This window comes from Macaca mulatta, chromosome 13 (assembly GCF_049350105.2).
Source record: "Macaca mulatta isolate MMU2019108-1 chromosome 13, T2T-MMU8v2.0, whole genome shotgun sequence".
NCBI classification, from domain to species: Eukaryota; Metazoa; Chordata; class Mammalia; order Primates; family Cercopithecidae; genus Macaca; species Macaca mulatta.
Genome location: NC_133418.1, coordinates 100,037,630 through 100,098,577, shown reverse-complemented (window position 1 = coordinate 100,098,577; position 60,948 = coordinate 100,037,630). Strand labels below are relative to the sequence as shown.

General features: G+C 43.6%; 1 protein-coding gene and 1 pseudogene across 4 annotated transcripts; one reads left to right on the top strand and one right to left on the bottom strand.

Annotated features, from left to right (window-relative positions):
* Positions 1 to 897: 897 nt before the first annotated feature.
* LOC693728 (large ribosomal subunit protein mL45-like) lies at positions 898 to 21,347 on the top strand (annotated as a pseudogene). Its single transcript, XR_013402567.1, has 5 exons — positions 898 to 1,003; positions 2,709 to 2,847; positions 3,000 to 3,134; positions 10,237 to 10,262; positions 20,041 to 21,347. The product of XR_013402567.1 is annotated as a large ribosomal subunit protein mL45-like (transcript).
* Positions 21,348 to 22,396: 1,049 nt separating this feature from the next.
* DNAJC27 (DnaJ heat shock protein family (Hsp40) member C27) lies at positions 22,397 to 52,145 on the bottom strand. 3 transcript variants are annotated; one of them, XR_013402354.1, is made up of 8 exons: positions 51,890 to 52,145; positions 46,958 to 47,040; positions 42,542 to 42,611; positions 36,688 to 36,852; positions 35,898 to 36,020; positions 33,131 to 33,320; positions 30,525 to 30,685; positions 23,667 to 26,519 (listed from the first exon to the last, which is right to left on the bottom strand). XR_013402354.1 is itself a non-coding variant. In NM_001257595.1 (7 exon segments), coding segments are annotated over 7 exon segments (822 nt in total). In that variant the 5' UTR covers positions 51,977 to 52,031; the 3' UTR covers positions 25,533 to 26,386.
* Between the last annotated feature and the right edge of the window lie 8,803 nt (positions 52,146 to 60,948).

The following is a 60,948-nucleotide window of genomic DNA, read 5'->3' as shown; positions in this document are numbered from 1 at the left end:
TATTGATGTAACCTGGACAACTGGCATGCTTCGCTTTTATAATCAAATGATACAGGAAATCTAAACACACACAACTCAGGACCTCAAATGGCTGCACGGGTGACTTGCCCCTGCAGTTTGTCCTAAAAGGAAGACAGAATCATGGACTTAGGTCAAAGCTTGGAGGGCATCCTGACCCCTCAACCTCAACCCAGCATCTGCCTGGATGGCATACCTCTTTGCTGAAGGTACCTTTTTGTTTGTGTGGTTCAAGACTAGAGATGATGGCTGAGAATTAATTGTTATTGGATAAACAAGAATGGTTCCCCCTCCCACCCCCGGGAAATGCAGTGGCTCTTGAATCCAGCAAACAATAGATCAGAGCAGAACTCTGTGTCCTGGGGGAAAACAGAAGTGGGAGAGAGAAGATCATTAGTTGCCCTGGTGCTGGGCACCAGGAGAGCCCTGTTTGGGGCCTGAAAGCAGAACCTGAGACAAGGCCTGCATGCAGGTGGTTTAACTGGGGAAGTGATTCCAGGGAAACAGAACGGGAGCCTGGGAAGTCCAAAACAGAGAAGGCAGGAAAGCCGGTAAATATGAGGATTTGTTACGGAGTTGGCCACTGGTGTGGGAGGGGGCCTTGATCCTGCTGGGACTGTCTTACGAGCCTTGCAGAAGGCACCTCAGAGCTTTCCACTGAAGGGCTGGCAGAGGTGGGTATTCGTCCTCCTGCCATCCTTCCCTGTTGGTTAAGGGTCGCCAGTCAGGGTGTTCTCTCCCTGGCTCTTCCAGGTTTGTGCAAAGGAGGCTAAGTGGTGAGCGCCTGGGAAGGAAATGGATCCTCAGTGCAGATACCTGGCAAGGTGCTGCTGGGGTGTGCCTGCAGCAGTAACGGGAGTAGAGAGGGGGACCGGGGGAATGTGGCATGTGATACTCAAGCATCCTGTGCAGGGCCCACACCCCTCGTCCATTCCTGCTGGCTCAGAGGCTCAGCAGCTTGGATCCTGTGACCTGGAGGAGAGGCGTATGGTACCCTAGGGAAAGCTGGCTCTCTGGAATCAGCTCGGCTTTGAGCATGGTCTTGATGAGAGCTGAGGACCTTGGACCAATTACTGAGCCCCCCAAGCCTGTGTCTCTGTGGTGCAGTGACAGCACTAACCCCTAGTCAGGATCCTTGTCAGGAAGGAGGGGATTCATGGGTACCAACATGGTGCGCAGCTCTCAATGGAACAAGTCAACTGGAGTTACCAGGATCTCACAGCAGACAGCTGGGCAGCCCTGAGCACTTCTGCCCCAGCGTGGCCTGCACGGCTGGGCTGGTTGCCCGCCCTAGTCCTCTCCATGACTGCATCTGGGGCCCCTCGACTCCAGCGCAGTCTTCCTCTGACAGCATCGACAGCACCGGCCAGTCTGTCCCTGTGTTGTCACTTCTTTGTCTCTGTTCCTGGTCTCTCCCTTCTTCTGCCCCGTGTTGGAGTCTCCCTGACTCTCACAGGGTCACTCCTTGGGCACTGTGGCTGGGTGTGAGAGCGTGTGTGCAGGACTGTGAATGTGAGGAGGGGTGTGAGGAATGTGTGTGAGAGTGGGGTGTGTGAGAACGTTCCTTCACATACGTGTGCATGAGTGGATGTGTGAGTGTGCATGTCTGCTAATGTACGTTCACGTTGGCCTGTGTGTGTGTGAGAATTATACCTTCATGTTTGTGAGTGCGTGTGTGACAATGTATGTTCGTGTTTGTGTGTGGGTGTGTAAATGTGCATGTGAAAATGCATTCGCATTTGTGTGTGAGTGGGTGTGTGAGTGCGAGTGTGTGTGAGAATGTACCTTCATGTTTGTGAGTGTGAGTGGGTGTGTGTGATCGTGTGCTTGTGACAATGTACCTTTGTGTTTGTGTGTGCGAGTGGGTGTATGAGCATGATTATGTCAGAACGTACTTCACGTTTGTGTGTGTGATTGTGTATGTGTGAGAGAATGCACCTTCATGTTTGTGTGAGTATAAGTGGGTGTGTGTGTGAGAGAACGTACCTTCATGTTTCTGTGTGTGGGTGTGTTAGTGTGATTGTGTGTGGAAATAAACCTTCACGTTTGTGTGAGTGGGTGATTGAGAATGTACTTTACGTTTGTGTGTGTGGGTGTGTGATTGCATGTGAGAACGTACCTTCGTGTGTGTGTGAGAATGTACCTTCACGTTTGTGTGAGTGGGTGTGATTGTGTGTGTGAGAATATACCTTCACGTTTGTGTGTGAATAGGTGTGTGATTGTGAGAACATACCTTTGTGTGAGTGTGAGTGGGTGTGATTGTGTGTATATACTTTCACATTTGTGTGTGAGTGTGAATGGGTGTGTGTGATTGGGTGTAAGAATGTACCTTCATGTTTGTGTGTGCGAGTGGGTGTTTGAGCGTGATTGTGTGTGAGACGTACCTTCACGTTTGTGTGTGAATGTGAGTGGGTATGATTGTGTGTAAGAACACACCTTTGCGTTTGTGATTCCGAGTGGGTGTGTGATTGTGAGAACGTACCTTCATGTTTGTGTGTGTGAGTGGGTATGTGAGTGTGATTGTGTGTGAGAATGTACCTTCACGTTTGTGTGTATAATTGTGTGTGAGAACGAACCTTCACGTGCATGTGTGAGTGTGCACGCATGTGCCTGGCGGTTGCCTCATCCGTCCTGGTGGGTGCCCACCTCACCTCTTCCTCCCCTCTCCTCGCTCGGTGCCATCTGCACAGGACGTGGGCCCTGCTGGCTGCCCTCGGATGCTGTTTCTAGGCCCCTGGCGCGGGCAGAGGGAAGCGGGCTGAGGATGCGCAGTGAAGACTCCAGACACCAGCGTTGCTGGGGCTGGGCGTGGTCTGTGCCCCTCCGCAGGTGTGAGCGTCTCCTCGGGAGCAAGGACCAGGATCCCTGGTTCCTCCTGCCCAGTCATTGAAACAGAGTGACTATTCCACAATATGTCATGGAAATAATGTCAATGGCACACGAGCCACAGTGCCAGTGACACCCATGGGCCCGATCCCCAGACAGCGGCAGCAGCTCCCCTTCCTGCGCCCCGCCCTCCAGGCACTGCGCGCTGCCTTCTTCTCTTTGGTTTCCCAGGTAGAGACCCCTGGCGTCCCTGTTTTGCGGGTGGGGAAGCGGGAGCGCAGAGATATGAGGTAACTTGCTCCGGCCCCAACTAGGAAGCGGCAGAGGGAGGCCCAGGCTCTGGCCACCCAGAAGTCCGGCCGGCCGTACAAGGAAGGCTCAGGAAGCTTCCTTTGGTTGTCACTGCTTCTCTGTAGCCAAGGGTGCCTCAGGGACTCAGAGCGAATCCTGGAGAGTCACAGCTCCCTGCTGGCAGTTGAAAGAGACTCCAAACACCATTCTGCTCCAGCCCAGGTGGAGACATTGAGGCCCAGAGGGGTTAAATTTGGGGAGAGAAGGACACGTGCCCACGGAGCGTGAAACGGCGTGTCGTGTGAATGCTGAGTAATTCCGAGGCCTCTGCGGGACGTCACGTTTCCAAAAGCGCCCGAGCCCTGCCCCTCCGGGAGGAGGAACCATAGAAATGTGTGCTAACAAGCCTCCCGCGGCCTGCGGGGGATAGGAGAGAGCAGGAAGCTTTCAGAACAATGGGAGTGACTAGAAAAGGCTCAGGCTGGGAGGAGATGAAGGGCCCAGCCCCACGGTCTTTCTCAAGGGTGGAAAGTCACCAGCACCCAGAAGAGCAAGGCTAAGACAGCCTGGGGAGCTGGCACAGGTTCTCCGATCTTAAAGACGCCTGTGATTAGATCCGGCTCACCGGGATATTCCAGGAGAATCTCTCCATCTCAAGGTCCTTCACTTAATCACATTTGCAAAGTCACTTTTGCCAATGTAAGGCATCATAGTCACAGTTTCTGGGGGTTAGGGTGGTGACATTTTGCGTGGACATGATTCTGCCTATCACAGCAGGCTCCTAATGTAATATAGATCCCTGTAGTACTGATTAGAGGAAGGACTCATCTTAATTCCTCCCATTACAACTTTCTCTAATGTTTCTAATCTCCATGCTGAAATAAACGAGCCTTTGCCATGTTAAATCAGAGGAGAGGAAATCATCTCAAAGGTCTGTGAAAGGGTGATTTTTGAGAAGAGACCCTACACATTTTTACTTTTTGAGATGTCTCACTCTTGTCGCCCAGGCTGGAGTGCAAAGGCAGCATCTCTGCTCAGTGCAAGCTCCATCTCCTGAGTTCAAATGATTCTCCTTCCTCAGCCTCCCGAGTAGCTGGGACTACAGGCATGCGCCACCACGCCTGGCTAATTTTTGTATTTTTAGTAGAGATGGGGTTTCATCGTGTTGGCCAGGCTGGTCTCAAACTCCTGACCTCAGGTGATCCACCCGCCTCGGCCTCCCAAAATGTTGGGATTACAGGCGTGAGCCACCGCGCCCGGCCACCCTAAAAATCTTTTAATGCAAGAGAATCCTGTAGAAAGAACTCCCACCTGTGGTTCCTTGCCACCCTCACCCCTCCCAAGTTACCCTTAGCTGCAACAGGCCAGATCCTTTGTTCCAGGAAGGCTGGTTGGGAACAAGGGGCCACCTGGAGTCAGCAGCTGAATGGATGCCTGAGGTTCATGGATTCTTTCTAAGACTTTTCCAAATCCCCTTTCTGCTGCCACTGGAATTGTCTCCCAGAAACACAGTTCAGACTGTTTGACTTCCCAATTCTTTAGCATCCAGGCTTTCCCTTGGTTAGGTCCCAGCCTACTTATTCTCTCATATAATCTGTACACCAGTCATATGAGGTAAGTACAATTGCCATATCCATTTTACAGATGAAAACACTGAGATTAGATTCATAACGTGCCTAAGGTTCCATAACTGGCAAAGGGTACTGCCCATGTTTACACCCACATCTCTGACTCCTGGGCCCAGTGCATAGACACTGTGGCCTGCTCAACATCCTGGATCATTGCTAGAGGAATCGGGGGGCTCATGCCTTCTCCTCTGCTTCGATGGGGGCCAACTTAAGCTATGGACCAGAAGGGGTGGCCCATGGGAAAGACAAAGCAGGAGGAATTAGCAGTACTGGAGGGGAGGCAGGGCCTTTATCTTAGCGGCCTTGTCTGTTCAAATCCAGAGACATCCTCTCCACCCTGGGAGGCAGGAAAGCAGCCCAGTCAGAGAGGTGGAGCCCTGGACAACAGATCTACAACAGTGCAACACCCAACCCTGGCCCAGTGGAGGCTGCAGCCTGGCCAGGAAGGGCTCAGGTCAGCTTGATTAACATATTGCTGACCCAGCCAGGTGCGGTGGCTCACGCCTGTAATCCCAGCACTTTGGGAGGCCAAGGTGGGCGGATCATGAAGTCAGGAGATCGAGACCATCCTGGCTAACACGGTGAAACCCCGTCTCTACTAAAAATACAAAAAAAAAATTAACCAGGCATGGTGGCGGGTGCCTGTAGTCCCAGCTACTTGGGAGGCTGGGGCAGGAGAATGGCATGAACCCAGGAGGTGGAGCTTGCAGTGAGCCGAGATTGCGCCACTGCACTCCAGCCTGGGTAACAGAGCGAGACTCTGTCTCAAAACAAAAACCAAACAAACAAAAAAACATATTGCTGATCCATTTTCATATCTTAAAATTAGAAACAGAAGGCCAGGTGCGGTGGCTCAAGCCTGTAATCCCAGCACTTTGGGAGGCTGAGACGGGGGGATCACGAGGTCAGGAGATGGAGACCATCCTGGCTAACACGGTGAAACCCCGTCTCTACTAAAAAAATACCAAAAAAAACTAGCCGGGCGTGGTGGCGGGCGCCTGTAGTCCCAGCTACTTGGGAGGCTGAGGCAGGAGAATGGCGTGAACCCGGGAGGCAGAGCTTGCAGTGAGCTGAGATCCGGCCACTGCACTCCAGCCTGGGCGACAGAGTGAGACTCTGTCTCAAATTTTAAAAAAAAAATTAGAAACAGAAGTACAAGCTCCGGCTATTCTATTTATCAAATCAGAGCAGAGTGAGGCTGACGTTTGTGGAAGCTGAGGTTTCTCTGCTCACCTTGGTCATTTAGGGCACCCTCTCCTTGTTCCCCTGTCAGTGTCCAGGTCTCCCCAGTTCTTGCCTTCTTCCCTCTCTCCCGTCTCAAAACACTGTGTCAGGACCAGATCCCAGAGAGTGCCCCACCTGGAGGTGATAATGATTTGAATGTTAAGGCTGGGTCTTTAATTCTGTGTCTTCATGCTTCTGCTCTGAACCACTTAGGAAGTAGATCCAGAAATCAGGCAGTTGGGGCGCAACAGATCAGTTTCAGATGGATGAAAGTTGAGTTGGAGGCTGGGGCTTAGGTGTGTGGCCACAGCCTGGGATAATGCTTCACTTTGGACTTGAACTCCTCACCCCATCACAGGCAAGTGGGTTGCCACAGGCCTCCCTGGAGGGGTGGAGCCTGCCTGGGGAATATGGAATAGTAGGAAGGGGCTAGATCACAGAAGGCCTTGGATGCCTAGCTAAAACGTCTAAATTTGGGCTTTGTGTTTTATAGGAGTTGTTGAGGATTCTTTTGAGTAGATGACATGTCCTGACCTGCTACATTCTTTCAGAGGATTGATTTGGGATAAAAGATGGTTTGGAAAAGAAAGACTGTCAAGAGAAAACTGGGCCGGGTGCGGCAGCTCACACCTGTAATCCCAGCACTGTGGGAGGCCGATCCTCCCACCTCAGGCGGGTGGATCACCTGAGATCAAGAGTTTGAGACCAGCCTGGCTAACATGGCGAAATCCCGTCTCTACTCAAAATACAAAAATTAGTGGGGTATGGTGGCGCATGCCTGTAATCCCAGCTACTCGGGAGACTGAGGCAGAGGAATCGCTTGAACCTGGGAGGCGGAGGTTGCAGTGAGCCAAGATCTTGCCACTGCACTCCAGCCTGGGTGATACAGCGAGACTCTGTCTCAATAAAAAAAAAAAAAAAAAAAAAAAAAAAGAGGGAGAAAACCGCTGAGAAGATGCAAACTAATCACTCCTGGAAGATAGTGGTCTGAATCTAAGTAATGCTCTCTAGTATTCATTCCACAAGGGTCTCAGGCGTCTCATGAAATCTCAGGCTGACTTACACTCACATTAGACACATTCAGGTTTTGGGTTGAGCATATCCATGAGTATTTGCAGATAGTAATTCTTATAACTATTAAATAATTCATGCTGACATTGTTTTCCCTGTTGTGTTCTTGAAAAAGATGCTGTTTACCGCACAGGCAGTGGTGAAAATAAATTAGCCACCTGCTTTGCCACCCCTTTTCCAATCTTGCTGTGTCCCATGGGGGATGCAGGCTCTGCTGGGCACCTTTCTGAAAGTGTTCTTTTCAGTAGAATATGTGCTGAGCTTTTTTGCAAAATCAGGCCTTAAAAAAAAGTTACACTTTTTAATTTTCATTTAAAAAATTTCTTTTTCACTCCATTAAAATTCATCTCCATGAAATGGGTTCAGAGTGGTTTTAGCAATTCTGTCTGTCACCCATTCTAAGATACTGCTGGCGCCACGTGCAGCCACCCCCTGCTGAATGGGAAGCAAGTGGCAGAGCCGAGTGTGCACCTGGAACCCCAGTGTTGAGGTCTCTGGTCAAGGCGGCCCCCACTCTCCTTTCATTCGCAACCCCCCACCCCCAGCCCACACTACCTGCCAGTTTTACATCTGTTTGGACAGGAAGCCTTACAACCCTGCTCTGCTATTTTTAGGAAGCGCTCACATTGAGTCAGCCTTTCTGCTGGATTCACGCCCTCTGCTTGATGGTTCTCGGGCTGTCTGCCTTTTCAGCAGGAGCCTCAGGCTCACATCCTCAGACAGGGAGCACAACGCTTCTCTTCTCCCTGCCTGTCTCAGCTTTGGTCTGCACCCCCATTTTTATCACCTTCCTAGAACAAGGGCAGGCTTTTAGGGGGTCCATATTTTCTTGTTTCTCTCATTAACAGTCTCCCCACAAGTCATGCACATTAACATGGATAGAGCTGGAGGCCCTTCCTCTTTTTCACAATTGTGCATTAATGTAGCTATAAGTGGGAACCTTTTTTTTTTTAAATCAAGTCTACATTCAAAAATGCTTTTAAACTAAAAATAACTGCATTTAAATAACTTTAGGCAGAATGATATAAAGGAGGATTTAAATGTTAGCTGTAAATTGATACTCTTCATTCTTATCAATTCTTATCATTTCTTATCCCAGAGTATAGCCAAGTGACTGTTATAGAAAAGGTGCTTAATAAATGCTTGATGGAGGAAAGAATAAATGAATAAATTCTGTAATGTTAATAGTTTGGTGATGTATCCCTCTCAAGGGTGAAACTTGTAATTTAACACTCAGAACTTTTCTTTAATAAATTGCAAATGGTAGAGTTTTCAGGCATCTGTCCAGGTTGCACCAGAAATATTTCAGGCAACTGAAATATTTCTTTGGCTGAGGGGCTCTGGTGCCCCTCAAAGGCCAGGTCTGATTCCCAACAAAGCCAACTCTAGTCATCTTCCTAGGAGATTTTATAAACCAGGGAACTAGTTAAACACATTTCATTGAGAAAGTTACACCAAGATTTGATCAATTCAATTTAAAATGGCTTAACCAGTAAAGAAAATGTATTACCTCTAAAACAAGCAGTCTTTGGATAGGACAAGTCTAAGGTTAGTTATTCTAGTGGCTCAATAATGACATTAAGGTCTGTGCACTTTCCGCTTCTTCCCAGCTACCTCGAGGGTATTAGCTTTGCTATCACAGGCTTACACTCCTTATGGTTGCAAGGTGGCTGCCACAACTGCAGCATCATATGCAGACATGACAGTGTTCAACAGAGAGGAACAGTTTCTTCCCCTGCCTCTCTTTCAGGACTTCAGAGTACCTTACCAGAAGCTCCTCAGAAAAATGTCCCATATATATTATATATATAAAATATTTATATATTTTTATAAATATATATATTTTAATATAATATATGGGAGAGATATATATATATATTTATTTTTTTTTTTTTTTTTGAGACAGGGTCTCATTCTGTCACTCAGGTTGAAGTGCAGTGGCGTGATCTTGGCTCACTGCAGCCTCAACCTCCTGGGCTTAAGCGATCCTCCCACCTCAGCCACCCTTTGTAGCTGGAACTACAGGCATGTGCCACCACACCCTGTTCCCTTATACCTTTTTGGCCAGAGTAGGGTCACATGCCCACTTCCAAACTAACACTGGCAATAGAACTGGTACCACTGTGGACAATTTCAATCATTCGTGGTTTACAATTGAGCCATATAGCAGAGGCAGAGACACCTAAACACATTAGGACCCTTCCAGCAAGGATAAAGGGAGGGAGAGCTATAGGATGGGCCATCTACAGTGCTGGCTCTAGCGCCCCTCAAAGGCCAGGTCTGATTCCCAACAAAGCCAACTCTAGTCATTTTCCTAGGAGATTTTATAAACCAGGGAACTAGCTAAACACATTTCATTGAGAAAGCTACACCAATATTTGATCAGTTAATGAGAAATACATTTAGCTGTTAAGGGTACCCCCACTTTTCTTGCTTCCTTACTCTCAAGGAGACCCCTGTTTTCAACATTTTCAGTTGTATTCTGTGACTTTTTTTGTTTGGCTGGGAATGATGTGGTTGAGGGATCTACAATCTATTTCACAGTTCAGCAACAGATGTCACTCATTCATTCATTCATTCATTTATCAAATATTTATTATGCTTTTATTAAGCACTGCAGATACAAATATTTTTAGAAAGTTCAGGTTTTTGTGGAGACCCTGCCCTCCTAAGGAGAAGATCTACTAAATGTGCCTGGGTAGCAGAGAAGACTCCGGAAAACCTTTCAGAAAAGGAGTTGTTGGAGCTAGATGTAAAAGTTAAGTTTTCCAGGTGGACAGAGGGGGAGGGAGGGCGTGTTGGGTCGAGGGCAGCATGACAAAGGCACAGGCCGTGTGCCATGGTGTGTTCAGAGAACACCACGCTCAGCGTGCCTAGAGGACGGGAGAGGGTAAAGAGGTGGAAACACAGAGGCGGAAGATGGAAGGAGGTCGGATAGGGATGGGCTCTGAAGTCAGGCCCCAGTTTGAATCCAGGTCCCACTTTTGCAACAGCTCAATGGTTGCCTTCATGTCCCAGGGCTGCCATAACAAATTACCACAAACTGGGTGGCTTAAAACAAGTTATTCGCTCATGCTTCTGAAGGTCAGAGGTCCAAAATGGGGGTATGTTGGGTGTTGGCAAGGCTGTTTCCCTCTGAAGGCTCTGAGGACGAATCCAGCCTATGCCTCTCCCCTAGCTGCTGGTGGCTGCTGGCAGCCTCAGGTGCTCCTTTGCTTGGGGCTTTAAAATTCCATGCTCTGCCTCTGGCTTCACTAAGCCTGCCTTTCTCTGTGTGCCTCTCTGTCTCCCCTCCCCTCCTCTCCCCTCCCTTCCCCTCCCCTCCCCTCCCCTTCCCTTCTCTTTGGAGTTGACAATGGATTTAGGGCCTGCCTTAACTCAGGATGATCTCATCTCAAGGTCTTTACCTTAATCACATCTGCAAAGACCCTATTCCAGATAAGTTCTAGTGGGCCCATCTTTGGTAGACCGTAATGCAGCCACTACAGTAGTCTTAGATAATTAACTTACCCTCTCCAAGCACTTTTCCTAATGCAAAGTATAGGGATAAAATATTTATCCTAAGTGGTTATTGTGAGATTCAAATACAATGCTTTTTCATTGCTTAGTAAGTACTTGGTCTATAGTAAGTGCTCAATAAATGGTAGGAACGTGGATATTATCCTATAGGCAACAGAAAGCTTCATAAAGTAGGTGTTTGAGGAGGGAGAAAAAGAAGTTGCTTTCCAAATTTGCCCTCTTTTTTTGTTTGTTTTTTTTTTGTTTTTTTTTAAGATAGAGTCCCGCTGTGTTGCCCAGGCTGGAGTGCAGTGGTGCGATCTCCGCTCACTGCAACCTCCACCTCCTGGGTTCAAGCGATTCTCCTGCCTCAGCCTCCCGAGTAGCTGGGATTACAGGTACGTGCCACCATGCCAGCTAATTTTTGCATTTTTAGTAGAGACGGGGTTTTACCATGTTGGCCAGGCTGATCTCAAACTCCTGACCTCAGGTGATCTGCCTGCCTTGGCCTCCCAAAGTGCTGGGATTACAGGCATGAGCCACCACGCCCGGCCAGGGATGTGCAAGCGCCTAGGTGATGCTGAGGCCACTTTGAAAATCACTGGCCTGCACATCTGCTGTGCTTTGCAAATAGTAGATGCTCAATAAGTCCTTTTTGCAATGAATCCCATACTTTCTAAAATGAAGCTTCTCTCTTAGGGCGACAAAGACTATTCAAGACTTAATACCAACTAATAATGCCGACTGCAGACTGCTCGTGAGTTGTCAGGCCTTCCTGCATACGACTTTAAATCATGATATCAATTAATTAGACTTCAGCCAAATCCATCCTAATACACACACTTTACAAAATCCCAAACCTTGCTCCATTAAACATTCCTTGGCAATATGTAAGGGATACTCTCTGGTGCAAGATTGAGAAGCTTTGGGGCATTGATTAACTTCATCAGGTCTATAGGGAAAATCACAAGAAGTGAGTAGCCTTTACGCCTCTGATAGTGAAAAACGGTGTGGTGTTGCCTTTAACAGCCATATATATATATGTATTTTTTTTTTTTTTTTGAGATGGAGTCTCACTCTTGTTGCCCAGGCTGAAGGGCAATGACATGATCTTGGCTCACTGCAACCTCTGCCTCCCGGGTTCAAGCAATCCTCCTGCCCTAGCCTCCTAAGTAGCTGGGATTACAAGTGCCCACCACCACTCCTGGCTAATTTTTATATTTTTAATAGAGAAGGGGTTTCACCATGTTGACCAGGCTGGTCTTGAACTCCTGACCTCAGGTGATCTGCCTTTCTTGGCTTCTCAAAGTGCTGGGATTACAGGCATGAGCCACCACGCCTGGCCTAACAGCTATATTTTAAAACACTGTCATCAGTCAGCATACTTAGTGCCTCCTCAAGTGCCCTGTGAGGAATCCTATGAGAGAGAAGACTTTGAGACATAATCCCCACCCCAAGCACTAAAAATGTAGTCGAGGAGATGAGATCAGAGGGAAGGTTCCTGAGGGGTGGGAGGAAAGCTTGGCTGCTGGAGACTGCATTAGAGCCAAGTTCACTTTCCCCCTTTCCTGGAGTCAACAAAGTGCCAAGCCACAGTTTGCTGTCACAGCTTATGAGATCTTATTGGTCGGTGGTGTTATTTCTCCTCAACTTGAAATCAACCATAGTGAGTATTTATACTACAGGAGCCAAGCAAAAGCTACAAATCAGGGTTTCCCCCAACCCCCTCCCAAGGGAACCAGTTCGCCAGCGCACCAGTCACTCCTCGGGCCTGGTTGAAGCAGCCTGGGAGGTTGCAGTTGCAGTTTCCAAGAGGAGCGTGGCATGAAATTGGGTCTGATGTGGCACCAGAGCCTCAGGGTGGTGATGGCTGGAAGAGAGGCCTGAGGGGATGGGCCTCGTGTCTGGGATGGGAAAAGTGGCCCAGAGTTACCAACCCTCCAGGGGGCAGGGGGCAGAGCAGGGGAGGCCTAGGGCCAGCCTGGACAACTAGGAGGACCAGTGCTCATACCTCCAGTCTGGAGGCCATGGAGGGACCAATGACATCAGTGGGAGATTGACCAGTGGGACCAGCTAGAGGCAGTCAAGGCCGTGAGGGTAGGGGATGGCAAGAGGACAGAAAACGTTTCTCCTGGCCAAGATGAGAGGTGAGGTACCCCAGCCCCAACTTTAGGTCTTCCCTGGGGAGAAAGAGGGGAGCAGAAATGTGAGGGCGAGATGATCTTGCATTTACTGAGTTTTAATCTTGAGTTAATTGTGTTTGAAACCAGAAGTGACTAACTTACCTTAAGAGGCAAATTTTAAGTTTTCCCATCCTTGGTGAAAATGTGAGCATGGGAGCCAAGATAACTCCTATTTCATAAAAGAATATCTTTGAACATCTGCATCTTATGGACTTGCTACTGAAAAAAAAATTTTTTTGCTTCTCCCACCCCCACCAAAATCAAGTCAGGATGAGCTCTTTTCCAGGAAACATTTTTCCTTTCTTTTATTTATTTTTTCTGAGTTGGGATCTCACTCTGTCACCCAGGCTAAAGTGCAGTGGCATGACCATGGCTCACTACAGCCTCAAATTCCTCGGTTCAAGTGATCATCCCTCCTCAGCCTCCTGGGTAGCTGGGATTACAGGCCCAAACCACCACACCACCGCAAACAGCTAATTTTTAAAATTTTTATTTTTTAACTTTTTATAAAGACAGGATCTTGCCGGGCGCAGTGGTTCATGCCTGTAATCTCAGCACTTTGAGAGCCCGAGGCGGGCCAATCACGAGATCAGGAGATCAAGACCATCCTGCTTAACACAGTGAAACCCCGTCTCTACTAAAAATGCAAAAAATTAGCCAGGCATGGTGGCGGGTGCCTGTAGTCCCAGTTACTAGGGAGGCTGAGGCAGGAGAATGGTGTGAACCCAGGAGACGGAGCTTACAGAGAGCCAAGATCGCGCCACTGCACTCCAGCCTGGGCGACAGAGCGAGACTCCGTCTCAAAAAAGAAAAAAAAGAAAGACAGGATCTTTACATTGCCCAGGCTAGTTTCGAACTCCTGGCCTCAAGTGATCCTCCCACCTCGGCCTCCCAAAGTGCTGAGACTATAGGCGTAAGCCACCACACCCATACTACTGAAAATGTCAAACCTGTGATTTCATCTCAAACCTTTGTAAAATGAGATATCATAATCACTATTTCATGTAGTGGAAATTTAAGGGTTTTCTTTAATTAAAATAAAAGAGGGCTTACCCAGGCATGGTGGTGCACACCTATAGCCCCTGTTCCTCAGGAGGCTGAGGTGGGTGGATTCCTTGAGTCCAGGAGTTTGAGACCAGCCTGGGCAACATGGCAAAAACCCATCTCTAAAAAGAAATACAAAAATTAGCTGTGTGTGGTGGTATGCACCTGTGGTCTCGGGAGGCTGAGATGGCAGGATCACTTAAGCCTGAAAAGTGGAGGCTGCAGTGAACTGAGATCACACCATTGCATTCCAGCCTGGGTGACCGAGGGAGACTGTCTCAAAAAAAAACTATCATCAATCTTCTGTGTATATTATTGCTTAAAAAATAAGCGTTCAACAATGCCTTAGGAAAAGCATAATTCATTCATATATATATATATATATATATATTTTTTTTTTTCCTCCCGAGACAGAGTTTCGCTCTTATGATCAGGCTGGAGTGAAGTGGCATGATCTTGGCTCACTGCAACCTCCGCCTCCCCGGGTTCAAGCAATTCTCCTGCCTCAGCCTCCCAAGTAGCTGGGATTATAGGCACCTGCCACCACTCCTGGCTGATTTTTGTACTTTTAGTAGAGACGGGGTTTTGCCATGTTGGCCAGGCTGGTCACGAACTCCTGACCTCAGGCGATCCACCTGCCTTGGCCTCCCAAAATGTTAGGATTACAGGTGTGAGTCCCTCTGCCCAACCAATTTGCTAATATTTTAAAAATTAATTTCTATTTTTTCCTCTCCTTTTTTTGCCGGAGTGGGAGGTGTTGAAGAAATCCCCCCAAAGAGTAGGTCTCTCCCAGCCTCCCCACCTGTTCTTAGATTATTAAACTCTCAGTTAATGTTGCAGTGGAATTATATGCAAGAAGCCTGGGAAACCTAGTTTTTACTCACTTTGTAAAATTTCATAAAATAATGGTCTTTAAAAAGGACCTCAGGTGTTATCTAATTAAATGGCCTCATCTAATAACGGAGGAAACCTAATCTCAGAAGGTGAATCCACTTGCCCAAGGCTACTCTATTAATGAACAGGAGAGATAAGACTCTATCCCAAGTCTTCTAATTTCAATTCTGCTGCTGCTGTGTTATATGAGAGTGGAGTTTGCGGATATATAACTACTTTAAGTGGATTTGAAATCCCAGCCAGGGAGCACTGATTGCTATGTTAGCTTTCTGAAAAACTTCTAAGTCATTAAAAGCTTGTTTTCCCTGTAGTCTGAAATTTCTACTAATGTAAAGAGAAGCAGGATTTCATGACAGCCTAGAGTCACCATACTGTAAGAGGTCCCCACAAACAGCTTCAGAGTGAGTTAAAAAAAAAAAAACTGGTGCTATGCTTAGCTTTTGGATTTGTATAGTTTTTAGATGACCAAAGTACACTGTAGTTGACATTCATTGGGAAAACTCAAACAATATAGACAGGATTGGACGAAAAGTGAAACTATCCTAACCCCATTCCCTAAATTGCACTTCCTGGAGACAAGCTTTAGAGTTTGGTGAATACAAACCACCTTTTCCTTGTATAGTGCTAGTGATTCTAACACAAAATGCCAGGCCACTTTTGGGGGTGAGGATGGGGCGGGAAACAGCCCCTTTAGAGCTTCCTGGGTTTTAACTATGACAAAAGAATGTTAGGAACATGAAAATCACTCAGAAACAAAATCCTTAGAGTGGGTCTCTCCCTATCTCCTGCCTCATAGGTTATTTAACTCTCAGTTACTGGCCTGGGTGGAGGTCCCTTAAGACATGATTTTCAAACCATTCTGGAGGCATCAGAGGTCCCATAAGACTTTAAAATTTCATTAAAAAAAAAAAAAAAGTGGCCAGGCATGACCGCTCATGCCTGTAATCTCAGCACTTTGGGAGGCAAAGGCAGGTAGACTGCTTGAGCCCAGGAGTTCGAGAGCAGCCTGGGCAACACAGGGAGACATTGTCTCTACAAAAAATAGGAAAAATTAGCCAGGCGTGGTGGCATGTGCCTGTGGTCCTAGTTACTCAAGAGGTTGAGGTGGGAGGATCACTTAGGCCGGGGAGGCAGAGGTTGCAGTGAGCCGAAATTGCACTACTGCACTCCAGCCTGGGCGGCAGAGCGAGACTCCGTCTCAAAAAAAAAAAAAAAAAAAAAAAAAAAAATTAAAAAAAAGAAAGCAAGAAAAGAAAGAAAACGTAGACTGGGTGTGATGGCTCACGCCTGTAATCTCAGCACTTTGGGAGGCTGAGATGGGCGGATCACGAGGTCAGGAGATCGAGACCATCCCGGCCAACATAGTGAAACCCCGTCTCTACTAAAAATGCAAAAATTAGCTGGGTGCGGTGGTGCATGCCTGTAATCCCAGCTACTCGGGAGGCTGAGGCAGGAGAATTGCTTGAACCAGGGAGTCGGAGGTTGCAATGAGCCAAGATCGTACCACTGCACTCCAGCCTGGCGACAGAGTGAGACTCTGTCTCAAGAGAAAAAAAAAAAGAAAGAAAACATAATAAGTACATCCACCAAATTCCATATTCTAAAGCACTCATGTTAACTCTTTCTTGGTTTGGGCACACCTCAGAAAGAAGTTTCTGTCATTCCTCTGCATACATGCAGGATTTGATGAGGAAAATTGTCTGTGGTGGTCTTTTAAAAGTATATAGACCTCTTCAGGAGAATTGCTTGAACCCAGGAGGCGGAGATTGTGGTGAGTCAAGATCGCGCCATTGCACTCCAGCTTGGGCAACAAGAGCAAAACTCCCTTTCAATAAATATATATATATATCTTTATGTCCATCTAAGCAACCTGGTAAAGTAGGTACAATATGACTTACAAGTGGGAAGCAGAATATTTTAAAATTTGGATCCTGAGCCTGATAGTGTATAGTGGGAAGCTGGGTTCTGAAAATGGGCAGTCTTGGGTTTGAATAGCTTCTTGCCCCTGCCCCCAAGGCTGGAGTGCAGTGGTGCAATCACAGCTCACTTGATCTCCCAGGCTCATGTCATCCTCCCACCTCAGCCTCCCGAGTAGCTGGGACTACTCGTGTGCCACCATGCCTGGCTAATTTTTGTGCTTTTTGTAGAAACAGGATTTCACCATGTTACCCAGAGTGATCTTGAATGCCTGAGCTCAAGCAATCCTCTGTGTCTTGGCCTTCTAAAGTACTGGGATTGCAGGTGTAAGCCACCTCTCCCTGCGTGAATAGCTTCCTGTGTGGCCTCTGATGAGGCATTTAACCTCTCTGAATCTCGGTTTTCTCATCCGTAAAACGGGGATAACAATATAAAAATAAAAGACATCCATATTCTTAAGAGTCATTGGTTATTTCTGGAACTTCTCTTTGACTTTCTTTCTTTCTTTTCTCTCTCTCTCTCTCTCTTTCTTTTTCTTTTAACATTTATTCCATTCACTGTACTCAATTCTTTCACTTTTTTTTTTTCCAGCTGGAATCTTGTTCTGTCACCAGCCTGGAGTGCAGTGGCACGATCTCGGCTTGCTGCAACCTCTGTCTCCCGGGTTCAAGTTATTCTCCTGTCTCAGCCTCCCGAGTAGCTGGGATTACAGGCATGCACCACCATGCCCAGTTAATTTTTGTATTTTTAGTAGAGACGGGGTTTCACCATGTTGGCCAGGCTGGTCTCAATCTCCTGACCTCTCATGATCCGCCTGCCTCGGCCTCCCGAAGTGCTGGGATTTCAAATGTGAGCCACCACACCCGGCCCTCTTTGGCTGTCTAAGGTGATTTAATATCTCATAATTTCTACCATCTAGCATCTTTCTAACTACCCTTCTCAAGACCCCAGTCTTCTACTCCATCTAATCAAATCTTTCTCTTCCTTTAGGCAGTCCCCAGCCTCCGGGAGTCTTGTTCATTTCTTTGGAAGAACAGCTTAGCTCTCTGCCTCACAGCACAATGCCGGAGTACCTTCCCTCAGAGCTAAAATTTCATCAGGAAGCAGCATTAAACAGAGCCTCTGCCTAACACTGCCTGCAGCACAAAGCCCAGCAAAAGCTCTTAACCCAGTGTCCTTGAATACGATTCATTTTCTTGGGCAAGGTGCTCTCCTCCACCAGCATCTGTGAGCAGGAGAGATTACCATCTTCAGATCTAAACCCTGCCATCTTCCTCAGGAGGCACAACTGCCTATTCGCTTCTTCTAGAAGGGGTGAAGTTACCAATGTGAACTTACAGATTTGTCCTAATAAAATGTTGCTTTTAGCTCTTTAATATATAGGGATCCCATGTTGGAGTTTACTAGAAATACAGGGTTCAGTCACTAGAAAAACAGTTGACAACCACTGACTTGGGGCTTTTCTGTTTGCTCCCTGCTAGTCAGAAGGAAGACAGTTTGTTCTATTTTCTTTTCTTTTTTTTTTTTTTAATGAGACAGAGTTTCACTCTTGTCGCCCAGGCTGGAGTGCATGGTGCGATCTCGGCTCACTGCAACCTCTGCCTCCCAGGTTTAAGCAATTCTCCTGCCTTAGCCTCCCCAGTAGCTGGGATTACAGGCATGTACCACCACTCCCAGCTAATTTTTGTATTTTTAGTAGAGATGGGATTTTACCATGTTGGCCAGGCTGGTCTCGAACTCCTGACCTCAGGTGATCCACCCACCTCAGCCTCCTAAAGTGCTAGGATTACAGGCGTGAGCCACCGTACTTGGCCTTATTTTCCTTTTGAACCACAAAGATCCTTTCTTTCTTCAGTATTTATTCAATTAACTTTCTTTCTCTCATACTCCAAAACTAGCAGAATGTTTACATCCTGACATCTGAGGACACAAGACCCTCTCATCTTAATTTCTCTTAATCATAGCAGATTTTTACATTCTCTTCCTAATATAAATGCGTTTATGAGTTACAGCTGCTGATTTTATAATTACCAACGAATTGGTTTTGGATGCAAGGAGACATTTTCTTCAAGTCATAGCATTTAGAACAGTCAACTGACCAGAATTTTAACGAGGTGATATTATGGTACGTATTTGTTTATATAACTAAAACAACAAACTTAGATTTTAGATATTTTCCCTTAAAATGAACCCAACTTTCAACTGCTTTAGAAGAATATGTTGATATATCTCATTATGAATATACAAACTTGTATATAAAGAAATCCCTAACTAAATGGTTGGAACTATTTCCTTTAATTTAATTTTATTATTTTATTTTATTTTGAGACTGGAGTCTCACTCTGTTACCCAGGCTGGTATGCAGTGGCATGATCTCAGCTCACTGCAAGCTCCGCCTCCTGGGTTCAAGTGCTTCTCTTGCCTCAGCCTCCTTAGTAGCTGGGACTACAGGTGTTCACCACCACCCCCGGCAAATTTTTGTATTTTTAGTAGAGACGGGGGTTTCGCCACATTGGTCAGCCCGGTCTTGAACTCCTGACCTCGAGTGATCCCCGCCCCGACCTTGGCCTTCCAAAGTGCTGGGATTATAGGCGTGAGCCACTGCGCCCGGCCGGAACTATTTCCTTTAGGCCAACCTGAAAAACTGAGGTTGGCATAATGATAATGGTTGAGCTCTCAAAAAAATAAATAAAAGCATTTAACAACCTACATGATCTTCAGTATATGGTAGCAATGAGTATTAATTCTGAAATTGTATCTTGAAGATTTCTAAAAAATGCAATCTTGAGAAATAAATTACAGAAAAAAAGAAACTCTTCAAAACACAAATTTTAAAAAATGACACTAGACTGTAAGCTCCACAGGGCAGGGATTTTTGTCACTTCTGCGCTCTGCTAGATCTCCGGCGCCTAGAAAAGGGCCTGGCACATGGTAGGTGCTCAGTAAATACATGGTGAATGAATATATATATATATATTTGAGACAGAGTCTGGCACTGACGCCCGGGCTGGAGTGCAGTGGTGCGATCTCGGCTCACCGCAACCTCTGCCTCCCAGGTTCAAGTGATTCTCCTGCCTCAGCCTCCAGAGTAGCTGGGATTACAGGTGCCGGCCACCATGCCCAGCTAATTTTTTGTATTTTTAGTAGAGATGGGGTTTCACTATGTTGGCCAGGCTGGTTTCGAATGCCTGACCTCGTGATCCACCCACCTCGGCCTCCCAAAGTGCTGGAATTACAGGCGTGAACTACTGCGCTCGGCTGGTGAATGAACACTTTCAACAATAAAGTTTGATTAAAAATTTAAGAAATTACAAGTGCCCTCGATAGGCAATCGATCAACTGGAAACTAAAAAGCCAGATAATTTTGCATCTTAAATTGACCGTGAAACAAATTGAATAAGTCCAGTTTTTCTTTTCCATTTACAACTGGTTATTGGTTTAAAAAGCAGCCACTTCCCGGCGGCCTTTGCGGGAACAAGATGGCAGCCCCCATACCTCAAGGCCAGTTCTGGTGACTCAGTCCTCAGCTATAGTTCCAGTAAGAACTAAAAAACGTTTCACACATCCTGTTTTTCAACCTAAATTTAAAACAGAAAAAGTTTATGGAACATGCCCGGAAAGCAGGATTGGTTATTCCTCCAGAAAAATCGGACCGTCCCATACATCTGGCCTGTACAGCTGGTATATTTGATGCCTATGTTCCTCCTGAGGGTGATGCACGCATATCATCTCTTTCAAAGGAGGGACTGATACAGAGAACTGAACGAATGAAGAAGACTATGGCATCGCAAATGTCAATCCGGAGGATAAAAGACTATGATGCCAATTTTAAAATAAAGGACTTCCCTGAAAAAGCTAAGAATATCTTTATTGAAGCTCACCTTTGTCTCAACAACTCAGACCATGACCGACTTTATACCTTGGTAACTGAACACTGTTTTCCAGACATGACCTGGGACATCAAATATAAGACCGTCCGCTAGAGCTTCGTGGAATCTTTAGAGCCCTCCCATGCTGTTCAAGTTCGCTGTTCAAGTATGATGAACCAGGGCAACGTGTACGGCCAGGTCACCGTATGCATGCACACCCGGCAGACTCTGGCCATCTATGACCGGTTTGGCCGGTTGATGTATGGACAGGAAGATGTACCCAAGGATGTCCTGGAGTATGTTGTATTCGAAAAGCAGTTGACAAACCCATATGGAAGTTGGAGAATGTATAGCAAGATCGTTCCCCCATGGGCACCCCCTAAGCAGCCCATCCTTAAGACGGTGATGATCCCTGGCCCTCGGCTGAAACCAGAAGAAGAATATGAAGAGGCACAAGGAGAGGCCCAGAAGCCTCAGCTAGCCTGATGACAAAAATGACTTCTGGGGTGAAGCCTGGGTGATGAGGCTGCTGGAAGCTTTGAAGTCTCCCATTCCCATCATGCTATAGAAAGAACTACCTTTGTTCTCTCCCATCCTGCTCAGGTCTTTTCAGTAGTCTCATCCTCAGCAACCATGGCTGATGGCTGGGCCCTAGCAGGTGGCAGGTATAACATGGCCATGTACACTCTTCTTTTTTAAATTTTATGTCAAGCTTCTGAGGCTAGATGAAAGACAGTATGTTTCAGAGAACATTGGATACCAGTTTTTTCCACAGCAGGGACTGTGAGAGAGAACCAGCAGCATCCTCTTTGTAATCACAGGGCAGGGATCAGAGTTTGAAATAAAACGCTGTCAGAGTGTTGGTTAAAAAAAAAAAAAAAAAAAAAAAAGCAGCCAAACACCCCAGTTGAGAAAAACCAAGTAATTAGATATATTTTAATATATAAAATGTTACACTTGTTAAATGTTATTGACCATAGCTTTCTCATCCCTGCTTATGATCCTTGTTGGCTTTTATTTTCTAACATTCTTTAGGCTGCAGGTAACAAAAAGCAAACTCCAACTAAACTGAAGCAGTAAACGAGTGGAAGGACTCTGAGGTGACTGATGAGCTTGACAAACAAGCTCATGGGCCCTCCCTGAAGGACTAGAAGGCAAGGCTGAAAACCATCAGGACTCTGCCTCTCGCTGGATGTCTGCTTCATTCTCAATTTTTTCCCATGAGGTTGGAATCAACGTTGTCAGCATCACTGGGACTTCTTTCTTTCCTGAGAGAAAATATCTTCCTAGCTCCAGTTAGAGAGATCCTAGGGAGCGACACCTATGTGACCTATTTGGGGTCACATTCCTGTCCTGTGGACGGGTGTCTGTGACCAGGGAAGAAAGATCGGAAAGAACTTGAACTTTGAGGCCAGGCGCAATGGCTCAGCAGTGGCTCATGCCTGTAATCCCAGCACTCTCGGAGGCCGAGGTGGGTGGATCACTTGAGGTCAGGAATTTGAGACCAGCCTGGCAACATGGCGAAACCCTGTCCCCATCTCCACTAAAAATACAAAAATTAGCCAGGCGTAGTGGCGGACACCTGTCATTTCAGCTAATTGGGAGGCTGAGGCAGGAGAATTGCTTGAACCCGGGAGGTAGAGGCTGCAGTGAGCTGAGATCACACCATGGTACTCCAGACTGGGTGACAGAGTGAGACTCCATCTCAAAAAAAAAAAAACAACAAGACCTTGAACATTTTGAACGTCTCCCCTTTAGACCATGTTAGCAGCATGAAGAGGACAGAGTAGCTCCCCTGAAAGAGGGGTGGGCCATTCTCAGGAATGTCTTACTGAAGGTCACAGTTGGTGAGGAACTGGACTGGCTTCTAGCTTAGTATGTTTTCCATTAAAGACCAGTGTTTCCACAAATAAATGCAGCCCATAGACCAGTGTGGCTTTACTTGATATTTGGCTTTACTTTATAAAAATACACAACTTAAATACATATGACACTCTGTTTACAAGACATAAACAACTGGTAGATTTAACATTTTCAGTTATTTCAACAGAAAGAAAATATGTAAATTACCTTGTAAGAGTAAAGAGTTCATTTATAGACTCTGCTTTCACAGTTAAGGGGGAAGAATGCCCAGGGGCAATCAATGCAGGAAGCTAACCAACACCGTCCAGCTCTCCAGCAAAACTCATCTCGCCAACAGGGCCTCTATTGCACCGCCTAATATTGCACTGCTCGTTAGACACCATCTCACTTATCCATGTCAGAAGTGTAAGCTTTTGTCTTCTCTAGAAAAGTTTAATGAAAAAAACAATGAACAAACAGTAAAACTGTGTCTTACAATTGTGCTAAATACCAATTATGAGAAGTACGAACCTCTCTTTGCTTTGCAAAGCTTGCAATGAAAGGTGGTTAGCTATATTTTGCAGCTAAGTTCATTTTCAAGTTTTACAAAAACTTTGATTCAGAGTAAGCTTGATGGGGTACAGTGGCAAAGGAGGTGACATTCCCATGCCTAGTGGAATTAGTTGTAAGGGGGCACTGTCACTGTCAAAGGCACCATGCACATGGCTTACAGCTCCACCCTTTCTAACTTTTGGCAAAATCCCTCCCTTCCCCTTGTGATGCTGTCATTGTTCTATGGGGCGCAGCTCCTTTTTTTTTTTTTGTCTTCTTTTTTTTGGAAACTGATTCAGAGCTTACAGTGGCTGCTTACTTACTCTGGCTATCTTTCAGAAATTTAGCTGCCTTATCTATGGCTCGTTTAACTAACAGTGAATTAGGTACTAGTTTATAGGTATAAAGAAATAGTTACTCAGTTGAGAATTCAGTATATGAGAACATACTAGAGTAAGTTTCCTGAGGTAAATGTATGCCTTAAAGAATGATGTGCAATCTATAGAACTGTAGCATTTTCTCTTGGGTAGCAACACAATGACCCCCAAGTCTGGACTTTTAAATTAACAGGCTAACAAAACTAAGGATACATTGATATAGAGAAATAAAATGACAATGCTGAAGTCAAAGAAATATTGACAGCTGAGATATCAATTCAAAAGGAGGCATGAAGGGGAACAGAGGAACAGAAGGAGCCTGTATTTTAAAGTGCTTAGGTAGGTTAGAAGATGAATTTAAAATGCCTCCAGGGATTTCTAACAAGTTTAAAAAGTGTTACTTCTTGGTGACTCAGATGTTGAAGACATGGCTTTTCTTTAATAATAGCTATTCAAACTTTTTATTCTTTTTTGAAAAACAAGATCCTCTATAAAAACGTTTTAGCCATTGTAATTATTCTGCTAGCTGTTACTCTCACTAATGTATTTTGAAATCCTAACTGGCTGAAGAATTTTTAATAAGGTTGAACTACAAAGCACACATTTGCACCAATAATTTAAATTAATGCATAGATGTCTGTGAAATTTTGCATGAAGTTAGTGCCAAAAAAAAACCTTTCCATTGCAGATCATGCTTTGTTATTTCTTCATATTCTGCCGAAGGATTATAGGAGTCAGAAAAATTCTAGGACCCTGAAGCTTAACTTGCTTATTTTATTCCTTTTACGTAAATGAAGTGGTATATGGCCATTCTTAGCATTAATATGAAGGTTGGAAACTGAGTCCCAAGACCTAAGAATCAAGCTCAGGCTAAATTTCACCAACTCACACATAAGGATATGAGTGGAAGCACTAATGAATTTTCTCTGCTATAATTGCTCATCTGTGCAATACGGTTGAATGAGGTTCCCAATCTATTATGTAATAACAGTGATGAAAACTGGCACCAGCTTTTATACAGGGCCACACATTCAGTGAGTTGTCATGTCAATTTGGGCTGACACTACCATGTATGATCCCTCATTCATATGACTTCTACATTCTGCTGTGAGGGTAGACATGTCTGAGTGCTTTCAGCATGATAAAGGCCTTCCTTAAGCAAAATTTAAGTCCTGAAGAACTCTGGGTTGGAGTTCTGTAGCCTCAGAAGCCAGTTAAAGGCCAGAGGAAAATCTTGCAAGAAATAACATATATCAATCAGTTCATTTATAAAGTTGTTTTGATATTACCAAGATGAAAAGTGCTATGATAAAGCAATGTTCTGGTTTCCTGATGACAAGCTCAGTGCAGCACGAGTACAGGCATACAGTGAAAAGCTGCTGTGTGGAAAATCCACAAGACTGCAGTGGGCTTGGATTGGAAGAGAGTGGCTTTTCTTCTTAAGTGGTAAGGTAGATGCTCTCTGGCAGTCGATATGGGATAGCTATTTAAAATCCACAGGATAGGAAGATTTTATATAGTTTCAAGCCCCAATTAGTACAGCTAATTGAAAGTATATAAAAATGTTAGTTAATGTGGCTGTAGCTAAAAATATGATGTAACAAGAGTGATGACGTAATGAGTCAAGTAGTGAGACTGGTTCTATAAGCACCGTAAGGAGTGCCAGTCCTAATACGGGAACTTCATCCACCCCTTGTATACCAAGGAGGAGACTGTGGCCAGATAATGTATTTTGTAAGCTATAGTTTTAAAATACTACTCTTCAGAAATTTGGAGCCCAAACAGGAATTACAGAGATTCCTCCCAATAAAGGCCCTGAGATTTCCCCTGACTGCCACCCAAAGGATCCACACTTGTCTCTGGTCAACCAGGTTCAGGTCAAGGCTTAGAAGAGGGAGGAGGCAGTGGCCAGAAGCCAGGGACTCAAGAGGAGAGAAACGATGGCAGATGTGGGGTTCAGAAAAAACACAAGAGGGGAAGGGGAAGAGGGGAAAAAAGGAAGAAACAACACTGGTGAGGAAGTGCAGAAGAGGCCAGCTTTGCTGAGGAGTGGCCCTGCCTTTCTCACCTGCCTGTGGCAAAGGCTGGCAATAAGACAAGGGCTAAGCCTCACGGGGAGTCTCTCCTACTGCATCAAGCTTGCCCTGAGCTTGGCTGGCCTTTTCCTCTGCCGATGTGCATAATCTTCAAGTGCAACTTGTAAGTATCTTTTTTTTTTTTTTTTTTTTTAAGACACAAGGTGTTACATTGTTGCCCAGGTGGGACTTGAGCTCCTGGGCTCAAGCAATCCTCCTGTCTCAGCCTCTTGAGTAGCTGGGACTACAGACAGATACTACTGCACCTAGCTCCTGCAAGTACTTCTGTCTTGGGGTCTGATTCCTCATTCCCAGGTGCACAATGCTCTCTACTGCTACCAGCAACCATTTCTATGGCAAGGGAAAGGCCTCAGATCCAGGGACAGGATGAGCAGCAGCTAGTGTACCTAGAATTTGTGGCTACCACCACCTTTTCTCTTAGGACTGGCTTGTCTCTCCCCCTGGTGGCTGCAGAAGAGGAACAGAGTGAATATCATAAAGGATTGCTCAATTCAGAACTGTATCACCTCATTTTACAAACTCCCAAAGGGCTGCCAAGAGTCATCATTATAGATCGATGGTTAAAATATCACCTAAGAAACTCATCGTAAAAGCAGCAACTTCTCTGTAAGGTCACATCAAACTTACAGGGATTCTGATGTTGTTTGCTTCCATTTTTGTTATTTTCTTCTCTGATGAGGAATTCAGTAAAAAACAAAAAGTGAAAGGGTCCTCTTGTCCTCTCTTCCCTCCCTCCAGGAACCTCGTGGATTTCCCCAAGTGAAATGCCTAAGGGATACTATAATTACAGAGCTGACAAATGAGAAAAAAATTCAGATTATCTAGAAATATGAAATGAAGTAAGTGACGCTCAGTTCTCTTCACTTCATACAAATGCAGGTCATTTCTCAGTAAAATGTCTATGAAATGGGCACCTGAATTACTGATATACAAATGACAACACATGAATGAAAAGAGCAGTGAGATTCTGGGAAGGAAAACTCCATGTTGGTTATTTCACCTCTAGGGAAAGTCTGTTTGCATTTGAGTCCCACACGTGGCTTTTTTCTCTACTTTCTACTTGATGTTTTTCAGGAGGGCTGTCCGAGCATTCACAACTGCTTTGAAGGCATCTTCACTGCCAGGTGCTACACATTTGTCAGGGTGAAGCAGCACAGCAAGTTTCCGATACGCTTTATTGACTTCATCCCTGGGAAAAGCAGCCAAGATCTATGTTAGTAACAAAGTCAGCCCAACCCACTGCATGTTAGCTGTTTCAATACACATATCTCTTGCAGTGAACAAATCCTAAATTATTACCCTTTCTCAAAGGCAGGATTAAAGGACTAGAAAACAGACAATGAACCAATAAATAATACGTTATAACACAAATTGAAAAAATTATTATTACACAATGCAAAAAGTATGTAAATGCTAACAAAACACTTAGTAAAAGAATAATCAGATGAAAACAGGCAGTACTTGGCACCTCGCAGGCACTCAGCGTATCTTTGCTGATTGAAAGAATAAGGGCTTGGGCATCAGGGAAGGCACCCAGAGTCGCCTTCTGAAAGAAGGGGTTCTGGGAGAGAACCAACAGCGGCCTGGAATGGAGCCCGAACACAGCACAGACAGAAAGCAAAACAACCCCAACACCTGGGCTTGATAAACAATCACAACAGTAGGTGCTTCATGACAAGTGTGTGCTGGGAAAACTGTTTCTCGAAGTTAGGATACAGGAGGTTGTTACATAACCCAGGCATGAGTGAGTACAAGAGTTTAGATTAAGGTATTTGTGGAAGGAAACAAGGGAAGATAAAAGATAAAGAAAGAAATGGCAGAAGTGGATGATGAGCTGAATATCCAGAAGGAGAAGATGAAAGGAAAGGGGCTGAAATGAGCTCTAGGGTCAAGGTCATGAGGAATCTGAGGCCCAAGAAGGTGACACCACTGAGCAAGCAAGGGATGCTGGAAAGGGGTAGCCCAGAATGACCATGAGCTCACTGAGACCAAAGAAGAAACATGACAGAGATAAGTACTATCCGGAGAGGAAAGGAGCAGTAGCTGTGCTTTTCCAATCCGGCAGTTCCCATAAACCAGCGGCGCTCCAGGAGAGAGCTGCAGGCTTCTGAGCGCCTCAAAGAGCCAAAACTGGCTGGGGAGGGGCCTGGATACACCTGTCCCTGTCCCCACTGGTCATCATCATCTGATGTCAGGCCTCCCAGAAGGCTCTAAGTACCCAGCCACTCCCCTGTCAGATTAAGCTCTGTCTCTACCAGATGGTTTTATTTCTCACCTTCCTTTTGTAATTCAGGGTTCCAGTGATCCTATAAGCATGGATACAGCGCTTTATCAAATGCCCTAGCCTTTCTCCTTTATTTTTTATCAGAAGGATTTCTAATGTGGCTCGCCAAATCAGACGGCCTTTGATACCTTGGCTATGATGGAAAGTTTTATGAATCAGCTTGGAGAGACTGAGGTCATAGCATCATGTTAACAGTCCTCCAAGTCTCAGGCATACATTCTAGGGCCTTTTCTGCTTTCTGCTCTTAGAGGGGTCCTGAATTTTCTTGTTTTAGCAAGAACCTTGTTCTTTCAGAAGGCTACTCTGGCGGGGGGCCTTCCTGGTGCCCTGCATGTTGTTTTTCTACATGTATAATTTTGATAATTCGCGAACAAGAATGACATTCTCCCTCTCTGAAGCAATTCGAATTGTCAGAATTTTTATTTGTCCCAAAGACCCCACATCCTTGAGGAAGGTACAGCATCCTCCCTCTTCTCCACGAGGGAGTCCTGGGAAGGGCCCTTCCAGCCACTCTGCCTCCCGAGAGAGGGTGTGCACATGGGGTCAGTAGTTACACCTGGTCCTCTGCACTAAGAGTGCCTTTCAAGATTTGCAGGTAGCAGGAGAAACTCTCAAGATGTAACAATACATCAATTCTGTTGAAGACGAAGATTTTCTTAAAGTTCAAGAACAGTAAACACAGTTAACACTCAACAAATATCAAAACTCTCTGTAACTTAAGAAAAAAAAGTTTTAAGGTTTTTTTCCCAAATGTACTTAGTGCCATACAAAATTAGTTTGCTAGGCCCAGTGGAACAAAGATAAGAAGCACATGTTTCTATTGGTTAAGGATATGAAACCTATAGGGGCCTGTAAGTTCTGGTAAACTTCAATTAACCAAAGTGAATATACAAGGAACCAAAAGTTTCTTCTTTCTTAATGAATATTGTTCTCAGTCTACTAACAGGTAGAAAAAGTAATCGTTTCTTAAGTTTAGAGCCAGCATCCCTTGGAGATGACACAGAAGAATTCAGAAAGAGACTATGGAGGTCTAAAAAGAAATTTAAAAGATACGGATATACAGATTCAGTGCAATCTTACTGAAACCTTACTGGCTTATTTATTTATTTATTTTTGTAAATGGAGAAGCTGATCTTAAAATATATATGGAATTACAATAGATCCTTAATAGTCAAACAATCTTGAAAAAGAAAATAGGAAGACACATTTTCCAATTTCAAAACTCACTAAAAATCTACAATAAACCAAACAGTATAGCACTAAAAAAAAAAGATCCCGATAAACTCTATGCCTTACACATGAGGTCATCTGAATTCCCTGACAGCTTTAGAGCATCCTCAATACCACCTGGTGAATGAGTGTGCTCAATAACAGTCTTCCCCTTCCCTTCTCCTCTTTCCTTCTGCACCCGAAGATATGCTGTGAGGTCAGAATGGAGAAGCGATGTGTAGTGCTTTGGGTGCTGACGTGGCAATTTCAAGACATACTTTTTTCTTTTGTGAGAATCAAGGTGACGAAGTAGGAAGGGTGAAGTATGTGGGGGGAGTCTGGGTGCAAAATAAGACACACAAATTACAATATGTGTAGTAACGGTGGAATTAGACCATTGAAAGTTACATAACCATAATGAATAATAATTTAATTTTGGTACAGGCAACAAAGAATAGTGATTGAATTTTTTTTCCTGAATAACTCTTTTGACTTAAATAAAATAATTAACATAAATACACACACAGAGGGCTGGGTGCAGTGGTGGCTCACGCCTATAATCCCAGCACTTTGGGAGGCCAAGGCGGTTGGATCACCCAAAGCCAGGAGTTCAAGATCAGCCTGGCCAACATGGCAAAACCCCATCTCTACTAAACATTCAAAAATTAGCCAGGCGTGGTGGCGTGTGCCTGTAATCCCAGCTACTCAGGAGGCTGAGGCAGGAGTATTGCTTGAACCCGGGAGGCAGAGGTTTCAGTGAGCTGAGATCACACCACTGCTCTCCAGCCGGGGTGACAGAGTGAGACTCTGTTTCAAAAATAAAAATAAATAAAAAATAAAATAAACAAACAAATACACACACAGATGAGGAACGTACACACAGATGAGGAACGTGCAGGGCTTTAGACAGTTGAACATATAGTGTTCCAGGGTAAGAACCAATTATACCACCAACTCCTGAGATTCTTGAACATGCTTAATCTCACTGAATCCCAGTTTTCCCACCTACAAAATGAAATGTTTGTGCAAGTTGATTGCCAACATGCTTTCCTCCTCTAACATTCTATGATTGAATAATTCTCTTGTTAGTTTTTTTTTTAAAGTTACATTAGCTTCAAGGCTCTTCTTGTTCCACACAGATAAAAGCAGAGCATACCATTTCACGAAGTGTTTATGCACATACATGACACAATTTTCTTTTTTTTTTTTTTTTGAGACGGAGTCTCACTCTGTTGCCCGGGCTGGAGTGCAGTGGCCGGATCTCAGCTCACTGTAAGCTCTGCCTCCTGGGTTTACGCCATTCTCCTGCCTCAGCCTCCCGAGTAGCTGGGACTACAGGCACCCGCCACCTCACCCGGCTAGCTTTTTGTATTTTTTAGTAGAGACGGGGTTTCACCGTGTTAGCCAGGATGGTCTCGATCTCCTGACCTCGTGATCCGCCCGTCTCGGCCTCCCAAAGTGCTGGGATTACAGGCTTGAGCCACCATGCCCGGCATGACACAATTTTCTTACCGGGCAACTGTGCCCTCTATTTTGTCTCTTTGGTATTCAGCTAATTCAGTGAAACAGAGTCATTCTGATATATTTTCATACATCTTCGTATTTCCAGCCAATTGGAAGAAGATGTACTGCACCTATAATTTTGGTGATGGGGTCTTTCTTTATGATAGAAGTCAGCACTGAGAATCCCAGAGCGCTTACCTTGACGCCCCAGGTTTGACTCCCAGCATGTCCCAACTGTCTTTACTATTTCGAATTCTGCGAATGGCATCTGCTTGTTCTTTGGTGAAACTAGCACTGCTATTTGTGGTAGGGCGCTTCCCGCCATTTTCACATAAATCAACTATGGATACATAAAAGGTCTGCAAGAAGAAAACACATCCCAGGGTAGAAATGATTTTGTGAAAATAGGAATTCCTTTTAAACATCAACTTAAAATACTTTTAATATATTCCAGCAACTCTTAGAAGTCATGTATAAAGCAAATACATACTTTGGAAGATTTTTTTTAATACTATTTAAATATATATATTCATATATTTTAATACGCAAAAAGTATAAGGAATAAAATTAAAGTGGCTGATAATCCTACTTTCAGATAACCACAATTGAAGTTAAAAAGTAACAGATGAGCTGGGCATGGTGGCTCACGCCTATAATCCCAGCATTTTGGGAGGCCAAGGCACACGGACTGCTTGAGCTCAGGAGTTTGAGATCAGCCTGGGCAACACGGCAAACCACCGTCTCCACCAAAAAAAAAAAAAAAAAAAAAATTGGCCAAGTGTGGTGGTGCACCACCCAAGCAGTAGTCCCAGCTACTTGGATGGTGAGGTGGGAGGATGCTCGAACCCAGGAAGTGAAGGCTGCAGTGAGCCCAGATCATGCCACTGTACTCCAGCCTGGGTGACAGAGCCAGACCCTGTCTCAAAAAACAACCAACCAACCAAAACAAAAGTAATAGATGAACACTGTTAGAAAAATTCAAATAGTAAAGAAAAGTGTAAAATGAAAACTGTGTCTCTCTACTCCTCAAGTTCCTCTCCTGGAGGTAACCATTGTTAATTTTTTTTGAGCATCCTTCTAGAAAAATTTACCATGAGTATGCCAGTATATACACAGACCCATAATCTTTCAACATGTACTAAAGGAGATCAGATTAAACACATCTTAGCACCTTGCATTTTTTTCCACATAATAATACATCCTGGAATCTTTCTATAGCTACATGTAGAGACTTTCTTTGTTCTTTTAAATGACTGTTCAGTATTGTATGGTGTGGGCTGTACCATAATTTGTGTAACCAACTCTCCATTCTTGGACAAGTCAGTTGTTTTTAATTTTTTTGCTACTACAAACAGTGTTTGTGTATACATCTCTGTACACTTGTGGGGATACTGCTTTAGGATAAATTCCTAAAAGCAGAACTGTTGAGCCGGAGTATATGCACATTTTAATTTTTGAGTCTGACAACCGTTGTCCAAAAAAAGCTGTACCAGTTTACATTCCATCACTGTGTGTGTGAGAGAGAGTGCCTATTTCTCCATACCCTCATTAACACTGTCCATTATCAAACATCTTAATTTTTGCTAATCTGATATATATGTAATATAGTTTGATTTGCATTTGTTTAATTATAAGTGAAAGTGGGTATCTTTCCAAATGCTTATGGCCTTTTCTTTTTCTGCAAACTTTATATTCTTTGCCCATTTTTACAATTTTGTGTTTTATTTTTTTTAAGACAGGGTCTCTCTATGTTGGTCAGGCTAGTCTCAAACTCCTAAGCTCAAGTGATCCTGTCTCAGCCTCCTGAGCAGCTGGGATTACAGGTATGCACCACTGCACCTGGCTACACTTTTCTGATTTTTTTTAAAGTGAAAGCTTTTTTGACTCTGCTCCTGTTTCATGTTCTGTGCACACTGTAATTATTACTGAACAATACTCATTTACCACACTACAGCTACTTTTAAATGGACATATCTCCTCTACTAATTTCTTTAAAAATCTTTTCCTCTTCTTTTTTGGATTCTTCTATAGTTCTTGTTATCTTCTAAAATTTTTAGCTTTCTTTCAGACTCTTCTTTCTTACCTCTAGTATTAGCCAATCAACCTGGTAACCTAACAAGAAGCCTTGACGTCTGAAAAGGGGTGTCAAAGGAATACCACTAGAGACCAAGACACAAGACGTATTAGCTTGGCTTTAGTCTATCTTAATATTGCTCTCTCTGTTAACAGTATCAACCAGATAAAACCAAGTTACTTCCTGACATAAAATGTCTATTAAGTAGATAGGAAATAAAGAAAATATTTATTAAATTGAACCAACAGGAAAGCACTACTTTTAAGTACTTACTTATAGAATACTGTAATTATTCTCTTCTTGTCTTTTTTTTTTTTTTTTTTTTAACAGACTAATTTATCCATTAGTTCTATCCAAGATGTAGCTAAAAAGATACAAGTCACATAAAAGGGATCACAGTTCACGGATATTTGCTAGCTGTGTGTCAGTAAGATTGGTCTTCTAGCCTATGAGTTAGCCTGAAATATGAGTATTCATAGATTTCTGAAGGCACAAGGATTCATTCATCACACACATGGTTATAGAAGACAAGCCATGGTGTGGGCTACAGAATACTAGGATTGAGACCAAAGCCTGTTGAAATTTCACGTCTGAGTTCCAGCTATGACAGAGTAATGAATACTGGACTAGACCTCCTGCCATCAACTACTATTGAACTGGAAAAAAAACTGTTGGTAGTAGACAACAGCAAGTACAAGACCATTCCCTGAGAGATAAGCCCCACAATCACCTGGTTGTCTACTTGGAGTCCATTTCCTGACCACGTCACAGAGAGCTGGAGTCTGAGCAGACACAAGTCTCATTGAGCTGAGGAGGTGGCTAGAATCTGCAAAGCAGGCCATTGGAGAGAAGAGAGCTGTGCAGAGCTGGGCACCAAGTCCATATGGGGGTCTCTCATGAGTCTGTGGCCAAAGGCTGGGCTATAATATGCATAGGGTGAGATCACTCAAGGCTTACCAGGTAACAGCTGCTATGGGGTTGAGAACAAAACCAATATCCTGAGTTCTAGTGGTGCTACAAAAAGAGCTATCCTGGGAACAGTATGGTTTAGCCTTGTCAGAGTGGAGATATTGCCTCAACCCCTTATTAATTGCCCTACCACCTATTGAGGCACCACAGAAAGGCTGTGCCCTAAAAATTATAGACTCATCCTAACAAAACCTAAAACCAAGAGCTGACAAGATCTGCAAGAGAGACAGAATTTGGAAGCTGAGTCCTGCCAAATTAGAAGGGCTTGGGAAACACTTTGAGCTTTCTTCAAATCCTTGCTATTAAGGCAAAAAACAAACAAAAAAACAAAAACAAAACAAAACAAAACACCAAGTCAACACAAGTTCATTGTAATTTGCCAATAATTAAACTGCCTCCTGAGGAATCAAAAATCAACACTAAACAGTCTTCAATCAAGAATCAACAGTCTTCTGAGGAAGACAAAAGAATCTAAAGTCTCTACAATGTGTTATCCACAATGTCTGGTGTTCAATCAAAAACCACTATTCATACAAAGAAACATGAAAATGTGATCCATAGTCAGGAAAAAAAAGTAGTAAATAGAAACTGAACCCAAGATGGTTCAAATGTTGGACTTCGCAGACAAAGACTGTAAAACAGCTATTATAAATATTTCAAAGAGGTAAAGAAAAATACATACAAAGAAGTAAAGGAAAATATACTCTTAATGAGTGGGCAGACAATCTAATAGAGAACTGAGAACTATACTGGGAACCAAATGCAAATTCTAGAGCTGAAAACTTCCCTCAGTGAATTTAACAGCAGATTGTCAGTGGTGAAGTAAAATCAACAGAGACTATGCAATCTGAAAAATGCAGAAAAAAATAGATTAAAAATAAATATAGCCTCAGGGACTCTGGGACAAAATCAAATGGTCTAATATACATGTAATTGGAGGCCAAGAAGGTAAAGAGAGCCAGAATGTGGCCAAAAAAAAAATCTGAAGAAATAATAGTAAAACAAAAACAAAACAAAAAACTTCCCATATTTGATGAAAAACACCTACCTACCAATCTTAGAAACTCAGTAAATCCCAAATAGAATAAAAATGAAGAGAATCACATCTTGGCACATCATATTCTAACTGCTGAAAACCAAAGAAAAGAGAAACTCTTGAAAGCAGCCAGGGAGAAAAAAGGGCACATTAGGCACAGAGATTAATAAGAGTCAGAATGAGTGCTAACATCTCATGAAACACAATGGAAGCCAGAAGAGAATGGACCAGCATCTTTAAAGTGCTGAAAAAAATTTCATTTCTAACAATTATGTCCCTTGGACAAATCACTTTACTACCCTTAGATGCTCTCATATATGAAATGATAACAATACCTGCCATACATTGTTGTTATAAGTCTCCATGTGACGAAATGTATAACTTCTCCAGAATGGTAAAGTACAAGTCAAATGGTTAGGTATCGTTATTATACACATACAGGCACAAACTCACATTGCTCCATGTACTCAAAAGAATAGAAAGCATGGCAAACCAGCATCAACTTTATTTCATTTTGAAATAGAAAATACTTTTGCTTAATTCAGCCTGTCAGCCAAGGAAGAGATCTGTCTTCTAGTAGGAGGAGTGACATCTTGTGAGAAGGAAATTCAGCATAAAAGATTAAGTACAATCCCACTCAACAATTAAGAACAACTCTTTATAGTGTAACTATATTATTTGAAATGCTAAAAATTCCCAAAATATCAGATATATTCATAAGAAGAAAAATACATTATTCATGCTACCACTTACCTCCAAATGTATCTATAATTAAGGGCTGACTTTATAAGTTACTGTTTTAAATAGCCTATTTCCCTTAAAATTACTCAAGATGAGTAGGTTTTTTTAAAGTGGCCATCTATTCAGGTTGCAATGTGAGCATCTCCCTCTATTTCCTGCTTGATTGGCAAGGCCTTATTTTTGTGTGACTGGCTGGAGTCTATACTGAGAGTCTCCTATTCTCTAACTGTACCCCTGTGGGCTACAATATAGGATTATACGAGCTGTGGCAAGGCAATTTTGCCACAGTAATGCTTCTATTTGATTACGCATATAAATGTAATACCATTAGCCAAAGGTGGCTTTGAAGAAAATCTCTGTCCTGCTTAAGCAGTGTATAATAACTGTTGTTAAACTTGATGATCTTCAGGATCACCTGGAGAGTTTTTTCAAAATATAGCTTCCTGGGCTCCACTGCAACATAAGCTTCCAGTAGGTCTGGAGCCCAGAAGTATGTATTTTGAAGAATTTCCTCAGGTAATTCTGATGATCAGCTAAGTTTCATCTAAAATAGACAGCAGGCAGATCACTCATTCTCATTCTCTCTTCCTTTCTCTCCCCCTTTCTCTATTTCTATCTCACTAGATTCTTTGAAAAGAAAGAGCTTATTCTAATGAGAAATTCCTATTACTTTTTTGCTTCCTATAATTTAAACTAAAAATTGGCACAGTGGCCTTGACACAAACCTTAAAACGACAAAATGCTAGCTTACCTGGAACATCTCATTAATGCCTTCTCCAGTTTGTGCTGAAGTTTCAAAGTACAGGAACCCTTTGCTTTCAGCCCAAAGACGTCCTTCACTTTCATCTACACAGCGGTGTTTGGTACAATCAATCTGAAATAGAAGGGGTCGGGGGGCAGAGAGAAGATTACAACCTTGTCCTACTAGAATGGACCCAGTGAGGGTCTTTGTCAATCCTTTACTAAGGCAAAGCTATTCTTAGTAAACATCTGCACTAGTATGTAAAATTACCAGGACCAAAGGGACACAAACAAAACCTAATATTGAATGTGATATTGAATGTGATATGAAGACTGATATTCTATGGCAATAGGACGAGTGCCTGTTGCTGTAATGTCCCACCTGATCCCTTGGGAAAACAGCTGTTACTCAGTTCTGTGAAAGTTGGTTTCATGATATCTGCCATACCCTTGGGGCCACAGTCTGCTTTTCATACCTTTCCATAGTCCACATCACCTAATTAATGCCCCTACTCCAGTCGGGTCAGAGTGTGATTATTAGGACCCATTGCTCCCGCTCAGTCACAAACATCCTTCCCCAAGTATGGCACCAGGAAAAAAAAAAAAAAGTATACAAATCTTGATGTAGCAGGTTTTAGGTTGCTGTGCTGTTTTCTTTTTGTCTTAGGGACGTTATGTTTTGAAAGGTTATTGATTCCCATATTATACAATAAGGAATTTTTCTTTTCTTTTTGTTTCCCAACACTCAAAGCTCCACTCTTCCCCTAGAAACCTGAACACACCATTTCCAGAGGGGTTACCTTGTTGGCACAAACTACAAATATAATATTTTCCATGTTTCCATGAGGTCCAAGCTCTTGCTTCATTTCTGCCAGCCACGCATCAAGGGCGTCAAAGGAGTCTTTCTGCCCAACATCATAGACCAGTATCACACCCTGTGTGTCCTTATAAAACTCATTTCGAACCTTCAAATAAAAGGACAGATACACAAAACGTAGTTTTTGTGATGTTATAAGAATATATCTCATAGTCATTAACCTGGCAAAGTGTGTTCTCTTGTGTATTCTTAGTGTTTGCTATTGCATCTGTTTCTACTGGTCTTCAGAGGATTTTTTATAGAATCAAAGTAATGTCATTCTAAAAATGTATTAGTATAGAAAGGACCTACAATGGAAAACAATAGCCTCCTGCCCCACCCCATCCCACCTCCAGTTCCACTCCCTAGAGGAAATCAGTCTTTAATTATTAGTAGACCTTAAAAGAACACCAATTATATAAAGTTCTTCTTAGGAAGAATTAGGAGGGTGAGTGAGCAATTCAAAAGAACTTAAGGCAAAAATGACACAAGTGTCAGCAATGGGTACAGCCATTTATAAATCATATCCCAAAGCTGGCTTCCCCCAGGGTGCTAGACAGAGCTTTCCTGACTCTCGGGTCTGCACAACAACTTTAGAACTCCAAACTCAGAGCCTCAGTGTAATACAATGGAAAAGAGCACAGGCTCTGGAGTCAGACAGATCTGGGTTCACACTTACTTACTAGTTGTGTGATCTTGGGCAAGTCACTTAACCTCTCTGCGTCTCAGTTTCCTCATCTGTAAAATGGGGATAATACTACTTACTTCACAGGGTTATTATGAAGGTTAAATGAGATAATGCAGGCAAAGTACTTAGCATGGTGCCTGAAAAACAATGTCTATTTAACACCCTCCCCTTCCTTCCTTGCATCCATTCTCTGAGCTTCATTCCAAATCCGGGAAGAAGCAGCATGAAGTATGGGCATACTCAAACATTAGGGCCAGAGAGAGGTTAAGTGGGTGAGGAGCAGCATTGACAGACAGGGTTTCCGGGACAAAGTTCCAGAAAGAACCCTGACAGAGGCCATATATTATACGTTCTTTTCACAGAATTCCCAAATGTACTCAGACCCACACAGGCTATGTAGTATAAGAAATGAAAACATGTTATACATATCAGGTAGGGTTTCTGGGCATAGGCAGGTATCTGCACCAAGGATATTAAGTGCTCCTATTTGTTTACAGAAAACTAAGAAGCTATCCCCTAAAGTTAAAACCAACAAAATCAGAAAGAACTGAAGATGACTAAGCCACCAGTCCCCTTCCTCAGTACTCATGGTCTTTGGCCCTTCTACAGTAGTAACAATGGGCTCTCTCTTCTTTCCTAAAACTCTCGCTGCCTTGGCTCCCATACATCACATTCCCTAGGCTCTTAAATTCTCTTTCACCAACTCCTCTTCTCTCTATTGCTCCCATTCCAGCTTACCACCAAAATCCCCCAAATCCTGTCCTGTGCCCTCTTCCTGTCTTTTTGAATCCTTCCTCCCAAATCAGCAACATCAACCACTTGTACAGTTTCAACTGTGAGAATCTCCAAGATGAGCCCTCTCCTCTGAGGTGCCAGACTTCCATTTCTAATTAGCACCAGATTCTTCCAGCTGAATGTCCTGTTGGAATCTCAAATTCAATATGCACACAGGAAACCCTTCAACTTCTTCCTTCTTAAACTATTCTCCAAAGTTCCAACTTTCTCAAACAATGTTAAAAGTTTCTGATCAGTCCTCCACCAACCTTCCGAGTCTTATCCTCCCACTATCCCCGACCTTCAAAGTGGGTAATCTCTCGTTCCCCAAACCTGCCCCATGCCTTTCTAATTCCATCTGGAAACAGACACCTCTTTATCTTTAATTGTTCAAGCCCTGGCTATAATGCTGTATCTCTCATGCAGCTTTCTCTGTCCCATTCCTCACCATCCAGCCCCCTACTCCTGCAAAACAGAATGTAATCTCTACGTCCCCTGCAGTACCATATGGTTTTGTACTCCTAATAGTGCTATCACTTCCTGCCCAGTTTTACAGTTAGTAGCATATCCAGCTGTCTTCCCTCCTACACTAGAAGAAATGTGAAGACATGCATCTTCATGTATCCACCCTTGTGTCACCCACAGGGCCTAGCAGAGACAGGCACACCTCACTTTATTGCACCTATGTAAGGCACACAGGCACACCTCACTTTATTGCATGGTATGTATATATTGTGTTTTTTTACAAAGTGAAGATTTGTGGCAACCCCAAGTCAAGCAAGTCTATCGGTGCCATTTTTCCACAGTGTGTGTTCATTTTATGTGTGTGTCACATTTTGGTAACACTTATAATATTTCAAACTTCATCATTATATCTGTTATGATGATCTGTGATCAGTGATATCTGTTACTATTTTAAGTGTTTTGGGGTACCATGAACATATAAGATCATTTAAGACAGCAAACTTAATAAATGTTGTATATATTCTGACTGTTCCACCAAATGGCTGTTGCCCCATCTCTCTTCCACTCCTTGGGCCTTCCTATTCCATGAGACAAAACAATATTGAAAGTAGGTTAATTAATAACAATACAATGGCCCCTAAGTGTTCAAGTAAAAGGAAGAGTCACATATCTCTCATTTTAAATCAAAATCTTGAAATGATTAAGCTTAGTGAGGAAGGCATTTCGAAAACTGGCCAAAAGCTGGGCCTTTTGTACCAAATTAAAAGTGCTACTCTTGTAAACACATGAATGATAAGAAAGTGAGACAGCATATTGCTGACATGGAGAAAGCGTTAGTGGTCTGGATAGAAGTCCAAACCAGCCTCAACCTTCTCTTAAGCCAAAACCTAATGCACAACAAGTCTGTAACTCTCTTCATTTCCATGAAGGCTGAGAGAGATGAGGAAGCTGCAGAGGAAAAGTTGGAAGCTAGCAGTGGTTGGTTCGTGAGGTTTAAGGAAAAAAGCCATCTTCGCAACATAAAAGGGCAACATGAAGCAGCATATGTTGATATAGTGCTGCAAATTATTCAAAATATCTAGCTAAGATCATTGATGAAGGTGGCTAATCTAAGCAATAGATTTTCAATGTAGATGAAACAGCCTTGGAATAGATAGATCTAATGGAAGAAGATGATATCTAAGACTTTCAAGGCTAGAAAGGAAAAGTCAATGCCTGGCTTCAAAAGCTTCAAAGGACAGGCTGACTCTCTTGTTACAGGCTAACAGAGCTATTAGGGGCTAAATGAGCTGATGCTCATTTGCCATAACGAAAATCCTAGGGCCCTTAAGAATTATGCTAAATCTGCTCTGCCCGTGCTCTATAAATGGAACAGCAAGGTCTGGATGACAGCACATCTGTTTAAGCACAGTTTACTGAATATTTTAAGCCCACTATTGAGACCTACTACTCAGAAAAAAAGATTCCTTTCAAAATATTACTGCTCATTCACAATGCACTTAGTTACCCAAGAGCTCTGATGGAGATGTACAAGGAGATTAAAGCTGTTTTTATTATGCCTGCTAACACAACATCCATTCTGCAATCCATGGATCAAGGAATAATTTTGACTTTGAAGTCTTACTGTTTAAGAAATACATTTTGCAAGGCTATAGCTTCCATAGTGATTCAATTTGCATGGCAAAGCAAATTGAAAACCTTTTGGAAAGCATTCACCATGCTAGATACCATTAAGAACATCCATGATTCAGGGGAGAGGTCGAAGTATCAACCTTAACAAGAGTTTGGAAGTTGGATCCAACCCTTGCAGATAACTTTGGAGGAGTTCAAGACATCAGTGGAGGAAGTAACTGCAGATGTGGTGGAAACAGGAAGAAAACTAGAATTAGAAACAGGGCCTGAAGATGTGACTGTATTACTGCAGTCTCACAGTAAAAAATAAATAAGGAATTGCTACATATCAATGAGCAAAGAAAGTGGTTTCTTGAGATGGAATCTACTCCTAGTGAAGATGCTATGAACATTGTTGAAATGACAACCAAGAATTTAGAATATTACATAAACTTAGTTGATAAAGCAGCAGCAGAGTTTAACTGAATTGACTCCAATTTTGAATGAAGTTCTAATGTGGGTGAAAATGCTGTCAAATACCATTGCATGGTACAGAGAAATCTTTCATGAAAGGAAGAGTCAATCAATGTGGCAAACTTTATTGTTGTCTTATTTTAAGAAACTGCCACATCAACCACCACCCTGATCAGTCAGCAGCCATCATCACTGAGGCAGCCTCTGATCACAATGGAATCAAACTAGAAATCAGTAACAGAAGGATAACAGGAAAATCTCCTAACACTTGGAAACTAAACACCACACTTTTTTTCTTTTGTTTTTGTATGTGTGTATGTGTTTTTTTTTTTTTTTGAGACGGAGTTTCGCTCTTTTTGCCCAGGCTGGAGTGCAATGGTGTGATCTCGGCTCACCGCAACCTCCGCCTCCCAGATTCAAGCGATTCTCTTGCCTCAGCCTCCCGAGTAACTGGGATTACAGGCATGTGCCACCATGCCTAGCTAATTTTGTATTTTCAGTAGAGATGGGGTTTCTCCATGTTGGTCAGGCTGGTCTTGAACTCCCGACCTCAGGTGATCCACCCGCCTCGGCCTCCCAAAGTGCTGGGATTACAGGCGTGAGCCACCGCGCCCAGCATTTTTTTGTGTTTTTTCTGTTTTTGAATAACACACTTTCTTTTTCAAAATGGAGTTTCACTCTTTCACCCAGACTGGAGTGAAGTGGCGCGATTTTGGATCCCTGTAACCTCCGCCTGTTCAAGTGATTCTCCTGCCTCAGCCTCCTGAGAAGCTGGGATTACAGGGATGCACCACCACGCCCGGCTCATGTTTGTATTTTTAATAGAGACAGGGTTTCGCCATGTTGGCCAGGCTGGTCTCGAATTCCTGACCTCAGGTAATCTACCCTTCTTGGCCTCCCAAAGTGCTGGGATTACAGGCATGAGCTACTATGCCCGGCCTGAATAACACACTTCTAAATAACTCATGCGTCAAACACAAAGTCTCAAGGGAAATTAAAGAAATACATTGAACTGAATGAAAATGAAAATACAACATCTCAGAATTTGTGGGACACAAAGCTGTGCTGAGAGGGAAATATGTAGCATTAAATGAATTTATTAAAAAAGGAAAAAGTCTCAAATCAATAATCTAAGATCCCACCTCAAGAATCTAAAACAAAAAGAGCAAAATAAGCTTAAAGCAAGCAGAGAGAAGGAAATGATGAAGATAAGGGCAGAAGTGAAACAGCCAAACCAGAAAAGAGCAAAAAACCTCCTTAGGAAAAATGACAAAGCCCAAGGAAGGAAAAACAAAAGAGAATGGTCATGAGATTCATGTGGGGATTACTTAGAGCTGGCAAGCAGATGAAAATAAACCAAGTGGTTGCTTTAGTTTCTTCTCTGGAAAGAATGCAGATGACTAGGCATGAATAGGAACGATCACTCCAGTACTCTGCTGTCAAAGAAGTCACATCACTGAATTCTTAAGTCCAAGCATAAATGTAATTTTTTTTTTCACATTTTAGGCTAAAGTATGAGGTAAAAAGCAAAAGTCCTCTGAAAGTCAAAATGTCTTATCGAAATGTTTGAAATATTAGCAATGAAATTTCCTACCACTATTTAACAGGATAACCTAAAAGATCAACAGGTGTCTATTAACTTAAGGCTCTGAAGGCAAGCCACGATCAAGCTAAAATTATGCAATTTTACACATGATATCAATATTGGTTGTTTCATATAATTCAGGATCTCTCCCCAAACCACCACCAATACTGGATATAGCTTTTGTCAAAAAGGCTTTCTTACCTCATAGAAGAAGGGATGTCCAGCCATATCAAAGATGTTAACTTTGATTTCTCTGTCTCTGACGTGTACCCTGAAATGTTCAAATGGAAACAATCCCAAAAGTCATGGTTTCTCCATTTACCTTAGCATCATTTATAAATTTCAAAAGGGTATGTGTATGCAATTTATGAAGCTTTCTTAGTGCCTCTTCTTCATTCCAGATCATCTTTACAACAGCAGTCAGCAACCTGACAGAAGACCCTGCTTTCTTTCTTTTTTTTTTTGAGACGGAGTCTCGCTCTGTTGCCCAGGCTGGAGTGCAGTGGCCAGATCTCAGCTCACTGCAAGCTCCGCCTCCCGGGTTTATGCCACTCTCCTGCCTCAGACTCTTGAGTAGCTGGGACTACAGGCGCCCGCCACCACACCCAGCTAGTTTTTTGTATTTTTAGTAGAGACGGGGTTTCACCGTGTTAGCCAGGATGGTCTCGATCTCCTGACCTCGTGATCCGCCCGTCTCGGCCTCCCAAAGTGCTGGGATTACAGGCTTGAGCCACCGCGCCCGTCCCATCCTGCTTTCTTATCCCAAGAACACTGAACCCACATGCAGTAGGCATTCTCAATTACTTCACTTTCACCTTCACCTCTAGAAACTTTGGCCCAGCACTCCCAACCAACAAAGGGCAGCTATTACTATGGTATTAAGAAAAACTGATTTGGGATAAGTAGGAGCAAGATGAAGGAAAATGAAAACTCTTATTTCACTTAGTAAGAGACATCTTAATTGCCACTGGTTATATTTGGTTCCCACACAGTAGAACAACAAAGACTTACATGGATCATGTCTGTTTAATTTTCTTGTGATCTTTATTTGAGCAAGAGCAATAGTGAATTTGTTTTCAGATATTTGGAAATAAAGAATAAAACCAAAGGGGAAACAGTAACTATTCATATTAGAACTAACTACTGTTAACATCATAGCATATTTGCTTCCAGTCTTTTTTTTTTCCATGAAAAATCACCAGTGGAAAATGATAAAGGAACATTAGAAATAATTCAAACACTAAAGAAAAACACAAGGATGAATGTTTAAAAGTTATTCCAGGCCGGGTGCGGTGGCTCAAGCCTGTAATCCCAGCACTTTGGGAGGCTGAGACGGGCAGATCACGAGGTCAGGAGATCGAGACCATCCTGGCTAACACGGTGAAACCCCGTCTCTACTAAAAAATACAAAAACCTAGCCGGGCGAGGTGGCGGCGCCTGTAGTCCCAGCTACTCGGGAGGCTGAGGCAGGAGAATGTTGTGAACCCGGGAGACGGAGCTTGCAGTGAGCTGAGAACCGGCCACTGAACTCCAGCCTGGGCAACAGAGCCAGACTCCATCTCGAAAAAAAAAAAAAGTTATTCCAGGCCAATAGGTAGAGACGGAGAGAGATGTAGTGAAATGACCTGTCTATATTCCCTCCCTGATTCCAGCCATCTCTGAGGCCCAGCTGCATCCTTGTTGCTAGATTATGTGAACTGATTAATATCCTTTTTCTTTTATTTTGCTTAAGTTGGTTTGAAATAGGTTTCTGTCAATTATATTCTCCTGACTCATCATGGGACAAACATCTCTTCCAAAAAAATTTCTGCCAGAAACAAAATAGTCTGTTGAATATACCACGGTCCTATGGCATAATATGGTAATTCTCACATCTTAGATAAATAAACTAGCTACTTATATGAATTCAGAACAGAACTACCCTAAACAGGATGTCCTACTACATCACTGATGAAATCCTATGCTTTGAAGTAGGAAAGAGGAAAAGAAAACTAGAAAGAAAGGTGAATTTCAGGCTGGATGCGGTGGCTCATGCCTGTAAACCCAGCACTTTGGGAGGCCGAGGTGGACGGATCACGAGGTCAGGAGTTTGAGACCAGCCTGGCCAACATGGTGAAACCCTGTCTCTACTAAGAATACAAAAATTAGCTGGGTGTGGTGGCACGTGCCTGTAATCCCAGCAACTCGGGAGGCTGAGACAGGAGAATCGCTTAAACCCGGCAGGCAGAGGTTGCAGCGAGCTGAGGTTGCATCGAGCTGAGATTGCACCACTGCACTCCAGCCTGGGTGACAAGAGCGAAACTCTGTCTCAGGGGAGAAAAAAAGAAAGAATGTGAATTTCATTTTTATTTTTATTTAGTTTTGAGAAGGAGTCTCATTCTGCTGCCCAGGTTGGAGTGCAGTGGTGTAATCTTGGCTTACTGCAACCACCGCCTCCCAGGTTCAAGTGATTTTCCCACCTCAGCCTCCCAAGTAGTTGGGATTATAGGCACCTGCTACCACATCTGGCTAATTTTTGTATTTTTAGTAGAGACGAGGTTTCACCATGTTGGCCAGGCTGGTCTCGAACTCCTGGTCTCAGGTGATCCGCCCACCTTGGCTTCCCAAAGTGCTGGGATTACAGGCGTGAGCCACTGTGCCAAGCCAGAAATGTGAATTTCAAATGAAGAGCTTCGTACTTTTCACTGCCAAGAGCTACAATTTTCATTCTTTTTTTTTTTTTTTTTTTTTTTAGACGGAGTCTCGCTCTGTCGCCAAGGCTGGAGTACAGTGGCCGGATCTCAGCTCACTGCAAGCTCTGCCTCCCGGGTTCCCGCCATTCTCCTGCCTCAGCCTCCCGGGTAGCTGGGACTACAGGCGCCCGCCACCTCGCCTGGCTAGTTTTTTGTCTTTTTTGGTAGAGACGGGGTTTCACCGTGTTAGCCAGGATGGTCTTGATCTCCTGACCTCATGATGCGCCCGTCTTGGCCTCCCAAAGTGCTGGGATTACAGGCTTGAGCCACCGCACCCGGCCACAATTTTCATTCTTTAAAGAAAATTTGCAGAAATACCCTCTGCTGCTGTCAGTTGAAAAACAGTGCTATAAGAGCATTACACAGAACTCTTGAGTTTTACTTTACCATTTACTGGGGCCACTTTAAATAGCCATGAAGAATACATCTGAACTTGATTCCACTCTTCACCTAATTGACATTCTGCTAGCTATATGTCACGACTTTAGTCTACCTTCTTAAAAATTGCCCTCATAGTCTAATCTGGCAATCTTCCTCTTTAGATGTATCTATCTTACCTAACAATAAACATTTGTTGAGTACCTATTAGGTATAAGCACTATGCCAGGCACTTGGAGAAAATTTATACTAATACATTTTCAGGGAGTTTATAATCTAGAAGGAGACATTACACATATACAAATAATAACAATACAAGGCAATTTTTGGTAAGTACCATAAATAGCATAGAGAAGTTTAGGATTTCTGTCATTTGCAACCAAAAAGAGTCCTGACCAATAAAGGGCATGTTTAGAAGACCTTACGGGAACAGGAGAATGTTTATATCTCAGAGAAATTGGCAGAGGTGTTCCAAGTGGACAGGCTGCATAATGATGCTGAGGTAGAAAGTCTGAGGGTAGCAGTTCAGTGTGGATGGAAAGTAAAGTGTGTAATAGAACAGAGAAAAGGGGGAAGGCCAGAATGGGGCCAAGACAGTGAACACCTGAAATTTCATGTTTAGGGAGTATGCTACCTACTCCAATTCTACTATATGGCTATTTCCTGCTAATTACATCCAACTCTTCAAGCTCAACCCCCTCCTGACTCATCGCCACATAAATCCCCAATTAGACCCAACTTTACTTTTACCTGTTCATTTCTTTTTTCTTTTTTTGGGATGGAGTCTCACTGTTGCCCAGGCTGGAGTGCAATGGCACGGTCTCGGCTCACTGCAACCTCTGCGTCTCAGGTTCAAGTGATTCTCCTGCCTCAGCCTCTTGAGTAGCTGGGACTACAGATGTGTGCTACCACACCTGGCTAATTTTTGTATTTTTCTTAGAGACAGGGGTTCACTATGTTGGTCAGGCTGGTCTTGAACTCCTGACCTCGTGATCCGCCCACCTCGGCCTCCCAAAGTGCTGGGATTACAAATGTGAGCCACCGTGTCTGGCCCATTTTTGCTGGATTCTAATAGCTATGAAGATCATAAACCAATAAAAAAAGTTCTCTGGTAGAAAATGTTTCACACAATATTTATAGACTTTTTAGAGAGAATATTTCAAAATGCTCTAAAAACACACCTGCTAGAAGGAACTGCTAATATAAAAACATGTTTCCTGGAAAGTTACACCTGCCATTTAGGCTTCGTGTTGACATCTTCATCATTGTAGCCTACACCTAACATGAGGCCTGGCAAACTGGATGTGCTCAATACCAATACATGGGCTGAATGAATGATATGATCACTAGATACCTTTAAAGGTCTCCTATTCCCATCTTTCCCAACTTATCTTCAAAGTCTCCATTTCAAGATTACCTACACAAGTGCACTGATGCAAATATAGATCATTTTGGAAAGTTCTGAACTTCTATGTAACTTATAAACCCAGGGGAACAATATACTTACTTTGTAACTCCATAGTCAATTCCAATTGTTGCCAGGTATTTAGACACGAATCTTTTCTCACAGTATCGCTTTATAATACAGCTCTAAAAAGGTAAAAAATACAGGCATTTAGTAAATATACAGTGAGAACACATACATAATAAGTATATTTCTTCATTATGGTTCCTCCATCACCATGAAAAAGCATTTTCAAAAGACAAAAGTGGTGTGGCGTGGTGGCTCACACCTGTAATCTCAGCACTTTCAGAGGCTGAGGAGGGCGGATCACCTGAGGTCACGAGTTCAAGATTAGCCTGGCCAACATGGCAAAACCCCTCTCTACAAAGATATAAAAATTAGCCAGGCATGGTGGCAGGCACCTGTAATCCCAGCTACTCGGGAGGCTGAGGCAGGAGAATTGTGTAAACCTGGGAGGCGGAGGTTGCAGTGAGCTGAGATTGCTGCCATTGCACTCCAGCCTGGGCGGTAAGAGTGAACTCTGTCCTAAAAAAAAAAAAAAAAAAAAAAAAAAAAAAAGGCCGGGCGCGGTGGCTCAAGCCTGTAATCCCAGCACTTTGGGAGGCCGAGACGGGTGGATCACGAGGTCAGGAGATCAAGACCATCCTGGCTAACACGGTGAAACCCCGTCTCTACTAAGAAATACAAAAAACTAGCCGGGCGAGGTGGCGGGCGCCTGTAGTCCCAGCTACTCGGGAGGCTGAGGCCGGAGAATGGCGTGAACCCGGGAGGCGGAGCTTGCAGTGAGCTGAGATCTGGCCACTGCACTCTAGCCTGGGCTACAGAGCGAGACTCCGTCTCAAAAAAAAAAAAAAAAAGACAAAACTATAACTGAAACAAGTGTTAAAAGATTTTAAGAAAAATTATTTTAAAATTCCTCCCTTATTACTAAATATGCATATGTTTTCAGTTGAGTTCTCAATCTTGTGCTCTTTTCTTTTGAAGATGTCTTCTATTCTTACGCTTTCAATGATACCTGTCTAGCCTTGACCTCACTGCCAAGATGAGATCCACATCTCCAAATATCTATTAGATTAGTTCCTTTTTTTTTTTTTTTTTTTTTTTGAGCCTAGGAGGAGGGGCTGCAGTGAACCACGATGGTGCCACTGCACTCCAGCCTGGGTGGCAGAGGGAGACGCTGTCTCAAAAAGAGAAAAAAAAAAATTTCCTGTTAAATCAATTGAATTGGGTTTGTCCTACTTGCAGTAAAAAGTACTCACTTCATAGAGTATTGCACATACTTCTAGAGTTTGCTTTTCTCTCTTAGCAATAACAAATTATGGTTCCCAAGTTAACTTTAAAATAGCTCTACTCACTTTTTTATGGTTGCACAATAGTCTGTGATACACAAATATTCCCTCCTTTTCATTGCTAGCTAGTTACTTTGTCATTTGTTTTGATTTGCTGTTTGAGCCAATGATTAATTACTAAGGCATTCCTTAATTTTTAACTTTAAAATGCTTTACCTGTATATCATCCTATATTTTCCAAATGCTTTAAAATGAGTATGTGTTACTTTTACCACTAAGGCAAAATAATAAGTTATTTTAAAAGTTACACTTAAAACTTTTATCCATCTAGAATTTATTTATATATATATTTTTAGGAGAGATGGGGTTTCACCATGTTGGCCAGGATGGTCTCGATCTCCTGACCTCGTGATCTGCTCACCTCAGCCTCCCAAAGTGTTGGAATTACAGGCATGAGCCACCGTGCCCAGCCTAGAATTTATTTTTGAGAAAGGAATGTAATAGGAATCGAACCTACTCTCAAATAGTACGTAGTTGTTCCAGCAATATTTACTAAATGGTCTCTATTTTCCCATACTTTTACTACATTTGTTGTAAATTGAATTTCCTTATGTATTTGTGTTTATTACTGGACTCTACTCTGTTCCACTGATGTCTCCATTTTCCTTCCCAATACCAATGGGAAAAGTTTGGTAGCTTGAAAAAAAAATTTTTTTTTAAATAAAACAATCATTTCATTGCTTGAGTACATAGACAAATTTATATGACCAGGACAGAGGCTGCAGATCACTCATTTCCAATTGGGAGGGAGGACTCACTTGGTCTTACAATATTGAGCCAAAGGGTGACTCCGGCTCTCTATCAGAATCAGACGGAATTTAGCATCCTTATATTCTTTCTGTTCAAGATGCTTTCGAACAACAACTACTTCTTAATTAAATGGTAGAGATCTTCAGGGAGATCAGGAGCAAGTCCCTTCTTGGACTTAAGAATTCTTAAGATGCTACTGCCTGTCACAAAACGTACCTGAGTCTCTCAAGAACCACACTTGAAAAGGGAATCATGTTTTAACTTCCAACACCAAACATGTGAATGTGATGATGTCAAGACTCAGGTATCACGGCATAGTTTCCTATTTGTAACATGGGAGTCTACTTTTATACATCACAGAAACCAATATGGGAATGCATGCAAAAAGCTCTCACAGACATCCAAGGAAGGTTTACCCAACACTAAGGAAAACCTTTCTGGTGGAAATTGTGAACGCTGAAAAACCATCATCACTGTGAATAAAAAATTTTTTTTCTTTTTAGAGACAGTCTCGCTCTGTCCCCAAGCTGGAGTGCAGTGGCAAGATCTCAGCTCACTGCAACCTCCGCCTCCCAGGTTCGAGCAATTCTCCTGCCTCAGCCTCCCAAGTAGCTGGGACTACAGGCATGTGCCACCATGCCTGGCTAATTTTTTTGTATTTTAGTGGAGATGGGGTTTCACCGTGTTGCCCAGGCTGGTCTCAAACTCCTGAGCTCAGGCAATCCGCCTGCCTTGGCCTCCCAAAGTGCTAGAATTACAGGCGTTAGCCACTGTGCCCGGCCTGAAAAATATTTTAACAAGGCTGATAACAGTTAGTCTTCTCTCATTTCTCTTTTTTTCCCAAAAAATGTTCTTTGTTGTTTTCACATTAATTTTTCAAAAAGACTTTAGTAGTCTTGTATTATGTTCTGGAAAAAAAAACCAAAAAAACCCTTATTGATGTTTTCACTGGAATTGAATTGAATTTCATTTGTACGTTGAGTAATTCACATCTATACAATATTGCATAATCCTATCTAACGAAAACGTATATGTTTCCATTTGCCTAAGTAATTTATGTCTCTTCGTAGAGTTTGAAACTTGTCTTCATATAGGTGCTGCCTATTTCATGTTAAGTTTAAACCTAGGCACTTTGTTTTTGTTGTAACTGTAAATTAAAATTGTTTTTCAATTACACATTTGGAATGTGTAATTCCAATATAATTCCAATATAATTCTGAATATAATTTGGACACAATAAAGTTATTAATTTGTGGGTATTAACTTTGCTTTATTGAATTTTCATGTTTCTAATAGTTTTTCAGTTAATTCTCTTTAGGTTTCCAGGTAAACAATCGCATTATTAGCAAATAATGTTAATTTTACCTTCTCTTTTCTAATATTTTTGTATTTTCTAACTCTTGTCTAATTGCACTGGCTAATAAAACTAGAAAAATGTTAAATAGATGTGGTGACACCAGGCATTCTGAGCTGCTTCTAATGTTGCATCATTAGACACAATAAATAACTTTTTTTTTTTTTTTTTTGAGACAGAGTCTTACTGCCGCCCAGGCTGGAGTGCAAAGGTGCGATCTCGGCCCACTGCACCCTCTGTCTCCCCGGTTTAAGTGATTCTCCTGCGTCAGCCTCCCAAGTAGCTGGGATTAAAGGCGTGTACCACCATGCCTGGCTAATTTTGCATTTTTAGTAGAGACGGGGTTTCACCTTGTTGGTCATGCTGGTCTTGAACTGCTGACCTCAAGTGATCCGCCCGCCTTGGCCTCCCAAAGTGCTGGGATTACAGGCCTGAGCTACCGTGCCCAGTCCCTAGAGGCTTAAAAAAACAAAAAACCTCGCACGTACACAGCTGACGTTCAAAAAAATGTTGACTTTCAGTGAATACTATGCTAGCACATACACACATAGGCAGTACAGGATCATGCTACGTAGAAATAAAAAACACTAAGTAAACATTTACTGAACATCTCCTGGGTGCCAGGCGCTGGCCTAAGCACTGCCTTAACAGCTCTTTCGGAGTTGATTTTGACAACGATGGAAAGAGCACCGCAGTGGGAATGTGAAGACTTAGGTTCTAATCTTTTCTCGGTCATTGATTTGATGTCTTTGGGAAGTTCTTAACCAACAGCTTCCACTTGCCCAGAAGGAAATAATTTGGGTGAAGAGAAGGCCGTCTTGGAATTCGTCAGGGAAAAGGCCTCAGGTTACCTCTGGCCTTACCTTCCCGCATACTAAAGGAGAGTTTATAGCTGGTGAACCATAGATGGGGCAGAGAAGGGCGGTGGAACTAATAGATATGGGAACACCACCAGAAATAAAACACAACGCAAAACAAAACAGCGCCGGACCCCGGCCATCCCTGGCACCTGCCCTGTGAAACACATCAACGTCAGTTACGCTCTCTCGTGACGGGAATGCAGAATCTGGGCTGCCGGGCACCATTTCGCGAACCCCAAATTCTCACACGCACCCCATGACGTTCCGCCAACTCCCAGGCCCGGCTGGGGGAACTCAACTTTCATCCTCCACTTCCCGGTCCCGGACAGCCCCCTAGAACGCGGGCAAGGCATCTAGCCGACGGCCCCGCATGGGAACCCAGGCCTCCTTACTCTTTGGGGGACATATTCAAGGCCTAGAGGCCACCCTAGACTGCATCTCCGGGAGAATGACGTCGGAAGACGAGGGGGCAACGCAAAGGTCAAAAAGGTCGGGGAGCTTCGCTCGCGGAGCCGCACCCCTAGGCGGAGACCCGGGCCTGCTCGGGGGGGGGGGGGGGGGAGGAGGCCGGGCCCCAGGCCGTTGAGTGGCCGCCCTTCCAGCCAATGGGCACGTCGCCCCGCCACGCTGGGGCCCGCCCCTCCCAGCGCGCAGTACTCACTTTCCCCACTTCGGCGTTGCCCATGGAGATGACTTTGATGCGGAGAGACCTGCCGGGCTCCTTCCGCTTCGACATGTTGGCCTCCATGGCCTTGGCTCTCTCGGGGCCACCCGCCTCGGTCTCTCCTTGTGCACCGCTGGCCCGTCCCTCAGGCCTCCTCGTCCAATGGCGGACCCGCTGCTCTCGTCACCGCCTCGCCTCCGCTGCTCGCCATCCCAGCCGCTGCCTGGCAGCAGGCGCGGGCGGTTGGGAGTGCGGGGAGCAGGGAGAGGGAGGCGGAGTCTCGCGATGCTAGCGCGGGGCTGCTGACGTCATCTGCAGGCCCTGGATACGCGGCCGGGGTTACCGGGTCTCTGGGGCTGCGTCCCCTGACGGGAAGGAGGCGTTGGGGGGCGGTTGGGTTTACCCTTCGAGGTGAGCGCGGCCTTGTTTTCAGGGACGCCCGGACGGGAGGCGTTTGTTGCTTTCGCAGCCGAGTGGTGGAAATGTATTGGCTCTTCAGGGCAGGTCTGGTAGTATCTGGTCCTTTGGGGAGTGTTTTGTTTTTTGTTTTGTTTTGTTTTTTCCTGGATTTTTCTTCGGTTCCATGGGCCGGTCTGCTGCTCCTCTTCCCCCTCCAATATTATGTTCCCCTTGCTCGAGATCTTCGAGAGGCGGACCCCAGAGTCAGGAAAGTGAGGAGGTCGGAACCCTGGTTCTGGAAGACGGCCTTGGGCAAGGCGTGAAGCGATTCTGAATCTGGTTCCTATCGCTTTTCATTTAAATGGAATTGTCTATTTGGAGTCAAGGCAAGAGTGTTTAGTCTTGGCCCTCCTATTACAGAGATCTGATGGATTTGTTGACTCCTCTGTGTGAGAAAGGCTCGGCCTGCTGCAGGTGTTAACGCGAAGCCATGCTGGAGCTGTGGACGTCAGTTTCCTCAGCTCCCAGCTGTTCACTTCGAACGTGACCTCGAGGTCTGCTCTCCCCTTCCCTTTAGCTGACAATGTAACAGTGGAAGAATAAAGAGTCCTAAGATAACCACTTTTCTGCTACATTCCAGCAGATGAGAAAAGCAGCTGCTTGAATAAAAGTCAGTCTGAGAGGAATGGTAATTTATTTTTTCAGTCAGTATCTTCAGTTACAGAAGATAAATAGAACTTGACAATGATTATAGTGCCCTGAAAAAGAATGGCTGCCAATTTCCCTGTATATTACAAAGTATTGCTTCTTTTCTCATCTAACTTTAAACATCTTAAGGGAAGTGCATTACGGGAAGGCAATGAACAAAGGCTCAACATTTCATAGTAAAGTCAGATTTTCGACATTTTAATTTTAAAATGTATTTTTTAAACATTAAGTTTTTTTAAGACGTTTATTCTGGATTGTTTTGATAAATAATACAACTTAATTCACTGAAGCTTCTAAAATTATTTACAAATATGAAATATAAGTCCTGGTTAGAATTTGGATAGTTTTAAAGCGTAAAAGAATCCACATGCTAACTTCTCAGTATGATTTAATAAATCAAACTGCTAAACATCTGATTTCTTCGGCAGTTCACCTTTGGCCCTGTAATAGGGTAACTGGTATTGTGGAAGAATAATTGTAAAATGTCAAATCTTCAGCTGTTTAACAACTGATTAAGTGTGGTGCTGTTGAGACTAAGCAGTAAAACATGCCAGAGATTAAAATTGATTACTATTTTTTTCATATTGATGGTTTTTTTGTTTTGTTTTTGTTTTGAGACAGTTTCACTCTTTCCGCCCAGGCTAGAGTCCAGTGGCATAATCTCTGCTCACTGCAACCTCCGCCTCCCAGGTTCAAGCGATTCTCCTGCCTCAGCCACCTGAGTAGCTGGGATTACAGGTGCCCACCACCAGGCCGAGCTAATTTTTGTATTTTTAGTAGACATGGGGTTTCACCATGTTGGCCAGGCTGGTCTCCAACTCCTGACCTCTGGTGACCCACCTGCCTTGGCCTCCCAAAGTGCTGGGATTACAGGCATGAGCCACAGTGTCCGGCCCATATTGATGCTTTTGACATTTTATTATATATAGCTACATTTTCTACTGTATGTATTAAATTAGTTTGGAATTGAAAGAGCAAGAAAGTTGTTTTTTTCCCCCACTCTTTGAATATAAAAAAAATAAAAATGAGCACAAGTTAGCTGTTCTTTCCATAGTATGGACCTGGGAGGTATGGTGCCAGCATGGATTCTGGAGCCAGCCCGATACACTTAATGTTGGCATATGTTGTAGGCATGAGGTGGTGATAAGGATTGTAGGAGATAATGCACACGAAGTACGTAGTAGTCCCCAGCATACAGCAGCTACATGCTCTCATTTGCTCATACTTTTTTTATGTATTAAGAAAAATCCTACATCTTTTTAATGTATATTTTTTTTCTTCTTTTTTTTTTTTTTTTTGAGAGGGAGTCTCGCTCGGTCTCCCAGGCTGGAGTGTGGTGGCCGGATCTCAGCTCACTGCAAGCTCTGTCTCCTGGGTTTACGCCATTCTCCTGCCTCAGCCTCCCGAGTAGCTGGGACTACAGGCGCCCACCACTTCGCCCGGCTAGTTTTTTTTTTTTTGTATTTTTTAGTCGAGACGGGGTTTCACCGGGTTAGCCAGGATGGTCTCGATCTCCTGACCTCGTGATCCACCCGTCTCGGCCTCCCAAAGTGCTGGGATTACAGGCTTGAGCCACCGCACCCGGCAATGTGTATTTTTAGAAAGGAAATTATGAAATATTTTGGACATACTTAAAGGTATAAAGTATAATGGAATGAATAGCCATGTATCCCCCACCCAGTTTAAGAAATACAATATCACCACTGGGCATGGTAGCCCATGCCCATAATCTCAGCACCTTGGGAGGCCAAGGCCCAGTGGATCATTTGAGCCCAGGAGTTCGAGATCAGCCTGGGCAACATGGCAGAACCCTGTCTCTACAAAAAAAAAAAAGTTAGCTGTGTGGTGGCCCAAGCCTGTAGTCCCAGCCACTCAGGAGGCTGAGGTGGGAGAATCACCTGATCCTGGGAGGTTGAGGCTGCAGTGAGCTATGATCGTGCCATTGCCCTCTAGCCTGGGCAACAAAGTTGGACCCTGTCTAAAAATAAATAAATGAAAAAAGAAAACATCACTGATACTGTGCATAGCTTTTCCCAATACATCCCTCTTCCCTCTCAACAAACAGTTGCAACAATCTGAATGCTGCTTTAATTTCCAGGCATTTAAAATTGTTTTACTATGTATGAATATATACCTTAAAAGGTAGTATTGCCTTTCATCTTTCAAAACCATTTTGAAATATTTTTACACAGAAAAGTTTCAAGAATGGTACCAAAAAAATCTTGTCTACCCTTTATCCAAATTCATAAATTGTTAACATTTTGTCCCATTTTTTCTATCACTTGTGCTGTCTATATGTACATGTATACTCACATTTTTCTGAGTAGTTTGAGGTTTATTTGCAGACATTTTAATAGATAGATAGATAGATAGATAGATAGATAGATATGAACAAACACAGACCCAGCTCGGTGGCTCACACCTACAATCCCAGCACTTTGGGATGCCAAGACAGGTAGATCACTTGAGGTCAGGAGTTCGAGACCAGCCTTGCCAACATGGTGAAACCGCATCTCTACTGAAAATACAAAAATTAGCAGATGTGGTGGCGCACACCTGTAATCCCAGTGACTTGGGAGGCTGAGGCAGGAGAATTGTTCAGAAATATATATAAACACGTATATAATATATACACATACATATAGTGGATATTATATACATATATGTGTGTGTATATATATAAATATGTGTGTATATATATATTTCTTTTTTTTAGAGAAGGAGTCTCACTATGTCACCCAGGCTGGTTTTGAACTCCTGGGTTCAAGCGGTCCTCCTGCCTCAGCCTTCCAAAGTGCTGAGATTATAGGCATGAGCCAGTGCGCCCAGCCAGCATGTTTCTTTATCCATAAATAATTAAATGTGTGTTTCCTCAGAAGGACTTTCTTCTACATGGCAACAGTAATTTATCAAAATCAGAAAATGCAGTATTTATACAGCACTATTATAAAATCCTGTTGTTTGAATCAAACTGTGCACTGAGGTACCTCACATTCCCACAGTAAATCCACAGGGGGATATCTGTGGAATAGCTTGCATTCTAAATTTTCAAGGCAAACAAAATGAAATCTAAACGACTGTACAAAACTACTAGCTACTAGGTTGTTTACAGTTTCAACAATAGATGGCGCCAAATTCCTTGTCTATGTCATATCTTGGGGCATCTGGGCTTTCCAGTTGGTTGTGATGAAAAGTGAGTACACTGGGCCGGGCGCGGTGGCTCACGCCTGTAATCCCAGCACTCTGGGAGGTGGAGGCGGGCGAATCACAAGGTCAGGAGATCGAGACCATCCTGGCTAACAGAGGTGAAACCTCGTCTCTACTAAAAAATACAAAAAATTAGTTGGGCATGGTGGCGGGCGCCTGTACTCAGGCGGCTGAGACAGGAGAATGGCATGAATCCGGGAGGCAGAGCTTGCAGTGAGCTGAGATCGCGCCACTGCACACCTGCCTGGGCGACAGAGCCAGACTCTGTCTCAAAAAAAAGAAAAAAAAAAAAAGGAAAAGTGAGTACACTGCAAAAATCAATGTGGAACAGGAAATGAGGGTGGCCTTGCCCAGTCTAATTCCAAGGTTTGAGAAGTATGTGCCCAACAGGTGCACACATCCCGTTAATAAGTAAGTGTGGTTGTTTAAGAATGAAAAACATTGTTTTCCTTTTAATTTGCATGTATTTTTTTAATGGCTACTAAGTTATTAGGGCATAAATACTTAGTAAGTTGTTTGGACCTAGATATTTCTTTTCGCCAAGGGGCATCGTAAAAACAAATACTGGCCAGGGGCACGGTGGCTCACGCCTGTAATTCTAGCACTTTGGGAGGCCGAGGCAGGCTTATGAGGTCAGGAGATGAAGACCATCCTGGCTAACATGGTGAAACCTTATCCCTACTAAAAATACAAAAAATTAGCCAGGCATGGTGGCATGTGCCTATAGTCCCAGCTACTCGGGAGGCTGAGGAAGGAGAATCGCTTGAACCTGGGAGGTGGAGGTTGCAGTGAGCCAAGATCCTGCCTCTGCACTCTAGCCTGGGCAACAGAGTGAAGACTTTGTCTCAAAAATATATATATACCAAAAAACAAAACAAAACAAAAACTGAGAGGCCAGGCGTGGGTACTTACAAATGTAATCCCAGCACTTTGGGAGGCTGAGGTGAGTGGATAACTTGAGGTCAGGAGTTCGAGACCAGCCTGGACAACATGGTGAAACCCCATCTCTACTAAAAATACAAAAATTAGCCAGGCGTGGTGGCAGGCACCTGTAATCCCAACTACTCGGGAGGCTGAGGCAGGAGGATACATTGAACCTGGAAGGTGGAGGTTGCAGTGAGCCAGAGATCACACCACTGCACTCAGCCTGGGTGACAGAGCAAGACTCCATCTCAAAACAGCAACAACAACAGAAACTGAGATGCTAAAAGCACTGTGAACCAAGAAAATTTGGGAAACTTTTATCTAATCCACAGTTAATATTCAAATTTCACCATTTGTCCCAATTCTTTTTTTTTTTTTGAGACAGAGTCTCGCTCTGTCGCCCAGGCTGGAGTGCAGTGGCCAGATCTCGGCTCACTGCAAGCTCCACCTCCCGGGTTTACGCCATTCTCCTGCCTCAGCCTCCCGAGTAGCTGGGACTAAAGGTGCCCGCCACCTCGCCCGGCTAGTTTTTTGAATTTTTTAGTAGAGACGGGGTTTCACCGTGTTAGCCAGGATGGTCTCAATCTCCTGACCTCGTGATCCGCCCGTCTCAGCCTCCCAAAGTGCTGGGATTACAGGCTTGAGCCACCGCGCCCGGCCCCAATAATATTCTTTATAGCTATGTCTGACTTGGTCAACTGGTCTAGGATATAATCTAGGATCATTTAGTTATATATCTTTAGTCTTTAAGCTGGAATGGTTCTTCAGCTTTTCTTTTTCTTTCAAAATGACAGTTATGTTTAGAATATTCCTCAATTTGTGTTTGTGTATTCTTGCAATTAGATTCAGTTATGTTATGTTTGGCTGGAAAGCCACAGAAGAGATGTTATGGGCCAGGCGCGGTGGCTCACACCTGTAATCCCAGCACTTTGGGAGGCCAAGGCGGGCAGATTACCTGTGGTCAGGAGTTCGAGATCAGCCTGGCTGAGATGGTAAAACCCTGTCTCTACTAAAAATACAAAAAAATTAGCCGGGCATGGTGGCACGTGTCTGTATTCCCAGCTGCTCAGGAGGCTAAGGCACAAGAATTGCTTGAACCTGGGAGGCAGAGGTTACAGTGAGCTGAGATCATGCTACTGCACTCCAGCCTGGGTGACAGAGCAAGACTCCATCTAAAAAAAACAAAAAAAGATACTATGTCATTTTTTGGGCATCGTATCAGTTGGGATGCCAATTTTTTCCATTTATTAATGATGCTTTAGTTCATTGGTTCAGGTGGGGTTCATGAGGCTGATCTACAGTAAAGTGACTTTTCCCTTTGTAATAAGTAATTTTTTAAGGGATGCTTGGAGATACATGGCTATCCTTTCTTCACTGAACTTTCATCCACAAATTTATAGAATCCGGTGATTACTTATGGCTGAAGAGATTATTACTATGATGGATGCAAAATGCTGATTTTCCAACTCCATCGTTCCATTTATATTTGTTACTTGGTATTCTACCATAAGGGAAAGCTTACCTTTCTCATTCATTCATTTATATCAGTATGGCCTTGTCTATGCTTATTTTACTCCATGAATATTGTTATTTATTTTGATACTCAGGTTGGCTCCTATGTCCTTTTGATGTCTGCACCTTTTTTGTTGTTGTTGTTTCTGTTTGTTTAGCACTTTCTTACTTTTTTTTTTTTTTTTTTTTTTTAAAGAGACAGAGTCTTGCTCTGCCATCCAGGCTGGAGTGCAGTGGCTCGATCTTGGCTCACTGCAACCTCTGCCTCCCAGGTTCTAGCAATTCTTCTGCCTCAGCCTCCTGAGTAGCTAGGATTACAGGCGCATGCCACCATGCCCGGCTAATTTTTGGTATTTTAGTAGAGACGGAGTTTCCCATGCTGATCTCAAACTCCTGAGCTCAGGCAATCCACCCGCCTCAGCCTCCCAAAGTGCTAGGATTACAGGCTTGAGCGACCACGCCCAGCCACTTTCTTACTTTCTTAGCACAGCAACAAGCCCTGCTTCCAAGGATCCTTTTAATAGAGGATGGTATTTAGAAACCAAGATCTGGGTGCTAGGTGTGCTCATATCTTATTATGTACTTTAGAAGGTGAAGCTCTTAAAGTACAAACATAAATGAAATCTAACTGGCATACTGTGGTAAGCCAAATTCTAAGATGGCCGCCAAGATTCCTGGCCCCTGGTACACACATACCTTTTCCCAGTTAGTTAATCAAACATGAATTTGGGTGCTGCTACAAAGGGATTTTGGTAATTAAGTTCCCAGATCAGTTGCTTTTACACTAAGGATATTATCCTCCATGGGCCTGACCCAATCAGATGAGTCCTTAAGTAGGATAGGGCTTTTCCTGGCAAGAGATATTAAAAATGTGAGAAGCATTCAATAGGAGGAAGGTTCTCCAGGATGGAAGGGGACACTTGGCAAGGACCTAAGAGTGGCCTCTTGGAGCTAAGAGTAACCCTCAGCCAACAGCAAGAAAATGTGCACCTCAGTCCTACAACCAGAAGTAACTGAATTCTGCCAAAAACCTGAATGAGCTTGGAAAGAGCTCCTGAGCTCTGATGAGAACCCAGCTTTCTGCTACCTTCATTGCAGCCTTGTGAGACTTTTTTTTTTTTTTTTTGAGACAGGGTATTCCTCTGTTGCCCAGGCTGGAGTGCAGTGGCACAATCTTGGCTCACTGCAACCTCTGCCTCCTGGGTTTGAGTGATTCTCCTGCCTCAGTCTCCCGAGTAGTTGGGATTACAGGCGCCTGTCACCACACGCAGCTAATTTTGTATTTTTAGTACAGATGGTTTCACCATGTTGGCCAGGATGGTCTTGAACTCCTGACCTCAAGTGATCTGCCCACCTCAGCCTCCCAAAGTGCTGGGATTACAGGCGTGAACCACCATGTCCGGCCTACTTTTTTTTTTTTTGTTTTTTTTGAGCTAGGCTCTCTCTGTTTCCCAGGCTGGAATGCAGTGGCACAATCATAACTCACTGCAGCCTTGACTTCCTGGGCTCAAGTGATCCTTGTATCTCAGTCTTCCTAGTAGCTGTGACTGCAAGTCTGTAGCACCACGCCTGGCTAGTTATTTTTGTAGAGGCAAGCTCTCACTATGTTGCCCAGGCTAGTCTTAAATTCCTGGCCTCAAATGAACCTCCCACCGCGGCCTCCCAAAATGCTGGGATTACAGGCCTGAGCCACCATCCTGGCCCCTTGTGAGATTTCTGGGCTAGAGAACCCAGCCTCTGTATGCCTCATTTTCTGACCTACAGGACTGCAAGATGTTTAATGTCTGTTGTTCAAAACTGTTAAATTTGCAGTAATTTGTTATGCAGCAATAGAAAATTAATATACATACTGAAAAGTTGGTAATAATTCCTCTCAGTGACCAAGTTTTTGTGGGAAAGGTTTTAACTATAAATTCAATTTTTAAAGGAGTTCTGCTTCCAGTATGGTAGTGTAAACCCTTTCAGATAATTCTCCCACTGCTTAAAAAACAGTAACAGGGCTGGGCGTGGTGGCTTATGCCTGTAATTCCAGCACTTTGGGAGGCCAAGACAGGCAGATCTCTTGAGGTCAGGAGTTCGAGACCAGCCTGCACACAACATGACAAAACCACATCTGTACTAAAAATACAAAAATCAGCTGAGTGTGGTGGTGCACACCTGTACTCCTAGCAACTTGGGAGGCCGAGGTGGGAGGAGTGGTTGAATCCAAGAGGCAGAGATTGCAATGAGCCAAGATCATGCCATGGCACTCCAGCCTGGGCAACAGAGTGAGACTCTTCCTCAAAGAGAAAAAGGGAGAGAGAGAG

What these genes read in the sequence shown, in the direction of transcription:
- DNAJC27 (XM_077958269.1), bottom strand. Translation starts at nt 51,976, where the DNA reads ATGGAGGCCAACATGTCGAAGCGGAAGGAGCCCGGCAGGTCTCTCCGC. An exon ending in GCAACGCCGAAGTGGGGAAA is followed by an intron (nt 47,041 to 51,889) that starts GTGAGTACTGCG and finishes TTACCTTTTTAG; the next exon opens with AGCTGTATTATAAAGCGATA. An exon ending in TTGTAGTTTGTGCCAACAAG is followed by an intron (nt 36,021 to 36,687) that starts GTAACCCCTCTG and finishes CTTCTATTTCAG; the next exon opens with ATTGATTGTACCAAACACCG.